Source organism: Leucopleurus acutus (assembly GCF_964270905.1).
Source record: "Leucopleurus acutus genome assembly, chromosome: 4".
NCBI classification, from domain to species: domain Eukaryota; kingdom Metazoa; phylum Chordata; class Mammalia; order Artiodactyla; family Delphinidae; genus Leucopleurus; species Leucopleurus acutus.
The window spans coordinates 2,827,175-2,898,632 of record NC_139146.1 but is presented as its reverse complement, the minus strand read 5'-3'; positions in this window follow the sequence as shown (position 1 = coordinate 2,898,632).

The window sequence follows — 71,458 nt, the reverse complement described above, 5'->3', positions numbered from 1 at the left end:
CGCACACACAGCTACACGCAGTGCCAGCCCTCGTACGCTCACGCGATCACGCACGCTCCCCAGCCGCCCTCCACGTTCCCATCCCCACACGTGGAGAAGCCAGGGAGGCCCATCGGCCCCGCGGCCCCTCCCCCTGGGCACGACTTGGGCAAATGCCCATTTTCAAAGGCCGTGCCGATGGCCCCACTGCTCTGCTCCCACAGCGGCCGCGGCCCAGCACCTCCGCTGAGGGGCCCGGGCAGCAGCTGTGCTGCCAACACCACCCTGGCTGTGCTCAGAGACAGCCGCTGCCCCCGGAAACCCTCCATGACGTGACGCGACCAGACAGGCGCAAGGAACAGGCCCCGCGGTCATGCAAAATGCAGAAGAGGTTCCCGGCCTGGGCTCGCTGGCCAAGCAGCGTGGCGGCCCCTGATCCGGAGCGGCTGAACCCGGGCCCAGCGTAGCAGGAGTGTCATTGTTCGGAGGAAGCCGGAGGCTGGGGCAGGTCCTGGGAGGGCACAGACTTTGTCGGAGGCGTGGGGAGGCGTGTGCAGTGGTGCCACGTGGCCTCCAGAGTCAGCCCGGCCCACGGCCCAGATGGAAGCTTCCAGATGAGTCAGCCCGTGGGAAGAGAACAGGCGTTTATTCGGTGGGCCCCAAAGCCTCGGGCAGCCTGGGGGATGATTGACCTGCAGTGAAATCGTGCATCCTTAAGCTGGAGAGCCCCGGGCTGCCCGACAGATTCCACGTACGGGTCAGCTCCCTGAGACAGATTAGCACCGATGTGCCCCTCTGCCCGGCGGGGGCCGGAGAGCCCAGTGCCGCCCTGATGCGCTGCCACCTCCACGCGGCCTAGGACAAAGGGGAGAGCGGTAAAGGCTGGGCTCCAAACCCCCTCGTCCTGGTCAAGGCCCTTTGGGCCAGCCCTAAACCTGGCTGGGGCTCTGTTTCCTGCCCTGGGCATGGGCATCAGGGTGGCATCCGCCTCCTGGGACTCAGCTGGGAGAAGGTGCTCATGAGGGTCAGGGCCGAGCCTCTGGGCTCTCAGAGGGGCTGCAGCACCTCCCCGGACACCGCCATTGTTCAGGTCACCTGCAGGTGGCGAAGAAGCCTGTGTTGCCCCAAGCCAAGTCTACGCCTGCTCAGAAAAGCTTAACAGCTCTGCTTGCTTCGGACCCTGACAAGTGCCCTGTGCTCCGCACGTAGGACACAGGCCCTGGCCCCTTGTGCATAGCACCGCCGTCCGCTGTTTGTCCCAAACCCTCTTGCACACACGTGGGAGCTGCCGGGCAGTTGGGGGACTCAGGGCCTCTCCACCACAAACAGAAGGTGTATCCAGTTGGCACCAGAGGGCACTGGGCAGCCAGAGGGTTGGGTCCTTTTTCTTTTTCTTTTTTCTCTCGATGCTACCAGTTTGTAGTGAATTTAACAGAGGACAAAACTGGGGAAGGTGTGGAGAAATGGGAAGTCTCGTTCTCCGCTGGTGGGAGTGGAAACTGGTACAACCCTTCGGAGGACATTCCAGCATTAACTCCCAACACCGACAAGTCCCTACCCAGCACTTCTGCTCCCTTGTACAGCCCAGGGAGACCCGTCCAGGAGAGCATCAGGGCATGAGCACAGAGATGCTCAGGGCAGCACCGCTCACAAGGGTCCCAAACTGGGAACAACCCAACAGTCCCTCACCTGGGGAATGTGCAGGACCACCTTCGTCCCCCGGGATGAGTCTTCACGGCGCAGTCCCCAAATCTAAGGAGAAATAGGCACCGGCAGGAAGATTCGACGTGAGCACTTACATCTGCCTAAGACGGGGGCTTAATCAGAAACAGAGACAGGGTCCCACTCTCGTCCACAGTCAGGTAACGGGCATCGAATTGCAAGGAACTGCGGGAGGCTTCTGGGGGGTGAACAAGAATGTGCCCCTCGTTGGGGATCTTTGCAAAGGAAGACCAAGAGTTGAGGTTGGAGCAGATATTGAGAGAAAACCCTCTGGCAAAGCAGCCCCGCCCTCACCCTAAAACCAGGTCTCCAGAGGAATTTGAAGCCTGTGGTGCCCTCAGGGTAACTATAGCAACAAGAAACCTCCATCCCAGCCCAATTCTTGACCGATTAGCTCAAACCCTCCACATTACAGGCCTATTAGAAGGAAAGGTGTGCTCATTTCCAGGCGCAAAGACTGCTTTCCTGTCCTATTTGCCTTCAGCAAAAAACTATGAGATGTATCAAAAGGCAAAAAAAACACGACAGACGCCTGGAATCCTGCTTCTGCCTCTGCCTCTGCCCCAGCCTGGAGCTGGTGACGATGAACCAGCAGCCCAGAACGTCAAGTGCTTTGTCCAACCAAGCAGCCCCTGGGGAAGAATCAGGACTCGTGACTGGGCCCTAGTGTTCTTCCCGTGTTTTCGTTTTTGTTTTTGCTGCAGCACTTGCCCTTCAACAGCAAAACGGAGCTGAGCAAACTTCAAATTCATGACATTTTTTCATTCGTGTAGAAGAGCTGAGGTCGCAGGGCAACCAACTGTCTCAAACTCCAAGGCAAGATGGTGCCTGTAGGTAGAGACAGGACGTGGGCGTGGGTTCCCCTGGGGGCGATGCAGTGGATGTTGGTGAGAAGAGGTCGGCAGGACGAGAAGACACCCTGGGAAGGGTGGCAGCACCGTGTGAAACCCCGGGGCTGAGAACTTGCAGGAGCCCCATTCTCTACAGGCTCTTTCTTGCGAACCCCACTAGGCACTCAAAGAAAAGTCAGGAAGAAGCCCAAAGACAAGTCCACTGTGGTGGTGTGGCCCTGGGGGAGGGGAAGAGCAGCTGCGTGGAATGGGCAAGAAGTACCACTTGGGTCCTTCATGGAACAAAACCTTAATCTGGGCAGAGAATCAGGGAAGTTGGGGAAGCGCAGGATTAAGGGCTGAGCCCCCAAGTACAACTGAGAGACGAGCAGAGAGGACCCCAACCCCAAGAACCAGGAGCACATGCAGCCCTAAGACCAAGACTGAGTCAGAAGGGCAGTGACCACACGCCCCCCAGCTCCTGCCACTATGCTAACCAGATGCGAAACCCAGGGGAGAGTAAGCTGGGAGAGGGACAGGAAAGGGAAAGAGGATGGAGGACCTCTTGGAAGCAAAATGCAAAAGGAAAACCCAAAACTCAGAGTGGGACGGGCATGGCTAAGCACAATCTGTCTATACCACCATCTGAAGCAGAATAATCTCAGCAATGATGTGTCTCAAACCCAGCCCAACCCCTAAGTAGAGCGACGTAAAGCCCCACATGAAAGGTCTAGTGGAAAGAAGGTGGCCTCTGCAGGGTGTATGGCTTCTCACAAAAAAATTCTGAGGCATATGAAGGGACAAGAAAAAAAGACACGTTCAAAAGAGATAAAGCAAACCTCAGAACCAGACTCTGATATGGTGCCCACATGAGGACTGTTTGACCAGGGATCTAAAATACCCATGGTTAATGTGATGGAGACCTTGTGCATGATCTGATGGTCATTTCAGCAGAGAGATGGAAACTCTGAGAAGGAATCTAATGGACATGTTAAAAAGGAAAACACAGAGACAGGGAGGAAGAATGTCTTCCGTGAGAGGTTCAGTAGAACCAGTAGGAGCTACACAGCTGAGGAAAGAGCCACCATATGTGAAGATAAATCAAAAAATTAGCCGAGCAAGGAAAAAGAGAAAAAAGAACAAAAATAAAACTGATAGAACAGAAATGAGTGGCAGGACAATATCAAACATTCTGACACATACGTAACTGGAATCCCAGAAGGAGAGGAGAGAGAATGAGCAGAAGAGATGTTAAAAGACATGATGAATGGCAGACACCAACACACAGATCCAAGAAGCTCAGAGAGGGCAGGGAGGTGGGGGAGGGAATGAACAGGTAGAGTGCAGATGACTTTTAGGGCACTGAAGATACTCTGTATGATATTATAGTGAGGGATGTATGTCATTATACATGTGTCCAAACCCATAGAATTACAACAGCAAGAGTGAACCCTAAGGTAAACTGTGGACTCTAGGTGGTTGTGACATGTCAATGTAGGTTCATCCTTGGTAAACAACGTATCGTTCTGATGAGTGATGTTGATTATGCAGGAGGCCATGCCTGTGCGGGAGGCAGGTAGTATAAGGAAATCTTTGTTTTTACCTCTCAATTTTGTTGTAAACCTAAAACTGTTCTTAAAAAATAAAATAAAATAAAAAAGTAAAAAGGGGCTCAGAGAACACCAACCAGCATAAATACGAAAACCAAACTGACAAACACAAAACCACACCCTGGCAAATGCTACTATGCCAAAGACAAAGAGAAAATTAAAAAGCCAGCAGAGGGGGAGAAAAGAAGCATTATATACAGAAGAATAAAGATACAGTTAACGGCAGAGTTCTTATAAAAACGATGCAAGACAGAAAACAACGGGGGGAATCTTTAAAGTGTCGAAAAGAAGAAAAAACTCAACCCCGAGAAAATATCTTCGCCGAAACGAAAAAGAAATAATGACTTTCTCAAATAAACAAAAATTGGGGGAATGCATTTCAAGGAGATCAACTGCAAAAGAAGGGCTAAAGAAGATCTTCAGGTGGAAGCACAGAATGTTAGAGAAGATCCTTCTGTTTCGATCTAGTATGTTTGTGATCAGGACTTGCCAATTCTTCATTCTAAACATGATCTAAAATTGCTCCTTATTAGTGCAGGTGTTAGGAATATACCCTTATAGCATTAGACAGAAACAGATTATTCATTACATTGTAAATCTCTGCTTACCATGTCCCAGTTCTGTCCTGCTGCCTAGAGGATGTAAACAAAACGTATTGCTCTAGAAGGTGGTGTCACTTTGTTTTCCCCCTAAAGCATTCAGTTTGTTAATACCTACATTTCTGAACTGTTGAAACTGGCCTAAGTATGGAATAAGTACCACAGTGGCTCAGACCCAAGGAGCTATTTTCTAAAATCAGTTTTCACGACATTACGTCCTACTTCCGTTACTGGATCTGGTATCTCCTAAAATGCAAGACACCAGTTACTATTAATGATAAACCATCTCCTCATTACAAATGTGAAGTTTGACAAATAAGTAATACATGCTATATTTATTCAAGTGTCTATTGCTTAATTGTTAATTGTGAGCGGATTATTGAATGCCTACTCTATTTTCTGCAGTTTACTACACAATGACTCTTTGAGTAAGTTGAAGTTTAATTGTGCAAAAAATTTTTATTAGAATACAATTTAAAGTGTTTTTCTCTATAGACTTCTTTGACTGGGGAAGCAAAGGGCAATGTTGATTAGTACATTCTGCCTTGTGCTAGCTATGTTTCTATAAGATAGCGAGCCCTGCAAGCTAGAAGGCTTTATTCTTTGCTCCTAGTTATGGGTTCTGTCTTTGTGGGGTTTTTCTGAGCACATGCGTACAATAAAATGTTCCTTGCTGGCTTAAAAAAAAAAAAAAAAAGAAGTTCTTCAGGTGGAAAAATCCTGACATTAGACTGAAATTTAGAAATGAGGGTGCTGGACATGGGATCAATGAAGATGAAATTAAACTCATTTTTTCCCTATTTTCTAATTGCTCTAAAGATAAACTGTCTAAAGCAAAAAGTGTAGCAATATATGTTTATGGCATATATAAAAGTACAGACATAGCAACAAAAAATGAGGAGAAACTGGAAATATACTGTTCTAAGGTCCTTACGATACATGTGAAATAGTACAGTATTATTTGAAGGTAAACTCTGATTTGTTAAAGATATATATTTAAACTAAAGGGCAATCACTGAAAGTTTTTTAAGGAGGTATATAAAAAATAAATCTAGAGAGAAGATAAGGGGGAATCATTAAAAAATGCCCCGTTAGAAAAGCCTAAAACACAGGAGAAAGAAAGAAAAATAAATGGAACAAAGAGAAAAAGATTAGTAATATGGTAGATTTTCATCAAACCATATGAATAATCACATTAAGTGTGCATGACCTACACATACAAGGTAAAAGGCAGATTGTGAGATGTGATTTCTAAAAATTGAGAATCAATTAAATATTGTCTATAGGAAACGTACTTTAAATATAAAGGTATAAACAGGTTACAAAAAAGTAAGTGATGAAAACAGATAAATCAGATAAACACTAAGCAAAAGAAAGCTGGACAACGATGTTAACATCAGACAAGTAGAGTTTAGACAAAGTAATGTTATCAGAGATAAAGAGCGGGGCTTCCCTGGTGGTGCAGTGGTTGAGAGTCCGCCTGCCGATGCAGGGGACGCGGGTTCGTGCCCCGGTCCGGGAAGATCCCACACGCCGCGGAGCGGCTGGTCCCGTGAGCCGTGGCCGCTGAGCCTGCGCGTCCGGAGCCTGTGCTCCGCAACGGGAGAGGCCGCGGCAGTGAGAGTCCCGCGTACCGCAAAAAAAAAAAAGATGTGTCAAGGGACATTTGAAAATGAAAATGAAAACAAAACCTATCAACATTTGTGGAATGCAACTGAAGCAGTGCTTAAAGGAAATTTTATAGTCTTAAACACTTACATTAGAAAAGACTAAAGGTCTGAAATCTAATACTGTAAGCTTTATTCACTTTTCTTTTCCTAGTTTCTTAAAGTGGAAGAAAGCTTACTTTCTTCCAGTTTAAGGAACTAGGAAAAGCAAAGCAAAGTAAATTCAAAGCAAATAGAAGGAAGGAAATTATACTGATAAGAGAGGAAATCAATGAAATTTAAAACAGTAGGAAAAGTCAAAACCAAAAACCAAGTTATTTTTAAAGATCATGAATCAATAAACCTCTAGCATAGATGCCCAAGAAATGAAAAGAGAAGACAAAAATTATCAGTATTAGCAAGAAAAGAGTGGCTATGACTGTAGGGCACACAGACTTCGAAAGGTTGACAAGGGACCACTAACAACACCTCTATGACCATAAATCCCACTATTTAGATGAAATGACAAACTATGAGAACCCACCCAAGAGAAACAGATAATCTAAAGAAACTATGTCTATTGAAGAAAACAAATGTGATGTTTAAAAACTTACAAAAAAAAAAAGAGGCTTCCCTGGTGGTGCAGTGGTTGAGAGTCCGCCTGCTGATGCGGGGGACGCGAGTTCGTGCCCTGGTCCGGGAGGATCCCACATGCCGCGGAGCGGCTGGGCCCATGAGCCATGGCCCCTGACCGCAACGGGAGAGGCCACAACAGGGAGAGGCCACAACAGTGAGAGGCCCACGTACTGTAAAAACTTACAAAAAAAAAAAAAAGAAAACTTCAGCCCCAAATGGTTTCATCGGACAATTTTACCAAATGTTTAAGGAAAAAGTGATACCAATTCAACACTCTTTCCTAGTAAATAGGATAGGAGAAAACATTTCCCAATTCATCTTATGAGGTCAGCAATATCCCACCATCAAAGCAGACAAAGACAGCACAGGAAAAGAAAACTATAGATGAATATTTTCATGAATATAGGTGTGTAAACCCTCAATAAAATATTAGCAACTTGAGTCCAGCAATATACATATAAAAAAATCTCTCGTGACCAAGTTTCATCCCAGAAATACAAAGATGGTTACATTTTTTAATTAATCAATGTAATGTACCATATCAATAGATTAAAGAACAAAAGTCATATTATTATCTCAATAAGTAAAAGAAGATCAACTGACAAAATTCAAAATCTATTTGTGATGAAAAAAATTTCTCAGCAAACTAGAAATCGTAGGAAACTTCCTAACCTGAAAAAGAGCATTGATGGCTAATATCTACTTAATGGCGAAAGAATGACTGTTTTCCCCTAAGATCGAAACCAGGCAAGGATGTCCTCTTTCGACACTCCCATTCAACATGTTCGAAAAGTCCTAGCCAGACAAGGGAATAAGGCAAGGGAAAGACATAAAAAGAATAAGAAAAGAAGAAAAAAAATCTCTCTCTATTCACAGATAACATGACTTCTATGTAGAATACCCCAAAGATTCTACACAAAAAGCTCTAGAACTAATAAATGAATTTAGCAAGGTCATAAGATTCATGATCAACAAAGAAAAATCACTTACATTTCTCTGTATTAGCAAAGGAAGATTGGAATTAGAAATTAAAAACAAATGCACCAGTAGCACTAAAAAATGAAATATTTAGGTATAAATGTTTTAAATGTGTGGGCTGCATGTGGAACACTAAAAGCATTGATGAAAGATATCAAACTACAAGTTGGAAAAGAACAAAGCTAGAAGACTCACACCACGTGATTTCAAAACTTGGTACAAAGTGACAGTAACCAAGACAGTGTGGTCTGTCTTAGTGAAAGGCCAGCCACACAGATCATCGGAACAGAATACAGAGCGTAAAATAGACCCATGGAGATATAGTCAAATGATTTCTGACAAAGGTGCAAAAGCAATTAAATAGAAAAAGGACAATCTTTTCAACCAACGATGCTAGAAAAATTGTGCATCCCGGTGCAATTAATTAACTTTCAATCTTACACCTTATAGCAAAATCAACTCAGAATGAAACATTTTTTAAATATATAAAACTATAAACCTTCTAGAAGACATAGGAGAAAATCTGTATGACCTTGAATTTAGCAGTGTTTCTTGATAGGACACCAATCATGCTCCACAAAAGGAAAAGTTGGTAAGTTGAACTCTACCAAAATTTAAAACATCTGCTCTGCAAAACAAAAACAAAAAAAGCAAAAAAAGACAAGGCACAGACCGGGAGAAAATATTTGCAAATCACATCTCTTACAAAGCACTATATTCAGGATATATATAATAAAACAAAAAGCTCTCAAAGATCAACAATAAGAAAACAAATCGATGTTTTTTAAAAAGAGGGAAAGATTTAGACCAACAGTCCACTGAAGAGGATATACACAGATGACAAACACATGGAAAAATGCAGGGAAAAAAGAAGAAGAGCCTAGAGCATCTTGGGGTTCTAGGAATTAAGGGATTGCTTTAAGAGAGATGAGTACACGTTAAAAGACCATAGGAGCTCATCTGAGAAAGTGTACAGTGACCAAAACTAGAACACTTGAAACAACAAAATGGACACAGATAATATTGGATTAGAACACAAAGAATAAAATAAATACTTTTGAGTCCATACTGCGGAAAGAAAGGAAGGAAGGAAGGAAGCAAGAAAGAAAGGAAGAAGAAAAGAAAGGCATGCAACTCTTTCTTACAGAAGAATTTTGAATAACGAATGGAAAAGAAATAAGAAAAATAGACTATTACCGTTAGAACAGCATAGTAATAATTACTGCAGGTAAAATCCATTGTTGATGCTAAAATTAGTAGGCAAAATTTCAGGAGAAACAGGATATTTGCATAGCCTCAATGTATGTCTTCCAAAAATATTATAAATTACAAAGGAAAACCAGTACCTTTACAAAGAAGCCCGGCAGGCACCAGCCTGACTTGGTGACCAAGGTCAGGTGCTCCGGTAATGGGATATGTGGTCAGTCTTGATACGACCGGCCGAGAAGGGCACACCTCCCGCTGTGGCATTCTTTCTGGTGATGCAGAACCTCAGTCACATCAGGAGAAAACATCAGAAGAACCCACGCTGAGAAGCAGTCTGCAACATAACTGGCCTGCACTCTCCGAGACTCCAGGTCATAAAAGGCAAGGGAAGTTTGAGAAGCCATGACAGACCGGAAGAGGCTAAGGACACAGGAAAGCTAAGTCCAATTGGAATCATAGACTAGATTCTGGAACCAAATAAGAACTTTAGTGGATCATATGGTAGTTCTGTTTTTAGTTTTTTAAGGAACCTCCATACTGTTCTCCACCGTGGCTGTATCAGTGTACATTCCCACCAACAGTGTAGGAGGGCTCCCTTTTCTCCACACCCTCTCCAGCATTTGTTGTTTGTAGATTTTCTGATGATGCCCATTCTAACTGGTGTGAGGTGATACCTCACTGTAGTTTTGATTTGCGTTTCTGTAATAATTAGTGACGTTGAGCAGCTTTTCGTGGGCTTCTTGGCCATCTGTATGTCTTCTCTGGAGAAATGTCTATTTAGGTCTTCTGCCCATTTTGGGATTGGGTTGTTTGTTGTTTTGATATTGAGCTGCATGAGCTGTTTATATATTTTGGAGATCAGTCCCTTGTCAGTTGCTTCATTTGCAAATATTTTCTCCTATTCTGGGGGTTGTCTTTTCATCTCGTTTATGGTTTTATTTGATGTGCAAAAGCTTTTAAGTTTAATTAGGTCCCATTTGTTTATTTTTGTTTTTATTTTCATTGCTCTAGGAGGTGGGTCAAAAAAGATCTTGCTGTGATTTATGTCAGAGTGTTTTTCCTATGTTTTCCTCTAAGAGCTTTACAGTGTCCAGTCTTACATTTAAGTCTTTAATCTATTTTGAGTTTATTTTTGTGTATGATGTTAGGGAGATTGGGACTGACGCATGGGCACTGCCCTGTGTGAAACAGATAGCTGGTGGGGACCTGCGGTATAGAGCGCAGTATAGAGAGCTTGGCTCGGTGCTCTGTGGTGACCTAGATGGGTGGGATGGGGGTGGGCGGGAGGGAGGTCCAAGAGGGAGGGGATATATATACACGTACAGCTGATTCACTTCATTGTACAGCGGAAACTAACACAACATTGTAAAGCATCTATACCCCAATTTAAAAAAAAAGAACTTTAGTGGAAAAACTGGTGAAACCTAAGGGAATCTGGAGTTACAAAAAGCAGTGTATCAAAGCAAAATCCTTAGTGTAGACCTTTGTACTGTAGTCATATAAGACGTTAATATTAGAGGAGCTTGGGTAAAGGGATTTTCTGTACTGTTCTTGCAACTCTCTAAGTCTAAAATCATCTCCAAATAAGAAGTTAAGTGCCGAAAGTGATTGAGAAGAAAAAAGTTGGACTTTGCACACAGCCTGAGTTTAAGACTTCCTGTAAAGCTACAACAATCCAATCAGTGTGATATTGGAAAAAAAGATAGACACAAAGATCAATGGAACAGAATACAAGGTCCAGAAATAGAGCCATAAGCACATACGGCTGATTGATTTTTGACAAAGATGATTCAAAAATACGGGCTTGTCTTTTCGACACGCGGCGCTGGGACAGCCATATGCAACACAGTGAGACCCCACCCATACCTCACACCTTATAAAAAATTAACTCAAAATGCATTATAAGCCTAAATGCAAAATGTGAAACTATAAAACTTTTAGAAGAAAATATTCATGACCTCGGATCAGTAAAGTTCTCTTAGAGACATCAATAAAAGCATGACCCATAGTAGAAAAAAAAAGATAAGTTTGATTGCATCAAAATTTTTTCAAATTTGCTTTGCAACAGATATTACTAAGAGAATGAAAAGGCAAAGCACGGACTAGGAGGAAATATTTACAAATCACATAGCTGATAAAGGACTTGTATTCAGAAGATACAAAGAACTCTCAAAGTTCAATAATAAGCGTACTAACAATCTAACAAAAACTGGGCAAAAGTATTTGAACAGACACTTTACCAGTGAAGATATATAGATGGTAAATAAATACATGAAAATATGCAGGAAATACATGAAAATATCCATATTATGCATTAGGAAACACACATTAAAAATTAAAAGCACAGTGAGATACCACGCCGCACATATTAGAATCGCTAAAAAAAATTTTGTAAACTGATGATACCCGTGCTGGCAAGGCTGAGAAAGAACCAGAACTCTCCTACGTTGCTGGTGAGAAAAAATGTGTGGAAAATTGTTCGGTAGATTCTTATTCAAAGTTGACAGACGCTTACACAGAACCTACCGACCACAGTCCTAGGCTCTTACCCAAAGGAGATGAAAACCTATGTTCCCACCTAGCTTGTATGCGATTGTTTATGTCAGCTTCACTCCTAATTGCTCAAAACTGGAAACAACCCAAATGTCGCTCAAGCAAAGACTGGATTAGCGGAACCTGAGCCATCCACTGGGTGAAGGACTATTCAGCAGAATAAAGGCTGAGCTACTGATTCACAAACGGCGTGGCTGAATCGCAAAGGGATTTACGTGCAGCCAGGAAGCCACATCACAAATTACCTTCCGTGTGACCCCGTTCAAATGACATCCTGGAAAACGTGGAACTAGGGTCGGAGAGCTGATGGTGGGCGCCACGGGTTAAGGGTCAGGGGAGGCTTCAACTACAAAGGGAGCCTGGAGGGGCGGTGACGGCACTGCTCTGCATTGTGATTGTGGCGGAAGCTACAGGGCTCTAGCATTTGTCCAAACCCTTTAAACTGCAGGTCAAAATACAGCTACTTTCGCTGTATGCAAAATACAAATACATTGTTAAAAGTTGTAAGTGTGATGTCATGGTTTGGGTCTGTGTCTTGTTCTCTGGCTCTGTCCCAAGTAGGGGCTGCCTCCCTAGCCTGGACGGGGGGTGGGAAGACAAGGTGGGTGCGCTCAGAGCCTGCAGGAGCCCAAGGGTGGGGATCTGCCGTGGGAGCTGCCCTTTCAGAGGCAGGGGAGGCACCATCCTCAACCCTCTTCCTCTCTCTGCTGGCCCTGATTTTTTTTCTTTTTTGCGGTACGCGGGCCTCTCACTGTTGTGGCCTCTCCCGCTGCGGAGCACAGGCTCTGGACGCGCAGGCTCAGCGGCCATGGCTCACGGGCCCAGCCGCTCCGCGGCATGCGGGATCCTCCCGGACCGGGGCACGAACCCGTGGCCCCTGCATCAGCAGGCGGACTCTCAACCGCTGCGCCACCAGGAAAGCCCAGGGCTGATTTTGACTCTCTTTGGCAGAACCCACTCTCCGATGTCCCCCAGGCAGCCCCCTGCCCTGTGCCACGGGTACCTGGGCGGGTCTGACTCCTCCCTTTGCTTCTTGGGGTGAGTGTGTCTTCTCACTTTGGAAGACTGTCCCTCTCCCTCTCTGAGTGGTCCCTCGGGGCACCAGCCACAGCCCCGGCTGGGCTATTCAGGAGCCTGCCCTGGCATTTTACATGCAGACCCTGGAGAGAGAGGGGATCTCTCTTTTCCGTGGATGTGAGCTGTGAGGGGGACAAGAGTCGCCGGCGGTCACATGCTCTGTCATTTGGAAGCGTCTGGGAGGAGGCCCGAGCCCATCAAAGGCAGAGGCGCCCTGGTTCCAGTCCGGGGGGACCTGCCTCTTCCTGCTTCCTTTGGGTCTGGACCAAGCCGAGGCTCCAGCTAGGCCTGGACTCGGCTCCGTTTTCCCGGCCGCTGGCTCCGCTCCCCTGGCTGCTCGCCCATCACCCCGCAGGTCTGCAGCTCTTACTTCCCGCAGTACCCCCAGGCTCACAGCCTCCTTGGGACCCCGCCACACTCTTCCTGAGCAGGTGGAAACACGGAGAGAGGGGGATCCACAGGGAGGAAACAGGAGGGTCCCCAAACCAGGGCCAGGGAGCCCCCAGCAGACCCCTGGGCGCGTGCAAAGAGGACCCGACTCACCCTGCTCTTGGCAAGAGCTAAGCCCCACAGCCCAGACACAGCTGCCGCCTCCCCCAGAGCCCTGCCTCAGCCCCCCTTCCCCACCCCATTAATTGGGCCACAGCTGCTGACTGCAGACGGCTTCGCACTCCCAGCTCGCTCTAGAGCCCACCGCTCTGCCTTCCGGGGCTCGAGCCGAGCAGGGCTGTGCGTCTCGCAGCCAAATGGCTCTGCCCCTCGCGATGCGCCAGCCCCGAGGCTGCTCTCGGGCCCCGGCTCCTGCCCGTCTGCTCCCCTGCGGTCCGGCGCACCAGAGGCTGGCCGGACCACGTGCCAAGGCCGTCCGGAAGCCCCGGCCCCCCTCTGTGGGCAGTAACTGTGTGTGCACCCCACAGCCCCCCTCACAACAGATCCTCGAATTCGGGCTGGGAGGATCCGCTCCGCTCCACACCAGTCCCATCACCCGGGGTCCTGAGTGCGGACCCCCGCCCGCCAGCCCATACAGCAGGGGGTCCCACGGGGCTCTCCCAGGATGCCGAGACTCCCATGCGGAGAAGACAAGTGCGCAGGTCCGAGCATCGCGGGGACGAGGCTCAGGGCACCACCGGGGCAGGTCCTGCATCGGGCCGGGGGCTGGGGGTGAGAAGGCGGACCAAGGGCGTGGCCACACGTTTACTTAGACAGTGACCTCAGTACGTGTTCCTAACTGCGACAAACTGCAAGGACAAGTGTCCTCCTGGGAGCAGAGAGAGGCCTGCGCTGCGAGGTGGTACCTGGATTTCAGAGCGACCTGCCCTCAGCCGTCCTTTGCTGGGCAGAGGAGGGGAAGCACGGGCTGGGTGAGACCAGCGGGGCCTCCGCAGGCACGGGAGGGCACATTGGACGTTCTGTCTCGCGCTAAGCCCTGTGCCCCTCACCCTGCCCAGGTCTTATTGCCGCCGGAACCTGGTTTTCCAGCATCTAGCCCGTCAGGATGGGGAGGGGCTGCTACGGTAGTGGTCGAGCCCGCCTGCGCAGGGCGCTGACTGCGAGTCCTCCAGCGACGGGGCCTCCCAGCGAGGGCTTTTGGCGCTGCTTAGTGGGAGGGACGGGTGCACTGAGCCTGCGACTCCGGTCAGGGCCACACAAGTTCCACCCGGCCCCTTGGACCAGGCCAGCGTGGAGCCGGGCCGCCCTAGGCACTTACTCAACAAATGTTCACTTGGGGCCTCTTGGGTGTCAGCTCTACTCCAGGCTCTGAGACGCAAGACCACACCCTCACGGAACATTCTAGAGGCGACACAGAAAACAAATGGAAAAGCAGCAGGTGTGTGAGGAGGCCAACCCAGGAGGCTTAGAGTGCGGCTTCCCAAGCTGCCTGCAGGGCACCCTGAGCTGTGTGTGTGTGTCCGGGGGTCACCTGGGAAGGGGCCGCCAGCGTAGGTGGGGTGAGATATTGGTCCCCCTTGCCCTCGGCTGGGGAGAGGGCTCTGCGGGGGGCAGAGCCCTGGTCCAGAACCTCCAGCCTCCAGCAGCCTGGGCAGGGGCCCTGGGAAGGTGCCTGAAGGGGGTCAGAGGTTGAGCCCCGTGGGACCCCTGGATGGCGGCCACAGTGGCGGACACCAGCCGCTGGGTTCGGGGACCCCTCTGCTCCCGCAGCCCGGAGCGTCCATCGCCCTCCCGAGAAGGGGCCCGGGATCTGCCTGAGCCGGGCCTATTCCAGGGTCAGCGTGGGAGCCCCAAAGAGTGGCCGTCAGGGCTGGGGTGGAAGGCCTTGGGGTTCCTGGGGGCACTGTTCTCATCTCTCACACCACTGGGGCGTCCAAGCCACCAGGCAATCCACTGCACAGCGTGACCTCAGTTTCAGGCTTCATCATTGGTTTTGAAATCAGTGCTACGGGGAGCTTCACCCAGAATCCACTTGTGTGATCACGAGGCATTTCAAGATCACATGTGTCCATGAAACCAAACAAAAGAAAAGCCGCCTGCCTCTTTAAACAGAGCGCCGAAGGCTGTGAACAGTCAGTGGTTGTAAAACTTCCTTTAAAATGTTCACCCCTTGTTTGTGTGAACAAAGTTTTTCATCAGCAACAACCTCAAGAATTTGAAAATAGGATTATTTAAAAGTTGGAAGTTTTACACGATTTCAACGTGTTAAATTGTCTATTTCCTCATCGTAATTATATAAAACAAAGAAAACATAATGCGTTCTTTTTCTCGAAGCCCCACGCCAGCTCTAGTTTACTTGGGGCGCCATTCTAACAGGACTGTTTTCTGGTGTGGGTATGATGTGAGAAGCAGCCAGACCTATAAGGTTCTGGGCGGAGTGTTCCAGGCAGCGTTGGGGATGAGCGAGGACCAAATCTCTGGGTGGGAGACAGAGCAGCCAGGAGGCCGGGGTGCTGGAGCGCAGTGGGCAAAGAGGATGCCTGGGTCGAACCCCCAGATCGTGGAGCGGGGGGGGGGTTCCTGCCGACCCATAGCCCCTCCACGCTGAGACCCCGGGATGCCTGAGACGCAGCAAGGCCTTGGCTGCACTCAGCTGGGGCATTTCTGCAAACTTGTTGCTGGTACCACAGGGGTCCTTCGGGGCCACGCAACACTTAGCGGGGGAAGCCAGTGTCCCCACGGAGCAATTGAACACTTCTGAGCACTTTGGAGAGGTGACCTACCCCCGGAGATGTGGCCCCTCCCCAGATGAGCTGCTTCCCGGGGGCTGGAGTGGGGGGACTGGGTGCCTGAGGTGCGCAGCTGGACGAGGGAGATGCGCCCCTGCACATTAACACCAGGCTGCGAGGGGATAATGTGCTCTCAAGGAAACGAGATCGATCGCCCTACTGGGCATTCACGCGTTTCTAAGTCCAAGGCCGAAGGGCTCGGGGCTGCTGGGTCCGGCCACCCCTTGGACCTGCCGAGAGCCGCTCAGACCTCAGAGAAGGCGGCAGCCACCCACCCAAGCCGCAGGTGCCCGTGGCAGGAGCCCTCCGTCTCGGGCCAACACCTCCAAGGGCCCAGTTGCACACGGAGGCAGGTCTCAAGGGAGCCGTGTCCCCACGGCTGGAATTCCCTGCTGTTCGCCAAAGCGGTCATTTGGTCACTAGGGCACCCACGCGGGCCATTCGGAAGAGAGGATGCGGCAACACAACAAGCCGGAGAGCATGGCCACCCTGGGGCTGGGCGGAGGGCATGCGGGAGATTCGGCAGGACCTGCCCGTCCAGCTGCTGTGCAGCCCCGGGGCTGGTCACAGGAGGGGTCACCTGACCAGAGAGGAGGAGGAGAGAGTGTTGGCTGCGCCGGTGCTGGGCCAAGCGGCCGCAGAGCTGGCCGGGCATGTGTCAGTTCACCCCCGGCAGCCATGCAGGGCCAGGTTTCCTCTGCCCGTTCATTCATTCACTCATTCCTTCAGTACCGACCTGTGCCGGGTGCTGGGGACACCGCCGAAGTGCTGGATATGGCCGTGGTCCCTGCCTGCGTAGGGCTCCCAGCCTGCGGGAGAGAGCGGAGTTAAGGCGCCCATCACAGCGTGGCTGCGGAGGGAGCCTAGGCCCAGCGGCCGCGGGACGTGCTGTGGACACACAGCCCAGGTGGGCAGGGTGGGTCCACAGCCAGGTCTATCTGGGTCAAGGCCAGACCCAGCCCACCTCTCTGTTACCTCCCTACTACCCACGAGGTCCTGAGGGTGCTGTCCTGTCCCTTCCTAGACCTGTCCGACTGCTTCTCCTCTGACCCTGCTCCAGCCACTTGGGGCTCCTAGCATGTGCTGTTCCACCTGCCGGCAATGCTTTTCCCTCCCTGTTCCCTCCTGCCCAGCACCTCATCTTAGCTCAGGCATCCCTTCTGCCCAGGGGTCTGCTGACTGCAGCACAGAATCGCCCTCCCTCTCAGCACCTGCAGCATCTGTGGGGTGTTTTAGAGCCTATGGTCGAGGATTTTAGTGGCAGGAAGGACGTTTCCCATTTAATGGGAGTTTTGATGAACATGAAACTGATTAAAGTTAACATGAATTTACATATTCAAAGTCTGATTTTCCTAAGCCTTTAAGCTCAACCTACAGACTTCATTATATTGCTTATAAAGCTGGTCATTGTGGGATTAGAGAATTTCTTTCATGTGTACTTTAATTAGTATCTGAGTCACTCAAAATGAACACACTGAACTCCCAATAAATAATTAGCCCACTTCACAGACCTGATTAATTAGACCTTTTAAACAGCACTTATAAGATTAATATTTGTGTGTTTTTTTTGTTTTGTTTTCCAAGAATCTCAAAAGGCTGTCAGGGAGTTCTTAGAGACCGATCCTTCCCCAGCCCCTAAACAGCCCCTGGAAAATGAATGCAGTAGATGATAACTATTGCTAATGCTTCTTCTAGATTCAGGCAAATTCTCATATTCCTTCCTATTTAAAATCCCTGTTACGCTCAACATTCCTGCTGCACTCGGGCTTCCAGCCGCCACCACGTCCTCTCCGCTCAGAAGAAAGGCCAAGTCCTCACCTGGCCCCGGGCTCTCAGCTCAGCTCCCCTCCCCCGACCAGGCCACATTCCCCATCCTTGCTCGTGCCACCCCTCCCCTTCCCCCCACCCCCCATCCTCACCCCACCCCCCCCGCGTGATTTTCCCGCATCAGGCATCAGGCCTCGCGTCTGTTATAGGTTTGCTATCAGTCTGTCCCCTCCTTAGAAGGCCAGCTCCCTTTGGCAGTGCCACGTCCCAGGCCACCGAGGAGGGTATCCGGAGCACAGGAGGCACCAGCAGTTACTGTCTGGTTGTGCGGTTGACCATGAGTCCAACGGTCCGTCCGTCACCCTCGCCAAGCTGCTCCTACGACAGCCCTGACACTCCGCCGTCGTTTCCCTCGTCCACCTCTCTGCTCTCTCCTGTCCCGGCCTAGGATGTCACCTGCCTGAGGGGGAGGGCAGGGTGGGGGCGGGTTTCCCATACTGCGGGCCGGGCTTGCACCGGGACACCCACATCCAGACCGGGACTCAGAGCCCAGGAGCCACTGCTGTGTCCTTCGGGCATCTGTTCCCGGGCCATGGATTTCTCAACTGAGCCCCTTCCAGGGGACCCCAAGCCACCCCCTCGGCGCCCCAACTCCAGCTGGACAGCTGTGTTCCCACTCCTTTCCTGGGCATCTCGTCCCGGCCACAAGGCCAAGGCCATAGAGCAGCACAGGTGACCCCGGGCGCCCCTCTGCCCTGGCCTGACTGCCCACCTCCCTGCCCCTCAGTCGCTCCCCACTCCGCCACCCTCACACCACTCCACTGTCTGCAGGGTTATGCCTGCCTCCTCCTCTGGGTTGGCTGGGACCCCTCATGTCCGAGTAGAGGGAGGCCCCTCGGCTGGGAAAGGACACCAGCGGGGCTCCTGGTGAAGGTCAAGGGGTCCGTAGGTGCAGAGCACCACAGAAACAGGAGACCACCCTCTCTGCTCCTTCAGGACTTTGGTGGGTTTCATAGCAGTCGTCAGGAATACGTTATTACGTTGTGCTGAATATACGGTACATACGTGGTAGGCGATGGTATCTGACATTTATAATATGTTAATTAATTATTATTAAGAATAGGGGATCTGACAGCCCTTCAGGCCCTAAAATGGAGAAGCCACAATGGTGAAATTTCAGGTACTTTCCAGACCAGGACACAGAACTGGGCAGGGGCGGAGAGAGGAAGGAGTGCAGGTGTGTGCCCCTGGGTGAGAGGTGGGTGCCCCTGGGTGAGAGGTGGGTGTCCCCTGGGTGAGAGGTGGGTGTTTCCTGGGTGAGAGGTGGGTGCCCCTGGGTGAGAGGTGGGTGCCCCTGGGTGAGAGGTGGGTGTTTCCTGGGTGAGAGGTGGGTGTCCCCTGGGTGAGAGGTGGGTGTTCCCTGAGTGAGAGGTGGGTGTTCCCTGGGCCTGTCGTTTGTCGGGGTGAACTGCCCCCCCACCCCCAGCCCCCGTATCTGAAACCAAACCATTGTCGCTACTCCAGCCCAGGCCCCGTCCCCCTCCCAGCCCCCCTTTCTACAGCCTGGCCAGGCCGGTCCACGGCTGCCCACTCCCAGGCCACACATCAAAGGCAGAAGCACTGAGATGGGGCCTGGAATGTCCAACAGACGCGAGGCCACTTCGGCCACGGTGTGGGCTGCACACCTATAGCAGGACGGTGCCAGCATGCGTTCAGAATTTCATGAATCAGAACCAATCAGGTTCATCCGAACCATCAGATTCAGAATTTCATTTCATAGTAAAATTTTCCAATTTCATTTTTCCTAGACTTTTAGGCAAGTTATCAGGAAGCCAGAAATAGGTTTCTCATTGCTAAAAGAACAATTTTTTTTTCAGTTTCTCCATCATCTGTTTTGTGATTTCCTTCCCCTGCTTTCGTCCTTAGGACTTGACCAGATGATTTTGTCTTGAAAGAAGAGCCAAGTTCACAAATTGGAGAATATCCTCCGGCTCCCAGCGTCCTCCACGCGGAAGGTGGTCCGGGAGGAGGCGGATAGGATGCTGAGGCCAAGTGCGTGGGCTCCGTGGCCCAAGGGCTGGCTTGAAGGCCCAGATTGGCCACAATAGCTGTGTTACTCTGGGCACGGTACTTAATCTCTCTGTGCCACAGTTTCCTCGACTGCAAAATGAGGAGATAAATTTTGGGGTTGCTTCGAGGTCAGGTGAGTCAAGCACACAGAGGCAGCCCATGAAGGTTAACGGCTGCTTCGTCCTGCTCTGTCTGGAGGACAAGGGGGGCGTCAGACACATAGATGCCAAATAGAGCGGGAAGGGCAAGATAGCACCTGGGGCGGGTGGCCAGCCCCTGCTGCTCAGACAGGGAAACCAAGGAAGGAGTGCAAAGTCGTCTGCAAGATCAGGGTATGATGTTGAGGGGAGAGCAAACCGGAGGCGACCACCCTCCGGGCCTCTTCCTTTTGCTCCTTGGGCCTCAGTTGCCTCGCCTGTCAAATGGGAACAATAATAACCAGGTGATGTTTGTGAAATGTGGGCTCTTTTCTTCTTTCTGCAGAAATTTACTGAACGTCCTGTTTGGATCTGAGCCTGTGCAGATGCTGGAGAGGGAGAGGTGAGGAGACCCCTGTCCTGCGGAGTCACAGTCTGATTGTGGAGGGAGGCAGTCCACCGGCGATGAAGCCCCATGCCATCAACTCCAGGATGCAGACAGGCAGGGGCCCTGGACCCACAGGACACACTGACCCAGGAGGTGGGGCCGTGTGAGCTACTGTCACCTTCCGGGAGAAGCAAGCACCGACTCACGGAGCCTTCCTGCCATTCAGTCTAGAATGTTCCATGCCGAGATGGTGGAGCAAAAGTGTCAGGGAAGCCATGCGGGGTCCTTCTGGGTCCCTCTGGCTCCTCTACATCTTCCCAGCTGTGAGCCAGTTACCTAACTCCCGTGTTCCTTGGTTTCCTCACCCGTAAAGAGGGTGATAAGAATGCATCCACTTCATGGCATTGTTGAAAGGCTTGAATGAAACCGTAACAGTAAGAGCAGACGGTGTTGGGCAGGGTAGTAACAGGAACAGTGGATGATATAGGCGGGGCAGCTGGATGGAAACATGCAGGGGCTTCCAGGAGGAGCTCCTCCCTCACAGGCACCTGAACAAACGTCTGTGAATGTCGCTAATCGTGTTCAGTCATGGCTATGAGGTTCAGGGGGTCAGAAGGTGTCAATGCATTAACGGCTCCGACAGGTAGTGAGCCCCTGGTCAGGGGCGGCATGCAAGGGGTCCGCGTGCGGTCACTGCCGCAACTGGCCAGAACGTGGACTGGGCGGCCTCCAAGGCCCGCTCTCTCCCCAGGAGCCCTGGAGGCAACAAATCTGAGATCTGGGGGCTCTCAGACACGAGACTGCTGATTCTACCAACATGGATTAAACCCCTACTGTGCGCATCCCACCCCTGGCGAAAGTGATGACCAATAAGGTGCTTCCTTGACAATCTCCCAGACAGACAGAAGGTGGGCAGGTGCTGGGGAGGGAGAGAGAGGGCTTACTTGTCTCGGGTTCTGAGTCGGTGATTCCAAGACTGTACAGTGTTCATATTCTATAGTAGTTACCATTTCTTGAGCACCTACTCTATGCCATCGTGTGTTGCCCATACTAGGTGCTACACCTAATTTGTTGTATTTATTCCTCCCACAGTGAGAGGGGTACTCAGGTGTCCCCATGCGGAGATGGGAAAACTGAGCAGAAGCGATGGGCCCAGGCTGGCAGGAGGAGCACGTGGGGCTGTGTTAGAAGCTGGCGGGGCTGAATCTTCATAAGATTCTGAGACCCCTTAGTTCCAAACCCCTCTTACTCCGCGGTTCTGGCTTCCTTGTGTCTCTTGATATTATTCTAAATTGCCAGGACTTTAAGTTTCTTTATCCGGAGGGCCGAGGCCCCTGTGGTTTAGAAGCATAAGCCCCTGGTGCTCCGCGGTGGCTCAGGACCTTGGGCTGCGGAAGCGCCATCCCCTGAGGCTGAGGCCGGCCTCCCTCCCGGCCATCGAGGGCCTCTGGGCTCCCGTGCTCAGCCGCCAGAGTGGGCGAGAGCGATTAATTGTTTATAAAGCACTCAGACACTCTCGGGCGACAAGAGCCCTGTCACACCCGCATGGCTTCATTACCATCCCTTAGACACGGGCCATCAGCGGGGGTCTGGAAACGGCTGGGAGCCAGTCCCCGCCCCGCCGGCCTCAGTAGCAGCCCCGGGGACTGTGGGCAAGCCACTTAACTCCTCTCAAAACCCCGGGGGTGGCCGGAGAGTTCCTGAGAGCAGAGAGCTGGGCTGTGGGGGGCCCTTCTCACTGGGCGCCCTGTGCGCCTTTGTCTTTTGGGGGAGCCAAGCTGCGCCCCCCCCCCCGGGTGTGTCTTCCACACAGATGACCTCCATCTACCCAGGACACCAAGGGCTTCTGTTAGCCTCATTTGTGACTGTTCTCTCGGCGAACCCGGGCATCTACCTGCACCCGGCTAGACCTCAGGCCACCAACTCCACACTTGATCTTAGCCAAGAGGCCAAGAAGCGATGAGGCCACCAGCGCCACTTATTCGTCCACTGGGCCCTTCCTTCCTTCCTCCCTTCCCCCTCCCTCTCGGCGAATATCAAGGCCCCTGCTGGGGGGCTGGTCTTGAGGCCGCGGTGGATGAGCGTGACCTCCCTCCAGGAGCGGCAGCTCTTCTGGGGGCTGAGCCCACACACTCCATAACTGCATTCTCTCTCGTGACAAGATCTGGGCTCGGGGCTGTGAAATCAAACGCCAGGACTGAGAGCCAGGCTGCCGAGGGGTCGGAGGGAGGGGACGGGATGCTGTGTGCCCGCCCGCCAGATGCCCACAGCCTCCCCACTCCCCGTCCCTCCCCCAGTGTCCTCAGGGGAAGCAAAACACTTTGTGACCATTTCCCTGGCGTGGTCTCCGGAGACTCCTCTCTCCCTCCATCCTCTGCAGCCCAGAGTGGCAGCACTTCTGTGGGGTCTTTGGGGAGCCCCCCTCCCCCCTCCCTCCACTTCTGAAGGGGCTTCAAAGCCCTCTCGCCCCTTTGACGTGCAGAAAGAGAAAGTGCTGGAAGCCTTCCAGTAGTCGTGGCCAAGGCTGTGGCCACACGGAGTCCCCCGGGCGGCAGCGTCCTCACCTGCATAGTGAGTGACCACCTCTGCCCTGTGCCAGGCCTGTGCAGGACAGAGGGAGGCAGCCGGACACCATGCCCTGCCTTCCCGAGGCTCAGAGCCTCAGGGCTTTACCTGCATCCCCCCAGTACCCCTCACTCCCTGCCCCAGCCAGCCGGTGTCTCAGAGCGGGGGCACTGCCCGAGCCGTCGAAATGCCCAGAGCGGGTTCTGGAGCCAGTCTGAGATGCAAAGCTAAGAGCCGGTTCAACGGCCAGCCCCGTACGTCCCAGCTGTGGACCCCGGCATGGCCCGTGGCCATCGTTCCCTCACTTTGCTCGTCTGTAAAATGGGAACAACAGTCCCCATGACAAAAGTGAAGCCTCTGCAGGCCCGACCAGGGGAGTGACCCAGTGTGGTGCGAGGCCCAACACGGCTCCTCGTGACCCTGGGCCCGTCTCTCCTCCCCTGAGCCTCCGTTTCCCACCTGAGGGCCCTGCCCGCTCAGTTCTGGATTCTCCTGGTGGCAGTGGAGGGCAAGGAGGCTGGGGCGGGGGGGCGAGGCGCTGCGGCCCCTGCCAGTGACACAGTCTCTCAGCCCATCTCGGCATCTATCACAGATGAGGATGGAGCTCAGGGTCCCTCACAGCCAGCAGAGTGGGTCCCTGAGCCTTTCTTTTGTTCCCAGGCCCGTTGGGGGTGGGGAACAATTTCCATCTGTTCACACCCCTGGGCCCTGCCTGGTGGAACCCCCACCACCCCAGCTCCAGGCCACTCCTCCGGGAGGCTGCCCCTACCCCCAAGGCTCTCCACCCCTGTCTCCCCGGTCCTGGCCCCTCTCTCATCACAGCCTCCACCACACGGTACAGTCTCCCCCAGACCAGGGCTGATGACCCAGACCTCTCACCCCATCCCCAAGAGCCTTGTGAGCGGTCCCCCACGCCATGGCCCCCGAGGGCCCCTCTGAGCCCCTCATCCCGCCTTCCCAGCCGGCTCTGTGCCCTTGGGGGCAGCCACGGGCATCGATCGAGGACGGGGTATTTATTCCCTGGCGCCCTCCCTGCTGGTCCCGTGTGGTGTCACTCACGGAGTGCCTACTGGCTGGGTCCCAGCCCCGCTGTCCCAGAGCTGTGTGACCTCGGGCAGCTCCACTCATTTCCAGGGTGATGGCAGCCCCTTCTTGGGGGAGATTTCCAGAAGATCAGGTGACTGGAAGCAGTAGAGGTGTCGCTGGCCCACGTGTTCGCTGTTACCATGTTTCCAGGTGGCAGCAGAAGGGGCGGTGTTTGCCCCACCTTCACACCCCCAGCCCCCAGCTAGAAAGGGGGTCTTGCTGGCCCCGGCCCCATCCCACTGCCCACCCCTCTCCCCGTCCTGCGTGGGGACTGCTCCTTCCACCGGGGGAGGATGGGTGGAGGTGAGCGTTCACCTGAGATGCCAGGAATCTGCTCGGGGCTGTCCCCAGCTGTGAATGGCGGTCTGGGTGTCCCTGGAAGCCGCCGGTCGCCTGACCCCGCTCTGGGGACCTCAGTCCTCTTGGGAAAGAGACCCCTTGGATCAGTGCCCTCTCAGGGAAGCGGGAGGCCTGTGCTTGGTGGAGACCCTGGGGGCCTGGGGTGATTCACTCAATCCCCAGCTCCCTGCCTATACCAACAGGGCCTGGGGCAGACCCACAGGAAGGGGCAGTGGCTCCAGACTGGGTCCCCCAGGACCCCCCGAGCATGCACTGCCCCCAGTGCCCAGCACACAGCCCAGCACAGCGCGAGGGCCGCCGTGCTACAGCCCAGCCTGGTGGGCAATTATTACAGGCGGCCTGGGCCCACTGCGGGGTCCCTCCTTGCCCCCCAGCTGGCACCCCTGATTCCTTGAACCAGGAGCACGGGGTGAAGAGTGTGCCGGGCGTCAGGGCCGCTTGTGACGTTCCCCACTTGTGCGTCCAGGACTTCAGCAAGGCCAGGGAATCCGCAGCCCCCTGAAAGCCCTCAGGCTTCACCGACAGCAACGGCAATCCCATAATTGCCCCATTAAGCCCCTCCCCCGCCGCTCCAGCTCCAGGCAGAGGTCAATACTAGTCATTTGCCAAATGTGATCGGGGAGCAGATGAGTCAAGTTATCCCTGCCTCGGCTCAGGAGACGCAGATGAAATGAAAACCCACCCAAGGGCCACGGGTGGGCAGGCTGCACCTGTGCCCCTACTATGTGCCCGCACCGCACTGGCGCCGTAGGTTCTGGAGAAATCTCAGCTGTGAGGAAAGCTCAGGGGGCAGGTGGGGTTCCAAACCTAAAGGAGGAGCTCTCCCGACAGACGCAGAGAGTGCAAAGGCCCTGGGGCAGAACGGGCAGCCCGGGACTGGCACCCACACTGCTCCCTGGTCAGTCTCTGCAGCTCTTTGAGGTGTGTATGTGGTTCGCCTGCGCCACAGGCTGGCTCACCCCATGTCCCTTTGCCCAACTGGAGGGAAGGAGAAGAGGGATGCTCCTCCCCAGGGATGCTCGCCAGCTGGTGGAGGGAGGACTCGGGATCGCCCCCACCCCATCATGAGTCTGCTGGGCCCTGGGGGAGTCACCACCATCCTCCAGCGGGTGGCTCTGTAGCAGGCGTCACCCAAGGGCCCTGCTCACTCCTTACGGCCCTCATGTTGGCGCTTGACAGATGAGGAAACTGAGGCACAGAGAACAGGAGCAGTCGGTCTCTGATGGGGTGGAGCTAAGACTCAGAGGGTGGCCCTGCGAGCCCGGCGGCCCCTGGGGCTGCATCCGTCCCCTCCCTTCCTGCCCCATCGCCAGCCCCGGCTCCAGCAGACGCCCCCTCTCTCCTGAATTGTTCCCTCTCTGCTGGGCTGTCCCCCGTCACACTAGCTGCCCCAAAACACTGACCAGCACGAGAAGGGGCCGCCTCCTGAGCCCGCCCCACCTCCAGCTTCCCTCGAGCCTCTGCTCTCCAGGGACCACCCTGGACCGGCCGTCTCTGCCCCCCGCCCCCCTCACCTCCTCTCTCTCTTGGACATACCCCAACCAGGCTTCCTCTCCACCCCGCCTACTGCGCCCGGGTCCACAACACTCAGCCTGCCACTTCACCCAACAGGCCTTCCTTCCTGAATTCTTAAAGCACTTTGGTCTGTTTGCTGCTTGTGATAAGGGGGGTTATCACACCAAGCTCACGGGCCGCCCGCTGGTCCAGGCTGCAGCCGCTGAACACTGGCTCATCCTCTGTGGGCCCGCAGTCACTCCAACAGCCTGGATCTTCTGCACAGACAGGATCAGCCTCCAGCGGGGCTCTGACCTGGAGACGAGAATCATCTCGAATTGACGTTGAGCTGATTTACATCCGAGCCAGTGGGACCTCTGTGCTGGGACCGCCTCCACCAAGGAAGCGGCTGCCCTGCCCGCCCCGTAAGGACAGGCAGCAAGGGGAGGGTCCGCGCCTCGGTAGGAGCCCTGCCCACGCCTTCCCGGCTCTGTAAAACGGAGCCTGTCCCGCCTCGGCCTCGAGGAGTACGGGGACATGGATGTCGCCCACAGGACGGGCTGGGGCTGTCCCGGGATGTGCCGCTCAGTTCCTGGAACCCTCCGCTCAGAATCCAACCCAGCACAGGGCTGAGAGCAGTCAGTGAAGGACGTCGGCCAATTCTGCGAAAGCACAATACGGGAGGGAGGCCCTGACGGAGACAAAACAAATCCCGCGTCCTCGCGTGTGCGTTTCGGCCCCTCCCGCGCTTCATTGGCTGTCATCTTGTGTTCTATTGTGAGATAACATACCCTGCACACAGGGGCTCACAGTGGGCAGTAGGTACACGGTGACCCTGTCGGAGCACCACCGTGAGGAACCAGGGCCCCAGGAGGAGCCCCGCGGCCGCCCTGCCCCCCGCCCTGCCCATGTTCAGCCCCCGCCCCTGAGCGCAGGGGAAACGGGTTCCATCCGGACCAGGCGCGGGGCTCAGAGACCAGCACGTCCAGCTGGCGGCGGCGGGGAGGAGGGCCAGGCTGCGGCTGGCATCTCATCCAGCGGGGAGGTTTCGACAAGTCTCCTTGTCTCTCCGCTGCCTTTTTTTTTTTTTTTTAATTTATTTATTTATGGCTACGTTGGGACTTCATTGCTGCACGCGGGCTTTCTCTAGTCGCGGCGAGCGGGGGCTACTCTTCGTTGTGGTGCGCGGGCTTCTCATTGCGGTGGCTTCTCTTGCTGCAGAGCACGGGCTCCAGGCGTGCGGGCTTCAGTAGTTGTGGCTCGCGGGCTCAGTAGTTGTGGCTCGCGGGCTCTAGGTGCGTGGGCTTCAGTAGTGGTGGCACACGGCCTCAGTAGTTGTGGCTCACGGGCTCTAGAGCGCAGGCTCAGTAGTTGCGGCACAGGGGCTTAGTTGCTCCGCGGCATGTGGGATCTTCCCGGACCAGGGCTCGAACCCATGTCCCCTGCATCGGCAGGTGGATTCTTAACCACTGCGCCACCAGGGAAGTCCCTGTCTGCTGCCTTTTCTAATGTTCGTTCCCTGTGTCATTCTGCAAACATTTACAGGACGATAATGCCACGTGGCATCCTGGGTGCCCTAGGATGGGACTTATGACCTCACCGCTGCTGGGTTTGCAGGGGGGAACCTGAGACCAAACGCAGCTGGCACCCCACAGACGGGGGAGAACTGGGGTGAGGACCCCCACTCGGGCCCCAGCCCAGAGGCCGTGCTGGGGAGGAACACGGGCGCACAGGGCATGTGAACGGGCCCTCCAGGTCTACACCCGGAGGGGATGACCGCAGATGCCCCCTCCTCCTCTGCAGCTGCCTGCTTCTCCTTCGCGATGGGATGAGTGGGGAGAGGAGTCAGGGCCAGCCTGGCGGTCACGCCTGCTCTAAGCCTTCCCCGCCTTATCCACCCCCCGAGTGACATAGCTCCCCTGATCCCCCAGAGAGCTCGCTGCCCTTCTGACATGGCATGGCGTTCGCCTCCCTGACTTGCTTCCCGCCCAGGCCAGGGCTGGCCAAGGTGGCGTTTGCCCAGGGGGTGGCCTAGGCTGCAGTCGGCGCAGTCGTAAGGACAGACCGAGTCGGACGTCCAGGCAGCAGCTGTCCCCACAGGCCCGATACGCCTGGGAACAGCTGGGGCTGGCCCTGAGGCAGCTGGACACGCCTCCTGGCCGGTCCAGGGACAATAATTAAGAATCAGGTTTCCGTTGAGAAGCATTATTGCCGGGAGGGGTTGTAAATCAATAGACAACGTTTTTATCTCGGAACGAAAATTAATTATTCAGTGTCAAACATGTTCGCGCTCACTTCCCTGCCAGCAGGGCCGGCTGGACTCCGGGGTGGGCCTCCCAGGGCCCTCGAGGGGTACAGAGGGAGACAGAGGCCAGGGGGGCCGGGCCGGGGCAGGGATGCAGAGAGGAGGGGCCGTCCTGCATTTCAAGATAGGTCTGCCGCCCCAAAGCCCCACACCGAGTGCGCTAGAAGCCAGGTCAAGCCCCCGCTCCTCCTAAGATGGACACGCACGTGGCGAGCACAGCAAAGCCACCAGCCGAGCGGCGGGCGGGCTCCATCAGGGCCCCTTCGCTCCATTGTCCCCACGGCCCTTTGGCCACGGATCAGCCAGCTCGTCCTGCTGGGGTCCAAGTACGAAGTGGCAGCAGCTGAGCCCGCCCTTCTGAAGCTTTGCCCCCAACATTTCTGGGAAGTGGGAGGTGTGCGGGTTGGAGGGCTCAGCCCACGGCGGGGCTGGGACGGTCCTCGTTCGCTCAGGGTTTCAGGTGTCATTTCCCACCCCAGCACACAGCCAGGCCTCAGGCCCCCCACCTGCACCTGCCGTCCCCGATTCTCCCGCTGCCTCTGCCCCAGGTGCAGAAACGCACAGAGACATGAAATGACCGGCTTGTCAGTGCAGAGGCAGCCTTCCTGGAGCCTCACCCCATCCTCCTGACGGGACCCCTGGCATCTGAGAAGTCAGCGTGTCCCATCAAGAGACAGGAAGGCAACCGGCTCTTGTGGCTTTGGCGCGTTCACTCCTTCATTCATTCGTTCACACATTTGGCCAAATATAGAAGCGGCCTCTGGTTCACAGCCAGGCGGGGGCGGGCATGGGAGCACGTGCCGACCAGGGCCCAGGGCTGGCTGCCCGCTGGAGCTCTGATGGCCTCTAGATAAGGGAGGTGAGTAGACTGAGCCTTAAGGAGAGTCCAGAGCCCAGGGCCCTGCTGGGAAAAGGGAGAGCTGGGGCTGCGCGTGGATGGGGGACCCTGTCGCCGCGGCGTCTGAGCGGGACACGTCCAAGAGCCTTCGCTTCCCGACACGGAATTGCCCGTGACCCCCATAGCCTCGGGGGGCTCTCAGCTCCCAGCGCTCCCAGGTCCTCTGCCCTTAATTCTCCATCTCTCCGTCTGCTGGCTCCTTCCCCACCCTCCCCGCATCCACTCTCCGCCTGTCCTGGGCTCTGAGCCTTTAAGCGCCCTGGCTTGTTGGAAGCAGAGGAGGGTGTGGACAGGGCCCTGGGCCCCTGGAGAGCAGAGTCCAGCGGGACCCAAGCAGGAGTTACTCCGAGGGAGGCCAGGGCTGGGTCAAGGCGTCACAGAGTGGCCAGTGCCGGGATAAGGGAGGGGCCTGGGGGAAGGGGAGGCAATGTGACAGAGGCCAGCTTGCCCAGGGCCCACTGCCCACGGAGCCAAGCTCTAGCTTTCACGTTGGGGGTGGGTGGCGCCGGCACAGGCTGAGTCAAGGACCCCGTGGTTCTGAGACAGGCCTGAGGGCAGTGTAGCTGCAGCAGGAGGGTGGCGACAGGCGGGCCCACAAGGTCAGCGGGGGCCAGCCCAGCGCCGGCCGAAAGCCCAGCAGAGTGGACTCTATCCGGAAGGCAGGGGAGGGGCGAGGTTAGATCTGACCTTGAGGAAGGTCAGTCTGGCAGCAGAGGGAACAGATCGGGGAGGGTGCGGCTGGAGCAGAAGGGAGGAAGAGGAGGGGTGGTCTGGGGTGGGCAGGGGCTGTGGAGCCCAACAGGAGAGCCACAGGTGATGTGCACGGTGGGTGGCCGCCAGGGTGCGGCCAGGTGGGCTGCATGGAGGAGCTGTCAGGCCTGCCCTGGACTTGGTGGTGGGCTTCGTCCATTACTGCCCCAGGGTGGTGGGAGGCGTGGGGGCAAAGGCCAGGACATGAGAGACACCAGGAGGCCATGGGGGCAGGGCAAGGGGGGTGGAGCAGTGGGGAAGGTGGGCGGGGCCTGTCTCCCCACTCCCAGGGAACTTTAAAATGCACAAGGCCCAGGATTTCTCAACTTCAACCTCACAGCGCCCTGGTCAGAGGGGCGCTGGTCCAGCCCCTGCCTCCCTGAAAAGTTAGACGGTGGGAGAAGACAGAGCCTAGCAGAGGGGCTCTTGTCAGCGCTGGAGCCAGCACGGCCAGCTGGCCTGGAATCCCCGCCCGGCATGGCTTTCTGTCGTGGCTGGACACCCCTGAGCTTCAGTCGCCTCATCCTGAAGATGGGGTCACAGCCGCACCGTACCATCCTCCCAGGGAGGCTTTGCAAACTGTAGAGCGCCCTGAACTTGGGAGGGCAGGTTGATGTCCCCTGCCAGTGGTCCATGGCGATCCAGATGCCCGCTAGCCCTTCCAGTGACTGAAAACTTAGTCCAAAGGAGAGGAGAGTGTTTGCGAGGGAAGCCTGCCGGCCACTCCCGGCGTGCGTGTCGCCGAGGCCCTGTTACCATCAGATATTAATATTTCCAACACCGATATTTACAAACCTCCCCCGAGGCTGCGCTGATGGAATATTGGTGGTCACGCTCAGCTAAAAAGAGTATATTGATTGGGGGGAAAAAAGAGAGGTCACTTATTTTTTTAACCCAAACCTATAAAACACTGAAATCCATAAACACCCAGTTCCTGGGCTGCAGAGTGACATCCAACCCGGGCTGCGGTCTCCGTGGCCTGGTCAATACGGCTCCATTAAGGCCTGCCCGCCCGCCCCGTCCGGGCCCCTGTGGCCGTCCAGATTAATATGTGTCTCGCGTTTTAATTCTGCGTCCATTAGTGTCACGTTGCCAGCTGATGGGCTCGGCTGTCGACCCTGGGGAAGGCCCGCTCAGGGGCCCTGTGCCCTGGGGAGGTCATCAGGGGACATGGGGACAGCTCCGCTGGCCCAAGGGCAGAGGCCAGTAGGTTTCCTAGCATCCGTCCTTCTGCACAGAACCTGGATGCCGGCTGCAGAAGCCTGAGGACGGGCGATGTGAGTGGGTCAAGGACACCCAGGCCCTGCTTGGTGGTCTCGTTCAGAGAGCACCTCTGGGGCTGCGTCAGCACCACCCAAGCCGGGTCTGCCCCGGGCCGTGCAGGGCCAGGGGCTCACCTCTCTCCAGCATCTGCTCCCGCCAAGCCCAGTGCAGGCCTTCAAGAGAGGGTCCTGGCCAGACCTCAGCTGAGCAGCAGGCCCCTTGGGCGGGGACAGGCACCAGCTGCACAGAGATGGTGTCCGCGTAGCCGCCGGAAGGAGCCCGGACGCCCTCTAGGAGGGAACAGGGAGCCTGATGGTGTCTCCCCCGGGTTCCAGAAAGGATGACGGGCGGATGGGGGCCTGGATACGAGCAGAAGACCTGTAGAGCCAGCCGAGGTCATCCGGAGGTGAGAGGGCAGAGCCTGGGCTGCCGGCCTGGGAGTTGACAGAGGGAGGGGCAGCCGCCAGGGAGGACGGGCAGCCAGGGTCCCGCCACCCGAGAAAGAGCGTCCCCGAGGGCCGGCTCCCGCCCCACAGCCACTAGGAGAGCATTTGGGGACGGACGCCTGATAGAAACACCTCCTCTGTCTGCAGCAGCCCCTCAGTCGGAGCAGGACCCCAACCTCCGTGCCCAGAGCTCTCAGTCCAAAGTAAGCAGGACCGACAAACACTCTCTCAGCTGCTGACACACAGTCCAAAGTCCACGTCTAGCAGTGACTCTCGGTGCCCATCAGGCCCAGCTGCCTCTCTCCCCACAGGTACACCCACCCCATCGTCAGTTCTGGAGTGAAGAGCAGCTGAAAACCTCTGAATGTGGGGAGGGAAGGGGTCTTGATCAGGACAGAGGCCAAAGAAGCAGTGGTAGCCTGACGGCAAAGGAAAAGTCTCTAGAGGCACAGGGACCCCCGCCTCCTGGCAGCCGGGCCTTCGGTACCGGCGCCGGTCATCCTGCAGCTCCAGGATCCCCGTGAGCATCCAGGGCACTGACCGCCCCCCAGATACTTATCCACAGTGTCTGTGCGCGGTCCCTGGGCGGGGGGCTGCAGGAACAAGGTGAATCAGGAACTTTCCTCCCCCCAGGAGCTCCCAGTTTATGGAATAACACATGATGACAAGGGTGGAACAGTCAGAGTAAAAACTGGGCTGCTGTGTCAGAGGCCAGCTGAAGAGGGTTGAAACGAATAGAGTGATTTATATCCAGCTCCTAACTGTGCAGAGACAGGGGAGCCGGGCTGGCAGGGCAGCCCCTTATCTTCTGCTCTGTCACCCGTCCTGGCGGCCCCTCCTCTGCACAGTTCTGAGAGGGCCACCTCCACTCTGCATCAGCACGGGAGGCGGGTGACCCTTCCCTCTTGGGCCGGCCTGAAGTGGCTCCCACTCCCATCCCATCCCCGGAACTTGGTCCCAGGGCCAAAGGCGGCCGCAGGTTGGGGGGTGGGATGTCGTCTTCATTCCAGGGTCCAGCTACGAGTCAGAGGTTCCATTGCTACTAAAGAAAAGAGAACAACGACGGGGACAAGTCAGAGTGGCTGCCACTGCCGGTCTCCAAGCGGCTGGGAACAGACCCAGACTGGCCCAGCCCACGGTCCTCCCACCCCCCTCCAGGTGTGAGCTAACCAGGTGTTCACCTGCTGCAGGTGTGCGTCCATGGCATCAGGACATGCACATAACAGCAGCAGCGCCTGCCCAGCCCAGGGACCTACAATAAAGTGTCAAATTGAGGGCTTCTCTGGTGGCGCAGTGGCTGAGAGTCCGCCTGCCGATGCAGGGGACGCGGGTTCGTGCCCCGGTCCGGGAGGATCCCACATGCCGTGGAGCGGCTGGGCCCGTGAGCCATGGCCGCTGAGCCTGCGCGTCCGGAGCCTGTGCTCCGCAACGGGAGGGGCCGCAACAGTGAGAGGCCCGCGTACCGCAAAAAAAAAAAAAAAGTGTCGAATTGAGGCTCATACACCTCCTCCAACCCAGGGGTCTCCAGTCTGGGGAACTGCAGCCTTTACCTCGGCAATGAGCCGGCACAGCTAGAGACAGACAAGCCTGACCTTGTCTGCTCCCACACGAGGGCTGTTGGTGTCTGTGATCTGATGACAACCGCTAAAGCCATGTGCCGGAGCTGCTGCAGGGATGCGGTGAGATTATGCGGGCACGGTGGAGCCCAGTCCGTGTGCCACGAATGGCATCATCACCATTAACTCTATGAAACCCTCACACGGGCGCGATGGAAGGGTTTTGGGAATAGATGGTGGTGATGATTGCGAAACACTGTGAACGTAGTTCATGTCACTGAATTGTACACTTGAAAGATGGCTAAGGAGTTCCCTGGCGGTCCAGTAGTTAAGGCTCCGCGCTTCTACTGCAGGAGCGAAGGGGTTCGATCCCTGGTCGGGGAAGTTCCACATGCCGCGTGGGGTGACCAAAAAAAAAAAGATGGATAAAAAGGCAAATTCTATATTATATATTTAAGCACACACCATGAAAGAGAAACACCATATCGCTTGGTTGGTGGAAGGCACCCAGCACCCCGGGAAAGGACCTGCGGGAAGGGTAGGGCGGTTTCTGTGTCTGGAGCACGGCTGGAATCATCGGGAAGGAGGTGACCGTGGCTGGTGAAGGGGGCCTGGGGAGATGGGGTGAGCATAGGGCAGGACTGGAGACATGGGGGAGAGAGCAGATCAGATCCAGCAGGGCTGCTCCAGGCTGCAGTCAGGGGCTGGGCGCTGAAAGGTCAGAGAGGAGCCGGTGGGGGGGCCCGGCTCCGTGCCCCACCTGCCACCCTGGACCATCCCTCAACAAACTTCACACGTAAGCCCAGCGCCTCCTCTCGTGGCAGCACAGATAGTCTCGGCAGCCCTGGGGAGTTGCTGCATGGCAGGCAGCCGTTACTGTTGGCACCTAAACGGTTTCTTTGGCGAACTGAGATCGGATTGTCAATACCACCCTCTCTCTAAGGAAGTGAATGTACAAATGTGATGCTTCTGGGACTTCCCTGGTTGTGCAGTGGTTGAGAGTCTGCCTGCCAATGCAGGGGACACGGGTTCAAATCCTGCTCCGGAAGATCCCACATGCCGCGGAGCAACTAAGCCCGTGCGCCACAACTACTGAGCCTGCGCTCTAGAGCCCGCGAGCCACGACTACTGAGCCTGCATGCCACGACTACTGAAGCTCGTGTGCCTAGAGCCCGTGCTCCGCAACAAGAGAAGCCACTGCAGTGAGAAGCCGGCGCACCGCAGCGAAGACCCAATGCAGCCAAAAATAAATTAATTAATTAATTTTTTAAAGAAATGTGATACTTCTGGCCTCTGAGCTCAAGCTACTCTGGGTGCCCAGGTGGGGTCTTCATCTGACAGACTGTCCGACAGCTGAGAGTCCCCTCACTCCAATCACTGACATGTGTCCTTGATGAATCAATAAGTCACCCGAGGTTGTCCCCTCTCCTGTTGCAGAATTAATAGGCGGGATTTTTGTTGGTGTTGTAATGGCCGTGTGGCCCGGCTCACATTACACGGAGCTGACGACAGCGCACAGGACAGACAGCGTGCTCCTCCACAGGGCTGGGCGCCGGGAGCCACAGGTGGGTGCCCTGGGCTGGGCCAAAGGACGTGGTGGCAGCTGCCAGGGGTCCCCTTCCTTCCCCTGGAGGCTGGGGTCTGGAGGCTGAGGACATCTGAGCTGCAAGGGCCCAGCCCAGGTCCCATTTACAGATGGAAACCCAAGGGCGAAAGGTTTGCCCTGAGCCACGTAGCAGGTAACTGAACGCCACAGTTTTGTTAAAATTTTTTTTCAGAATTCTTAAAATTCCTAAGCTTAGCACATAAAGTCCTTCATGAAAGAACCCAGATTCCCAATCCACTGGGGATCACTAACTACACACACACACAGGCACACCCCTGCCTTCATTCTAAGGATGAAGGTCATTTCCCGAAGGCGATGTTGTCTCACACCACAGGGCCTTTGCACAAGCCGTTCCCTTTGCCCAGAGCGCTCCCTGCCTTTGCTCAGCCAATCTCTTCCCCTTTTCAAAGCCCAGCTGGGAATCCTCTCCCCCAGGAACAATTTCCTCACCTCCGAGCTGGGCTGGGGGCTTCCCTCTGCCCCTGCACTTGTCACACTCTGTGGTGACACGCCTACCTCCCCCACGAGACGTGATGCCTTAGGGGTGGAGCCACACCTCCTTGATCTCCAACCTCACACGTCCTCGTGCCTGGAGCAGAGCAGGCGCTCGATAAAAACTAACTGAATGCGTGAATGTCTCCATTTTCTGCCAATACAGTAATAATATAACTCAGAGACTTTGGCCCTTGCCGCCAGGCTGGTTTCACTGGAATCATCCCCTTTCTCTGACTGGAGGCCTGGTCCAGAGCCTGGCGCTGGGGACCTCTCGAGGCCCGAGCAGAGACGCTTGGGCTGTGGTCAGCTACAGAATCCCTACCCTCAGTGGCCGTTCTGAGCCTCCAGCCCCATATGGACTTGTCCACACGTCAGTGGTCACTGTACCAGTGTCCTGGGGTGGCCGCGACGAAGGACCACAGACTGGGGGCCTTCAAACAACAGACATTTCTTCTCTCCAGTTCTGGAGGCCAGGAGCAAAATCAAGGTGTCGGCGGGGCTGGCTCCCTCCGAGGCCGTGAGGGAGAATCCAGTCCAGGCCCCTCTCCCAGCTTCTGGGGCTTTGCTGGCGATCTTTGGCATTCCTTGTTTTGTAGCAGCATCACCTGTGTCTCTGCTTCTGTCGTGACACGGGGTTCTGTCTGTGTCTTCACACAGCGTCTTCCTCCGTGGGTCCCCTCTTCTTACAAGGACACTAGTCATGCTGGATTTAAGGCACACCAGGTTCCAGTGGGGCCTCATCTTAACACACATCTTTATGACACCTGCGAAGACTCTATGTCCAAATAAGGTCACATTCAAAGGCACCAGGGTTGGGACATGGACACACCCCTTTGGGAGATGCAATTCACCCACAACCATCCCTGAAGCCGTGGACCCATCTGAGGTTGTCCAAAGCCAGGGCATCAGGGGAGGAAGACGGGGCTCTGGCAAACCCCGGGGGGAACCTGAGGGAGAGCTGGGCAGGGAAGGAGAGGTTCATTCATCTGACGAGGATGAATGAGGAGAAGCGGGCGCTTCAAGGAGGAAGACAGCGCAGCCCTGGGAACGCTGGTCTACGTCTCCTGAGACAAGGCCTGAGCGGCGTCCGTGGGGTTTGGCTACAGGGAGGCCGTGACCGCAGCAGGAAGCAAGGGCAGCCTGCGGGATGAGGAGGGCACAGGTAAGAGAAGGGAGAAAGTACGGGAAGTGGTACCCACACCACCAGGGGACTGGCTGGGAAAGGGAAGATCCAGTCGGAGGGCAGCGGGGAAGGGGAACTGGGTCGAGAAGGAGACCTGGGGCTTTAAATGCCACTGGAGAGGCCCCGGAGGGTGGGGGTGCTGAGCATCAGAGGACAAGCAGGTGCCCAAAGGGATGGGGAGGATGCCCTGACCCGGAGGACGTGTGGGACCAGGCAGGGTACAGCCAGGAGCCGGGTCCAGCCTGTGGCTCCTCCTTTCTCCATCAACAGCAGGGAGGGTGACCCCAGGCTCTGGGGAGAAGGGAGCGCCCGAGTCCCTGTGCCAGGGCAGCTCCTTCCTCAGTGGAGCTTGTGATCCACAATATTTAAAGGTTCCGGCACACACAGGTCCCTGAACCGGTCTCAGTCTTGATGCCCTTCTGTCCTCATCTTCACACTTGCCGCAGGTCTCCTCGCCTTCCCACGTCTCCCCTCTCCCCACCCCCACTCTGCCGCACCAAGCCACGGTCCTCTTGGCCTGGACCACAGCAGTCCTCAGGATGGTCCACTGTCCAAGCAGCAGCCAGAAGGAGCCGTAAAAAGTATAAATCATCAAAAACAGTGTAAAGAACATGGAACTTCAACCCACAATCTGGGAGAAAGTATTTGCAACATGCGTGATGGATGAAGAGTCTATGTACAAATATATAAAGAGTCCCTACAAATCAATAGGAAAAGAATTTTTAAATAGGAAAAGATACAAACAGTGTTTCACAAAAGAGGAAAAAGGAACGGCCCCTGATCTGATGGAGAAACGATCCGTGTCAACCATGAGGGAAGTACAAATGGATGACACGGAAAGGCCATCTCACACCCAGCGGACTGGTGACATTCAGTCTTACACTTGGGAATAACGCTGAGGATGTGGAGAAAGGGAAGGTCGGTACGAGCCCCTTGGAAAGCAGGTTCTCTCGGGTCTACTGAGGACTGGAGTCAATGGGCAGACCTTCTGCGAACGCGGGGTCCTGGGTGTGTTCCGAGGGCAACTCCTGCATGTGTCCGGGGCTGTCTCTGATCCTCAAATCGCAGATGAGGGAGCTGAAGGGCGGGAAGGAGATCTGACTTGCGAGCCAGTCTCTGGCCTGGCGCCACCTCCTGCCCAGGATGCTCCAGCCTCGCGGGGCTCCGGCTCGGCAGTCTTGAGAAACTGGCAAGGAGGGAACAGGAAAACTAGAACAGGCGGAGAAGGTCAGGGTGGGCTCAGACAGGACCCCGCCTGCTTGCGACAAGGGGATGCGTGAGTCCTTCCCCGTGTGCGGCTCAGACGTTCCTACCGGGAAGCCGTGATCCGTGATCGAGTCCAGACAAGGGCAGCACCAGCTCAAGACTTCTTGTCTGGAACCAGGTGCCAGAGACTCGTCACCCCTGGGGGCCCCGAGAACACAGTCGCCCTGCTTTTGTGAGAACAGATGTTCTCTTGAAATTAACAAGCCTGTGAAATGGCATCCCCTGGAGTTAAAGCTAGGTCATAGAAGTGAACGATTGTCCCCCCCTCCAAGGAGCCAAGAGGAAATAAGCAGAAGGATGGAGGTAACCAGGGGCTGGGGGAGGGGCAGGGGGCCGTGCGCCGTGGGTAGAGCTTATGTTGGGGGTTGGGTTAGTCAGGGCTCTCCAGAGAAACAGAGCAATAGGAGACAGAGAGAAAGGAGATAAATATATAAAGAAACGGCTACAGGTACAGATAGGGATATAGATACAGATATACGTGTACAGATATAGATACAAAGAGATTCATTAGAAGGAATTGCTCACAGGATTCTGCAGGAGGCTGGGAAGTCCAAAGGCTGCAGAGCTGATGTCTCAGTTGGAGCCCAAAGGGCAGAAGCTGCCGTAGAACCAGGAAGACCCGATGGTCCAGTTGGAGGGCCATCCGGCAGGAGAACTCCCTCGGACTTGGGGCGGGTCAGCCTTTCTGTTCTATTCAGGCCTTCAAGGGGTTGGGCGATGCCCACCTGCAGGGGGCTGGGCAGTGTGCTTTATTCAGTCCACTGATTCACATGTTCACCTCATCCAAAAGCACCCTCGCACACACGCCCAGAACCCTGTTGGACCAAACACCTGGGCACCTGTAGCCCAGGCAAGCTGACAGATAAAATTCACCTTCACAGCGGTGGTGAAAAAGGTTTGGGTAAAAATAGTGGTGTCGGGTACACACTGAAGGTGTGTAATGCCACTGAATTATACCCTTGCAGATTATTAGATCCTAAACATGATGTTAAGTATATTTTACCATAATTTTAATAGAATGCACGGTGCAGATGTTTGCGGCTGCCCCATTTTATAGGTTAGAAAAAATATATATAATTCTTGCTCCGGCAGCACATATACAAAGATTGAACAGTACAGAGAAGCTTAGCATGGCCCCCTGTGCAAGGATGACCTGCAAATCGGTGAAGTAGTCCATGTTTTTTTTTAAAAAGCTATAGGTAGCAAAACCGTTCCCACAAGGTTCCAAACTGGAGTTGGCAACTGTCCTCAAAGGACCAGAGACCAAGATTTCCGCTTTTGCCATCCAGCCTCCATGCCCTCGGATCAGGAAAGCAGCCAGAGACTACAGGTGAGAGAATGAGTGTGGCCGGGTTCCAATAAAACTTTATTTATACTCACAGAAATTTGAATTTCACATAAGATTTTCACATGTCACAAAACACTCTTTTGTTTTTCTTTCAGTCTTCGAAAAACATAGAAACCGTTCTTAGGTTGCCAGGTGTACAAAAATAGACAGCGGGCTGGTTGTGGCCGGTCAATGGTAGTTTGCTGACCCTGGAGCTAAGCAAAGAGGAGCCGGGGCTAGGCTCCACGGAGGGCGCCAACCCCAAGCCCAGCCGAGGGGGCTCAGCCATGCCTGGGTTCCCCGGGGGTGCTAGGTGGGGGAGGGCATAAGGAGAAATAAGGGGGCAGAACCCTGGGGACAGTGGGAAGCAGACCTGTGCCTGGGGGGCCGGGGATCTGACCTCCACCGCCATCTCACCCTGCACCGCACGTCCTCCTGATGCCCCAGCCTCTCCCACTGGGCCCCGTCTCACCCTCCTGCCCTCTCAGCATCAAGGAAGGCGATGCCCGCTGCTCTGGAAGGCCACGTGGGCAAGAGGCCGCAAGGGTGACCCCAGGACTGCTGGGGGCTGAGACGTGTGCCAGGACGCAGGACCTCCAGCGCCAAAGTGCACACGGTCCCAGGGAAACCGGGATGGTCAGCCACTCTCCAGTCACCCCGACTGGTGCAAGCAGCAGGAGAAGGGACACAGAAGACAACTGCCCCACAGCCCCGGCCCCGGCCTCAGGCCTGGCACAGACAGGTGTGCAAGACCCGGGCGTGGTCTCTGCACCTACGGGAACGGGATGTGCCGTGAGCGAGGGCAAGGTACGCTGCATACGACCGTAAGGACGCTGCTCCCAGACGCAGCGTAGAGCAAAGAACGGGGCGATGCCACGTTTCCAAAGCATAAGAAGGGCAACTGCTCCACGGGGACCGCCTCCGAGGAAACCCGGGTGGCACAGGGACTTCTGGCTGCCGCTGCCTTGGTCCTGACCCGCTGCCGGCCCCTCAGGGGTGCTCAGTCTGGAGATGTCCCCACCTCACAGTCAAGGTTGCACACCCCTCCTTGGGCATCTTGCTGGGCGTTCACCGTGGCAGGGCACTGGCCCTTCTACACTTGCCAGTTACCCACGTGACAGCCCTTACTGAGTGCCTCCGTGGGTCTGGGACAGAAAACTCCTTACGGTGTTGTGCTCTCTAACACTCGCAGAGCCCCCAAGGGGTAGGTGTTTTTAATCCCATTTTACAGATGAGAAAACTAAGGCCAAAGAGGTGAAGTCAGTGTCCTAAAGTGACACTGGGCCCCAAGATGAACCCCTGGCCCGTCCTCCTGACTTACAAGGGGCGCACCCTCCCTCCCTGCAGCCTTTTCCTGAGTTTAAGGAGAGGGGGTGCTGATGTCTGGGGTTCCTCCCCAGGAACCCCCAACTCACAGCCCAGACCCTAGACCCAAGGGCAGGCCTCTCCCCTGCTGGAGGCGCTGCCGGCATTCCGTGTACAAATGCCCTGACAAGATGGGTCATCAGTGTGAAATCATCCCATCAGCAGGGCGCGGCCGCCAGCCTCTCGTTATTGCCAAATGAATGACTCCGTTTAGAGAAGTCGTTTGGGGCGCTGTCCCAGACAATGACTCCTGTCAAAAGATTTACCGAAACTCATGGGCGATGCAGCGGGAGGCCCCGTGGGCCTGGCCTCAGCGTTTATCCTGCAGAAAACAAAGATTGCAGCGTGGACCATTTTGCCGCTGAAATTCATGCCTTTTGACCCCAAATGGAGAGATAATCCCAGGGCTTGTTTCCGCTTGAGCCTGGAGATGTTGTAAATAGCTGGCTCTGAAGCGGAACCTCACACTGGCCTCGGGTGGAAGGCAGACCATGAAGCAGACTGTGAAAGGATGTGGCTCGCTGATGCGCTCCGTCACGCCGCCCCCGTAGGTAGCATCCCCCAGGGGCTTTCTATTCTAAAATTGGGTGCTGGGAAGAGCTCTGGCTCAAGGAGGGAGTTATATGCGTTCTCCATCCCCCAGTGAAGACTATAAACTTGATCACGATTTATTTTCCTCTTGGCTGCCAGGAAGCTCAGAAGCCAAGAAAAAACCTAAGTACATTAGCAACGCTGGTCCTTTGTAATATAACACCTGCATTCTCTTCTACATTGGTATTGCGGCTTCTGTCTGGATTTTATTATGTTTGTTTAATGTGCCTCGCACTGTAAGCCACTTCAAATCCTTTGTTGAAAGGGTGGGGGCATGAGTAAAATAAAATAACCAAGCAGAGTGGGGAGGGGAGAACAGGAGGCCGGGGACTGTGACCTGCCTCTGGCCGTGACAGCTGTCCAGCTATCTGACCCGCGGACTGAGTGAAACATATTTTTCCTGCCTGGGTATGACTCTGGTTCTAGACCAACTGGGTCACCTGTCCATGAGCATTCTGGATCCTCCACCAGGACCGTATCAGTCAGGTTTGCCTGGTAACAAGCACCCCCTGGTTTCACAGCAACACGCATTGATTTTTTCACTCAGAGCCCGTGTCAGGAGCTCAGCTGTGCCCCATGACTTCCCATCCCAGGACCCAGGCTGAAGGGGAGGCAATTTGGAACCTGCTTTCCTCACGGAAGAGTGAAAAGAGTGAGAGGGCTGGAGAAAACCTGGAATGGCCCCTACAGCTCCTGCTCCAGCATATCTGGCCCCCCCACCGCTACCGTGCCACCATCAGTGGGCGGGAGGTAGACGCCACCCCCAGGAAGCACTGCGGCCATGGGTTAGAGCACCAGAGGCTTGGATGGACAGCTTCCAGGAAGGTGGAATGGAGAGCCAAAAGCACTAATACAATTTGCCGCAAAGACCCCAGAAGGGAAGACCCATACCGGCAGGGTTCCGGTTGGTCAGCTTGCCCACCCATGGGAAGACCAGGCACTTCGTGGGAGCTCCATATGTGCTGCTCGGACGTGCAAATGATGAACGGATAGCTAACGGGCGGAATGAGTGACCAGCAGGCCCTGGACACAGGCATGTGTCAGCCTCCACTGCTTCAGTGTCTTCTTCTGCGCGTGAACCAGCCAGCATCTCTCTCTTAATAAGATGGGAAGGCAGGATGACAGTGACAACCTCGTGACACAGTGTGTGGCAGCCCCTAGTACCTGCCTGGCCCGTGGCACAGGCTCAGGAAGGCAGCTTCCTTTGGCTTCAACTCCTTTCAGGAGGAGGTCTCATTTCAGCTGGAAAGACCAGGTGACAGACACAAAATAAGTGTACATATTACAATTATTATACAAGTTAGGATGACAATGGTAACGGCCGAGAGTCAGAGAGCAGTCGCAGAACCCCAGGCGCTACCCCACGCGCCTTACATGGAGTAACGCATGTGATGCCCACACTCTCACAGGTAGGAATTATTATCATCCCCATTTTACAGATGAGGAAAGTGAGGCAGGGGCGCTTTAAACATGTCTGCGCATTCTGGGACCTCCTTGCATCAAGACGCAGGGTCATAGTATATCACACACACACACACACACACACACACCCCTTGAATCCAGCTGTGCTTGGGACTCCTTGTAACCAATGCCATGGAAGTGAGGTTAGGAGGGGAAAGGTGTTGGGGCTCCAGCCCCACGCTCATCAGAACACTCACACTGAGGGCCCTGAGCTGCATGGAAGAAGTTCCACTCCCTGAGTCAGCCATATTGTGAGGAAACCCAGCCATGTGGACACGGCAAGCCTGGACACTCGGGTCAGCAGTCCTAGTTTTTGCAGCCCAGGCACCTACCATGGGAGCAATGAGGCTTCGGACAGATCCCGACCCCCAGCCACGGGGTTGTGAGGAGACTCAAGGCTCCCCAGCAGGGACCCCAGACTCTCGGAGCAGAGACAGGCCACCCACACTGGCTCTTTCCAAAAAGATTATTGTCTCATGCCCCTAAGTTTGGGGTGGTTTGTTATACGGCAACAGGACGAAGATTGGCTGCCTTGACACATCCAAAGCACTAGGTCTTGACTAGGCCAGTCGACGGGAGCTAAAGAGGCCTTGAGGAGACTGCCAGTGAGAGCCTCAGGAAGACTAAGATGTGATGGGGGCCTGGAGAAAAGGGGACCCTTGTTACGTGGCGGCCCAAAGGAGAGCAACTGTCTCCAGAAGTAAAAAGGAAAATAGAAACTGTACCTAGTGAACTCAGTGATGTAGCAGATGTTATCTGTAAAGCAGCAGACTGTGAATATTTGAGATGCTGAGAAGCAGATGGTCTCTGTTGCAACTCCGCAAGTCTGTGGCTATAGCTCAAAACCAACCACTGACGATGCATGAATCAGGGGGGCTGGTTGCATTCCAGGAAAACTTTGTTTACAAAAACAGGCAGCAGCTGGATTTGGCCCATGGGTTATGGTTGGCTGACCCTTGATCTAGCTAAGATTTCCAGGGAAAATATCGAAAGGGCCACCTCTCTTCTCCTTCCTGCCCAGGATAAAATGCAAGAAGAGAGAGATGAACCAAAGAGTGAACTGTGTAATTTTTTTGGGGGGGTGGGGGGGCCACACTGCGAGACTTGTGGGATGTTAGTTCCCTGGCCAGGGATTGAACCCGGGCCCTCTGCAGTGAGACCACAGACTCCTAACCACTGGGCCGCCAGGGAATTCCCTGAACTGTGTAATTTTTAAGAAAACGTTAGAGAAAATTGAAAGGAACCAGGACTTACTGGGTTTGAAAACCAAAGTGTTTCTCATCGCCAGCCTGCTCAGATTCTAAAATGTCTTCGATTTTTAAAATTGAAAATTGTCTCAAAATTAACCATAGCTTCTGGGAGAAGATCAGATTTAGAGTAGAGCTACAAGATTCTTCATAAGCACTCAGGAAGATCTAAGGGGGAACCTCACAGATAAAGACCCTCTCAGGAGCTTAAAGTATGTCTCCTCGACCCTCTCCCTTAAAGAGTAGGTTTTAGGAATCTCAGCAAACTCCAAGGGACCCCAAGATAGAGAAGATCTTCTCCTAAATAAATGTGCGTCTGTGTCTGATCTAATGGTCCGGATGTCAGTAAGATTCATGGAAAACCCACAATGTCTCAAAGAGGATTATACTGGTGGAAACGCCAGCAGCCTGGATAAGAAGGAATGGAGATGGTAACAAGTACAGAGCCTCTTGGACCCTAAACTACTATGGCCAAGGAGGCTGAGAAGGTCACTTAATTGCAAACACAGACTACTTCTTATGGGAAAGGAGGGATGAACCAGAACTGAACCTATCCAAGCTGGACCTCGGAAGTGCTATGAACTGGAGACTTCCATGGGCTTCCCATACTCCTGCTTTTTAAATGTCCCCACGGTTGTATGTTGGGTGTGGGCAGGGGTGCGGATACCTCTTTCTTTAGTTCACAGATCTTCAGATTTTTTTTTTTTTTTTAACTCCACACTCAAGAATCTAGGGAACTGTACAAAGCAGATCTACACTGGGCCTGATGGACATGACAAGACCCTGGACCTCATGTCTGGGACTGAGGCCATGATAGTGAGCCTTCCAGGGTGTGGAAGGATGTGAGTGTGTTTTGTACGAGGGAGGAACATAAATAATTTGTAGTCAGAGGGCAGACTGTGGTCTTTTTAAAACACGTCCACAAATTCCTGGGGGCTCCTCCCATGGAAAGGCAGAGGTCTGCGTCCCTTCCTGAATCTGCGCAGGCTTGGGACCTGCTTGAAACCATCAGAATGTGGTAGAAGTGAAACTGCCTGGAGGCGGGTTGGCCTCATTCACGGAGACCCCAGTGCTTGGAGTCTGAGCCTCCATAGGAGATCTGCCCCACCCCACCCCCGGCCGCCATGCTGTGGGGAAGCCCAGCCCCTGCAGGGGCTGCGTTTGTGCTCCAGCCAGCAGGCCTCCTCCTGGATAAACCATGCGTGTCACCGGCACTTCCTGCCCTTCACCCTCATCCCCAATGGAGCACCACCCTCCAAGCACACCCCCATCTGGCCCCTTAGCAGCCCCCGCTGCCCTCCTGCCGGTCCAAGCCACGACCATCTGGACTTCCCATGAGTCCTTGCCCTGCCTGCCTGACAGGCCCGCCAGCCTCTCTGGCCGCACACTCTTCCTCCCGGGTCTGCCCCGCCCGGCCCTGCCTGGCCCTGCCCTGTTCTGCTGCCCTCGACCCTTTACCCAGCGTCACGGTTCCTTTCTGTCTGTGGTTTCTGTGGTGTCGCCTCCCAGCATGCCCTGGTTCAAATACGAGCTCCCAGCGGGCGCAGGCCTGTGCTCGGTCCCCAGCGTCCGGCACGGGGCAGGTGCTCTAGGAATCTGGGCTGCATGAGTGAACGGAGAACTTCGGGGCCAGCCAGGCCTCCATCCCATGCCTGCTCTGTCTCGCATTGTCTGTGAACCCTTCCCAGGCGACCTGCCCCCATCCCACCTGACTCAGTGCGCAAAATGCAGGGGATGAGGCCTGCCTTTCTGGGGTCCAGCTGGGCTTTGCTGACCGTGCAGAGCCCAGCTGCTCCCGAAGGCCTTGCCTCCATCTCCATCTCTATCCTGACATTTGGCTGCGACCTTGGCCCACTGACTCAACGTCTCTGAGGCTCAGTTCCCCGTCTACGATGGGAACCAACCCCTGCACGGCAGTGGGGAGGGTTCCCCGGGGCCGTGTGCTCTCCGCCTACCCCCCGCCTCAGTCCCTGGAGCAGAGACAAACGCACTGCCTGACGAGCTCTCCCACTTCCTCCTCATGTCAGCACTTCACCGTATTACCCCCACCTCCTAAAGAGGGAACCGGGGCTCTGAAAGGTGAAGCAGCCGTCCATGCAGCAGGCAGGAGAGTCTGGATTGGAACCTGGGTTCATATGGCTGTGTTGCTAGGCCTGGACAGGGTTTGGGGTCTCTCCTGGGGAGAGACCTGACCCTGCCCCACAGGTTGCGTGACCATCTACGGTGCTGCGGGCATGGGAGGGTCGGGGAGGGTGTCAGCTCCCCACGCCCGGGAGAGGTGTGCAGGCACGGGGACCGGGCCACCTGCGGGCTGAACCCCAGTGCCCAGGTCAGGGCCAGGCGCACAGTAGGTGCGCAGGTTGCTGCAGGGGACAGAGTCCAGCCCTAGTGTGGGTCAACTGCCTCATTACAAGAGAGGAAGATGCCGACCTCCAGGGGTGCCTGCCCAGGGTCACGGGTCGATGACCACTCAGCAGAGGACCTACTGTGCGCACCGCGCCACAAGGTGGGCGCCGAGCTGATCCTTGCTGCAGGGTCCGCGCACGGGTCAGGCCCACCCCTGGAGGCTCAGAGAGGCAGCCCCAGGCCACGTAGCCACCTGTCCCTCTCCCCATGCCAGCCCCCCGAGGTAGCACTTTCAGGCTGTCACTCGCTGTAACCTGATCAGCGACAGGACAAGAGTGTGAGGCACCAGGACAAGAGACATCTTAACTAGTGGCTTTTCCGGAGCAGCCCGAGCCCCAGACATCTCTTAACGTGTCTGAGCCGGAAATCCTGGCTTCCCGGGTGGCTTGCTGGGTGCTGGCGCCCGCCGGGGTGGCCCTACAGGCACGTGTGGGCTGTGCGCGTGGCCTGCGAGGCTGAGGGATGCTGATGGCTCACGTCTGGGCCCAGCCTGGCCCAGGACACCCAATGTCTCCCTTCCGCAGGTGCAGACCTGAAGTCCTGTCCTCAGAGGAGGTCCTGCAGGGAGCGTGGTCCTCGGCCGGCAGGGTGAGGGCAGCCGAGGGCAGCAAATGGGCAGCCTGGCAGAGAGTGGCCCCCAAACCTGCAGGGCTGGAACCTGCTGCGAGCTGGGGCAGGGACCGTCTCGTGGGTCTCGCCCTCGCCTCCGGAGGGCACAGCTAGTCCTCAGCGGGGACTGGCCTGGCGAAGGGACCCCTAAGTCCCCTTCTAACCCTGAGCTGATGCGCCTGACAGGGCCATTTCAGCTGGGCCTTAAAGACCAAGGGGGCCCCAGGCAGCCGAGCAAGGGAAGAGGAAGAACTCGAGTGGGGATAGAACAGCCTGGGCAAGTCCTGGCCTCGGGAACACACGGGCTTGATCAGAGCATGGCGAGCCCCGCCTGGCAGAGCAGAGTCTGAGCCTCCCAGGGCGATGGGAGGCTGACGGGAGCGGGGAGTAGACAAGAGGGGGTGGGCCAGCTGGTCCAGGCCTAGGGATGCCTGGGCCCGAGCTCAACTCAGCTCGGGGCCAGTGGGGCCACGATGCTGGAAGAACGGGAAGTCGTCTCCCTTCCAGGAGATGCCGCTGCAGCCCGGTGGTCAGAGGACGGCCTCTGCAACCAGGCCGGCTCTGAGGCCCGGCCCTGGTGGGTACAGGCCCATGTGTGCGGGCCCCTCGCCTGTCTCAGCCTCAGCTTCCTCATCCACAAAGTAGAAGCCACCCCGATATCCTGATTCCTCCAACAGACACTCGACTCTGGACAGACAAGTCTTTTTTTCTTTTTTTAATATTTATTTTTTTTATTCATTTATTTATTTTGGCTGTACCAGGTCTCGTTGCGGCACATGGGATCTTCGCTGTGACATGCAAGATCTTTACTTGCGGCGCGCATGTGGGATCTAGTTCCCGGACCAGGGAGCGAACCCGGGCCCCCTGCATTGGAAGGCGGAGTCTTACTGGACCGCCAGGGAGGTCCCTGGACAGCAAGTCTTAATAGCAACCCAAGGTTGGGTGGAAAGAGCTACGGAAAAGGACTAAGCATGGTTCGATTTTTTTGTTCATGTCTTAGACACCCAACTCAATGACCCCCGCAGTCCACGCCGTGTCCACACGTAGCTGACGCCTTTGAATCCGCATGTGCAGAACGGGCTGGCCTCACGGAGGGAGGAGGTGGCTGGGGAAGAGGGAGGACTTCAGCTGAGCCTGTAAAGTTTGATTTCTTGAAAGACCGAAAGTATGTGAAGGCAGAACAGCATCATCAGCGACAGAAAGAATGCAGCTGGGCCTCGGCTAAGGCTCAAACAGAGGAAACGCGTCGCTCAGGCCAGTCGCTGCTGGGGACCCCAGCAACGGTCCTCCCCGCAGGCTCTCTCCAGCTGCTGTGCCCGCCCGTACCTCCGGGGTGATGCTGGGGAAGTTGCTCCCGCTCTGGGGTTCCAGGGCCCTGTCTCCCACGGGACCCGAGAACACATCCACGTGACGACAGAGCCCGGTGACCGCCTAGCTGGTGCTGTGATGATTACTGGCCACTTTCGTGCCCAGCGGAGGGGCCGGGTGAGGACCGGATGGGGAGTGGTGATGGAGTGGGACAGGCAGGCTGGGGGAAGGGGGCGGGGCGGGGCGCAGTCACCGGGCTCCATGTCCCCAGAGGGAAAGCCTGGGGGCTGAGCGGCTTCAAGGCTCAGCAAATGTCAGGTGTCCAGAGATGGGGGGCTTAGGGGGAGTGGATGAGCCCCCCACCGAGACATTCTGGAAGAGGCCCCCTGGGGGGCCAGCGGGGCCAAGGGGCTTGGAGATGAAACTGCCCCTCGGACCCTCAGATGGGTCCCTGGAGGTCCTGTCTGGCCTCCGAGGATGCCATCTGTGCTCTCCTCTCACCGGTCTGGCTGCGCCTGGGGTCTTGGCAGGACCTCTCGAGAGGGGCTGAGGTCGCGACCCCTGCCCTGTCCAGATGGGCCTGGGCCGACCCTGTCCGCGGCAGGCGAGGACAATGGTCCCTTTTTTTGGCCAGTCGCCCACGGCCACATTCTCCAGGGACCTAGTGACCCTGAACAGGGGCTGTGAAGAGGTCCCTGCTGACTCGGCGAGATGTCCACTCGCTAATGAAGGGCCGTTGGAAAGGGCATTGACCTTGGTCAGCAGGCAGGAGCCCTGCATGTGGGGGGCCACTGCAAGGAGAGAGAGGAAGGGTGATGATGCGTCTACCTGCCCCCCCACCCCCACCCAGCCAGAGCACTCGCCCAGCAACTATGGAGACCGCTTCCCGGGGCAGCGGACGCAGACATCAGCCTGGGAGGCAGGCTCAGAGATTCAAGGCACTATTCCTGACGATGAGAGAAACAACAATGACCACATCATCACAGCCACCACAGCCAGGACCAAAGGGCAGCCCAGGTGCGATGGGAGGGCAGAGCGGCCCTAACCCAACCTGGAGATCAAGGAAGGCTGCCTGGAGGAGGTGACTTGGACCCAGGTCTCCAAGGCTGGGTAGCATTGGCCAAACATCTCAGAAGGAGAAGGGGATTCCAGAGAGGAGGCAGCGTGGACAATTATCTGGGGGCAAAGAAAGGGGTGACAGATGGCTTGTACTGACTGTAGCACTGGCTGCTGGGGGTAAGAAGCTAGAGATGAGGGGCAATGGGGAGGCCGCAAGGGGTTGAGCCAGAGACAGACGGTCACGTGTTAGAAACACGTGCTCTGGGTTGGAACAAGGGAGAGCGGAGGTAGGGAAGCCAGTGAGGGGCCATGGGACGGTTCTGGAGAGAGATGGGAGGGGGAGGGCAGGAGGGACACAGGAGCCAGGAAGGAGGCAAAGGTGCAGACCTGGCGGTTGTCCAGGCAAAGGGAGGGATCCAGACGACTTAGATTCCTGTGGGCGCTGGAGCAAAGCAAGACCGACCTTGAAGAATTGTGTGTGTGTTGGGGGGCGGGGGGGGGGTGGCATTCCAACTTGGGCTAAAACCCGGAGGCGGGAAGGCAGGAAACATGCGGAAGTGATAACAGCCGACCACTTCCCGGATTGTAGGAAACGTGAAGTGGGAGGACCAAGATGGGAGGTCGAGGAGCCCACTGGGGTGACGTGGACCAGAGCAGGCACTCCAGGCAGGGCCCCAATTCCTCAGAGGGAGGGAGGCTGGAGGGGCCACTTGGCAGGACAGAGGGTCTGGGGTTTACAAACGTGAGAATATGCAGCAGGTGACAAATCTCTGTGACTCCTGCCCACGTGAGGCCCGGGACTCAACGCTCAAGCTTGGGCAAAGCCCGAATGAATGCCATCCCATGCCGTTCCATGCAATTGCATGCTGTTCCTTTCAGCTACTATCAAGGTGGCACCACAGGCACAGGCAGAAGGAGTTACACTCCTCCTTAGTTACCTGGCACATAGGAGCTGTGTGACTTCAGACACATTGCTCTCCCTCTCTGAGCTCCAGTCCCTCTCCTAGAAAATGTGTTATCTAATCTCTGCCCTGTTTCCCTCCCAGGGCCATTTGGAATCACACATAAAGGAACAAAAAGTGCCTTGTGCTGCCCGGGGATGGACATAGTGAAAAATGGTCTCTGTGATGACACCTTCTTCTGCAGGGAGTTTAAATGTTCTTTTCAAACACAGGTAAGACATTTACAAAACTTGACAACCCACAGTTTGAAAAATGAACCTCAACAAATTTCAAAGAGTAGGTTTCATATAGACTATGTTCTCTGACCACAATGCAATTAATTTAGAAATTAACAATAAAAGTCATTTAAATATATGTACCTATAAGTCTGTAAACTTTAGACACACTCCTAAAAATTTTATGTGTTAAAGAGGAAATTACAGTAGAAATAACCAATTATTTAATGCCAAATGGACACGAAAGCATGACATATAAGTTTTTCAGAATGAACCTAAATTGGTTTTTAGAGGTATATCTCTAAACTATGCATTTATTACAAAACAAGAAAATCTAAAAATAAATAAGTTACATTTTAAACTAAAGGAAATAACAGGAGAATGACAATAACTCTAAAGAACATAAAAAAGAAGTAAATCTGGGAAGAAATTGATTAAAAGAAAATGAAAATAGAAACGATCAAGAAAAGCAAAATGTTGTTCTCTGAGAAAATAAGATAGAAAAATTCCTAGCAAAACCAAACAAGAAAAAAATGCTACGGAGAGATAACACTGGAATGAAGAAGGGAACATGACAGATGCAGTATAGATTTAGAATTTGTTGAAGGATACTACAATTGACTTTGTGCCAGTATATTTTGTATGTAAGTATAGTGGACAATTTTCCTGAAGATAAATGAATTACCAAAATTAATTCAGTGTGAAATAGAACGCATGAACAAACCAATAACCAATGCAGAAGGTGAATTGATTAGCAAAAATATGTACCTCCAGATAACGAAGAAAAGCTACCCAGCTCGAATAGTATTACAGCAAGAGTTTTCAAACCGTCAAGAAAGAGACAATCCCTAGTATATGCATTCTGCTTCATCAAATGGAGGGGAAAATGGGAAACTAATTCACTTTCTGAGACTAGTATAACCTAATGGCTAAAGCTAAATGACAGTTCATAAAAAGAAGATATTATGCCTATTTCAATTATAGACGTAAAACAAAATCTTAAGGGGAATACTTGCAAATCAAATCTAGTAGTGCATTAAGGTAACTACAGCTCATTTTAGTTTATCCCACAAATGCAAGGAGAGCTCTCAATTCAAAAATTTAGTAATAAACAACGGCACATCAAGAGCGAAAGGAGGAGAGAGGTCAAAAACCCAATTTGGTCATCTTAAGAGATGCCAAACAAGGATTCAATAGAATTCATTCACTGATTATTTCATTTTCAAAATAATCAACTATGAACAGAATGAAATTTCCTTATTTGGTTAAATGTAGACAAAATACAGGCTAAGCTGCTAAACGAAGAGACCCAAAGGTATCAGGACAAGATGGAGTCTGTTTCTGTGACATGTAACAATGCAGGGAGAATGGGGTACTGCTCAGGCAGGCAGTTCTTCTCCCCTGGTTCACCCAGGGACATAGGCTCCTCCTACCTCCTGTGTGATGTTCACATGCCCCAGGATGTGGTCCTCACCCACCTGGTCAAAGTGGGCTCACCAGCACCATCACCACTTCCACAGAAAGGAAAAGTAACATAGGATTTGCACGCATCATTTCTCCCCACATCTGCTAATGAGAACTTGGGCATGTGGCCACACCAAGACTGGAAAACATACTTTCCATCTGGTATCCATGTGCCCTGATAAAACCCAAAGTAGTTCTATTACCAGAAGGAAAAATTAAGGGAGAATGTGTAGCCAGGGGCAATTTGCAGGCTCTACAACACCCAATAAAAATTATCTATCAGAAACATAGAGCAGGCATCATGCTTAGTCATTACCTTTTCCATGTATTCTCATTAAAGTCAAGATCAAGGCAAGGATGCCCTCATCATCACTTATGTTCAACATTGTACTGACAGACCTAGACAATGCAATAGGACAAGAAAAAAAATCAAAAAGGCAAGCATTGGAAAATATTATGATTGTTCACATAGAAAACCCAAGATAATCTACGGACAAACTGGTATGAGTAATACAAATAATTATACAGGAATAACTAGTCATCAGCAAATTTGCTGGATACAAAAACTACAGATTTCCTAGATGCCACCAATGACCAATAGCAAAATCAATAGAGAAAAGATCCCAATCTTAAGCAATTAAAACTCTGATCTTTAGAACTATGCAAGCTGTTTACTGGGAAAAGTTATAAAATATAGCATATTCGTGTATATGGAGACTCAGGTCATAAAGATGTCAATACTCCCTAAATTAGCCTATAGAGTCAATGAACTTTGAATCAAAAGTTCTAACAGATTTTTTTTCCCCCATGAGATTTGGAAAGCCAGTATTAAAAGAAAATAGAAGAGAAAAGAAAGGATCATAATAACTTTTAAAATATTGGAAATAAAAACATGTAAAGCATTACTTTACTGTCTCTGAGGCCTCACTTGGAACTGGTGAGACACCACTTCTGCCACATCCTATTGGTCCAAGCCAACTCCACCTACAAAGGGTGGAGCTACCAAGTCACAGGACAAAGCTGTAGAGAGATGCAGAGGAGGGTGGAGAGCTCGGGCAATTTCTGCCACCATTCTTCCACGCCCAGCCTTGGTGGTCAGGGAAGATACCTGAACAAGGTGATGGAGAGCAGAGGTGGGTGAAAGTCCGGGCAAGAAGGACCCAGGGCTGCACAGGCTCAGCTCTGCCGTCCCACAACAGCCCCCCGTCCTATAGCTCAGTGAGCCAGACCCAGGGGGCAGTGCCGGCACCTCAACCTAAGTATGAAGAGATTCATCGCAAGACCTTTTTGATGCAAGTACTTCGGTTTTATTCCCCAGCTCTTTCCAAAGTGGCTGAACACAAAACAAGATGACAGCACGCTCAGTGAAATAGGGCAATTAAGACAAAACCAGAAACATTTAAAAGCGTGACTAGGTTCCAGGAGGGCAGCTGTGGTGTCGGCCCCGCACCCCACCCCTGGCACCTGGCGCCAGTGAAGCAAACAGAGTGGATGCTGGTGGCACCCAGGCTGGACACAGACCACCGGTGGGTCCTGGTTTGGAAATCCGAGCTTGGAAGCCAAGGTCAAAAGGAAACTTCAAGGAGCCCCCTTTCACGTTGGTCTGCAGAGCTGACTCACCCCGAGAGCTTTGAGGACAGAGGTGCTCATTAATCATTCCCTTCAGTGGCGCCGCCAGGCATGGGGCACAGCTGGCCCAGATGCGGGGCTGGCCCTCCCTCTGCAAAGCTCTCGCTGGACTAATGAAGGACCCTGGAGGGGTGCAAGGGGCACTGGGGACCCTGAGGTTCAGGGTCTTTGGCTGAAAACGCCCAAAGGGCTTTCCTTCCAGAAGCAACCAAGGGGTGACGCACCTGAGGGGTGAGGCGTGAGCAGTGTGCATTCTCATCCTTGTAAGACTCTGCGAGGGTCTCAGAGGTCACTCCGGGGACTGGAGTGTATTTGATGGTCCCTGAGACTTGTTCCTGCAGCTTCCATGCTGACTCCAGCTGGTCACCTAGACCAGGAACACAGAAATCGCTTTGCTGCTCACCCACCAGGCACTGAGTCCTCCAGAACCACTTTGCTCCACCTTGCCCACCCATGCTCCCAGCCCCGCGTGTGGGGCTGCCGTGACCACCCCCCAGCCCTCTGGAACCTTGAGGACCTCCTCTCGGCTCACCTGTCCCAGGCTGGCCCCTGGTCGTGGCCCCCAGGGTTGGCTCAGCTCCCTCCACCGCACAAAACCCTGCATGGTTCCCATCGCCAGCTGGACAAAGTCCCCTTTCTGTCTCCCAGGGAGACTGCCCCAGACACACCTCTGACCATGTGCTCTGCCCCAAAGGTCCCTGAGGGCCACGCCAACTTGGCCTTCCTGTTCCTCTGTTCCCACTGCTCCCAGGACATTATCCAGCTAGCAAATTCCAATTCATCTTTAAGAATCTCTGAAGTGATGCCACCTCCAGGAAGCCTTCCTGGAGGTGCCAAGCACAGTTGATCTCCCACCTCTGTGCTGCAACTGGCGACAGTGGATTCCCCTCTGGTTGACGAGGAATGGCTTCTCGTGGCCCGTGTGCTCTCCAGGGACAGGACGGACTCCCACTTCACTTCCATGGCCCCAGTGCCCAGAATCTGGGGACGGATGAGAGGCTTCACCTAAAGAGGAATCCCCTGAGAGCCGGTGGAATGAAGGGACGGCCCCCAGGCTGGCTTGGTTCTGACAACACGGACGCCAGCCAGTGCTGGCAGCAGCAGCGGCCTCAGCCAGGGAAGCGACATGCCCAGGGTCCCGGCTGCTCTCCCCTGGGCCCTGCAGCGCCTCGCAGCCTCCCCGAGCCGCTCTGAGCCCCGTGTGAGTGGACAAATTTGCCGGAGGCCATTGATGTCTGGATGGAGCACGGCTCCTGGGGTGTGGAGAAGGTGGGCAAGCTTGCAGGGAGCGGGTGTCCTCTGTCAAGTCGTCAAGTCCCCCCCACCAGAGGTAAGGCACGGAGCCGCACCGAACGGTCCACCTGTCACAGCCAGAGCTGGCCCCCAAGGGCCCCCAGCCCAGCACTCTTTCCTCTGCCTCTGGTGTAAATTCAGGGTCACGTGGGAAAGGGCCTCCACGTTCCCTTGACCTGCCACCTTAAAGTCCCTCCCTCTGCCTGTTTCTGTCCCTCCCTGCGGGCAGAGCCTGCGAGAGCTGATGCCCAGGGTGCTGACACCCTCCGCCCCAGGAGGACACCACGGGCCCAACAGGCAGGCAGGGAGGATGGGGTCTGGTGCACCCTGCTCTGCTCCAAGAGGGGTGCAAGAGGGGTGCGGCTGGGAGGATGAGGGTCTGGGGGTAGAGAAAATTGGGGGAGGCAAAGACACACTGCCTGGGTGGGAGTGGCGTTGCCATCAAGGAGAAAGAGGGGCTTCCACCAGCTTGGGGCAGAGCACCACCCCCTTCCCCGGCCAGCACTGCGGTGAGCGGTACCCATTTCTCCTCCTGTCACCCCAGCCCAGCAGGCAGGGCCAACAAGGCATCACCTGTCCTACAGGTGCGGGCCCCGCCAGGGGCTGGGACAGAAGCCACTTGTTCCAAAAGACAGCTCCACCCTGTCTGCTCCTCAGTTTCAGGGTCTGTGAAATGGGGATGCAACCCGCAGCCCTTGCAGGGGGTCTGAGGAACCGCTTAGCCAGCGCTGCTGTTAACCGTCACCGTGCTGCCACAGCCCCACCTGCCCGCCCTAACTGAGCTCTCCCGGGGCTGCCCGTGTGTCTAGACCTCTCCCCGGCTAAGCCGCGGGTGATGAGCGTGGCACACTCTGCCCGGGCATCTGCGTTCTCCTCATGCTTCAGTTTTGTCTGCGGCTCCATTAACCCAAGCTTATAATTAAAGAAATGTGATCGGAAAATTAGCCGGCGCGTAAGACCTGGGTCTCAGTACAGTTACAAGAGACAGTGTCTTTTGCACCCTGATTAGCCCGCTCAGCCTGACGCGAGGTTAAGCGGAAGAGTGCCCGGATTAATCCAGGTTGACAATTATGACCATTTTTTCTCTGGCATCAAGCTTTCTCTCGTGGCTCCCTGCCAGGAAGGTATTGTGTTCCGAGACGAAAATACTTTTCATTTTTTTCTACAATTTCCGTTTAAAAAGTTCCAAATGTTAAGCCACATGACGTGAAACTGAACTTCAAGAAAATCCTATGGGGGTTTTGACGGTGGAGAAAACGTGGGGGTCTGATCCCCTGACCCCAAGCCGACAGAGGATACAGTTTCAGCCTTTCTTCTCCCCCCACCCCTGCGCCCGAAGGAGACAGGCGAGCCGGGTCCTCCAGAAGATGGGAACCTCCGGGGCGTGGGGGGGGGCGGGGGGCGGGTGCGGAATCCACCAAGATGCTCCTGCCTTGGAAACTCGCCCCGGCGTATGGGTTTCCAGGGCCCAGCCCTGAAGTCTGAAAGCTGGGAGACCTAGGTTCCAGGCTCTGCCTCTGCTCACCTCAGTTTGCTTGACCTTATTAAGCTCAATAAAGCATCCTGCTGGGTAGCCTTCCAGAAGCACAATTAACTCATTTAATCCTCTCAAAACCCCATAAGGCAGAGTTCTTATTTCCACTTTACAGATGGGTAAACTGAGGCCCAGGGGGCTTAAAAACTTGTTCAGGGTCCACAACAAGCAACTGAAGTCCCAATTCAAGCCCAAGACATGAATCTAGTGCTTTGATTGCCCAGGTGCCTGCAGGTGTCAGGGGCCACCTCAGACGTCTCTGCAGCACCCCAGCTGGGACCCACTGTCTGTCTCTAGATAAGTGTGTTTGGATCCTTCATCTGAATTCCGCCAAGAGGAGGACGAGAAGCTGGGCAGCCAGGGGGAGCATCTGAGGGTCGGCCCTCCATCCTGGTGGCCCCACCCTCTGGGCTCCTCTAGGACGAGCGTGGCGAGGTCACCCCTACATGGGCAGGCCCTGGCCCAGCACTGGGCACAGAGGGGCTCAAAGAAGAGCCGTCAACCTGGCTAAGATTCACCGTGTGGAATCACAGTTAGTGATCTGTAAAGATGTGCATTGCATCTTGATTCCATGTGGAATCCTAGTTAGTGATCTGTAAAGATGTGCTCTCACAACTGAGCTGGACAAAACAACGCGTGTGATTTGCTCCCACTGTTGTAAAGGTGCCGTGCGTTAGGCATGAAATGTATCTTGTAGATTATGCAGGAATTAGGTAAAGACCGAGGAAACTCGGGACTGTGAGGCCCGGTCAATTCCTTCATGCTTAACAATGATCAATGGTATCAATCAGTGTCAGGCTCCCTGCCTAACACCGCGGAGCGCTCAGTGTCGCTGAGTGAACGAATGAATGAAGGGTGCATCATTTCTTCACCACTGGAAACCTCCAGGGCCCACGGGGGGTCAGCTGGGCCACGCCGGCCTTGCTCACGTCGGGGTCCCCAGGGCCTGACACCCCCACGCTTCAGCTGGGTCTCCTGTGCTTCCATTTGTGTGCAGTGCAGATGACAGTATTTGTATAATACTGGACAATAAGAGGGGACAGGGGGTGACAGCACCGCGGGGGCCGTTGGCCACGCATCCTGGAGATAGTCGGCTGAGCCCAGGGAACAGCAAGAGAGCCCCGGCTGGGCATGGCTTTTGCCGCGCCTCTCAGGAAGCAGCCGGGCTCGGGTCCCTCATCCCAGAGGGAAACCTGGGGGCGTCGCCACTGCGCAGGGAAGGCAGGGGGGCTCAGGGAGGTTTTGGGGACTGACGCAAAGGGTGGATGCGCTCCCAGCCCTGTGGCCCCAGGAGCGCAGACGGGCCACGGCAAAGCCAGGCATGGGTGCTCAGGTGGCCCACGGCTGGGTCTTCTCACGGCCCCTCCTCCCCCGGGCTCTCCGTGTAGGCTGAGCCCAGGGCCCCCCCGCCAGCATGAGCTGTCACCTGGTTAGACTCTACAGCACTCCCAGGCTCCCCTGCAGCCAGGGCAGACACCCGTCTGCTCTCATACCAACCTGAGGCCCGGGGGACTCCACCGGTGAGCGGCTTCTCCTCTCCCATCAAGGCTCAGGTCACCACTCAGCGGATCATTCAGGCTGAAGACAGAATCTCCCCGTAAATGTCCCGCTAATTCAGACCAGGCCCGAGCTGCTGAGCTCTGTCTGGGGAGCCTCAAGGAGTCACGGATGCAATGCATCAAATGAGGAGCACGTTTGCACTGCTTGGCCCCGAACAGACAAATGGAATTCTAGACTCTCTGGGGTGGAAAAGAGCTTAAAAGGCATTCTATCCAGCCATCCCCAGCTACCACCACCACCAAGCAGGGCTCGGATCTCCCCACGTGACCGAGAAAATTTAACACCGACACTCAGCCTCTTACACACCTCCAGGGATGGAGAGCTCACTACATCGCAGAGCACCCGGCTCCCACCATCAATGGGTGAAACACGTATCTCCCCTTGCAGTCCTCAGCACTGCCCTCGGGCCACACAGGATGTGCATGTCCCCTCTTCCCAGCCACAGTGCTCCCAGGTCCCAAAGTCCCCTAGGTGACAAGGCCTGGTTCCTACTGTGGCCTCGCTCTGCATCCTGGGAGCACCCCCAGGCATGATCTAATTGCCCTCAATCTTTGAGCAACTTCAAGGTACCCAGAGGAGTATGTGAGCTGCGTCTCAGTGGGGCGGTGCGCCTGACCCAGCCCTGACCCTGACCCAGCTATGGTACGCGGCACACCAGAGCTGCTCTCAGGAATGTGCCTTCCAGGAGCGGGAGAGTTACCCACAGGGGCTGGGTTAAGCCTCACCACGAACCTAAGAGGGAGTCCTATTCTTCCCAGTGCACGGGAGAGGAAACCGAGGCTCAGAGAGGGACAGTGATTTGCCCAAAGCCACACAGCCAACGGTGACAGACCCACTTCTGTCAACTCTGAACCGAAGGGTGGGCTGAGCCTGTGTTCCCACGCTCAGCAGACCCCAAGTTCCTACTGTAGCTGCTGCCTCGGTGCCCTGACTGCCAAGTGCCAGTCTCTTTGCCCGGGAATTCTCTCTGGCTGCCCGAAGTTTCTGTGCCCACGTGCAGCCTGCAGTGCCAGGGAATCCATCCTGTCCCCCGCCCACCCCGGAGCAGCCCTCAAGCCAGGCTGGCAGGCGTTGGTGGGTCCGACCGGACCCAGCCCAGTTGCCCACACGGAGGCCTGCCCGATGGTACAGCACTTGTTGGTTCCCCCACCACCACCCCCGCACGTTTCCCAGGACCCCTTCCCAGTAAGGACTGGTCGATCAGTCTTTGTCTCAGCATCTGCTGGACCGAAACCAAGACGTCAAAGGTCTAAGATTGAAGACTCTAGGATACCCTAAAAACACCTCCGTAATCTAAGCCTTGGGGGCTGTTTTTGTTTGCTTTTCGTGTGTTTGTACTCTGACACTTCACATTGAGGCGTTGGGGTCTCACTCGACTTCTGAAAATGAAATGAAATATATCAAAAAGGAGTTTGGGGTGGAGCTGTCATGGAGGTGCTGGATGTCGCTAGTTCCAGGACAGCTCCTCAAGTTCATCTTAACAGTAATAATGAAATGACAAGAGCAGAGAAAATAACCCCACGCTGTTAGCATTGGTGGCTTCCTACGCAAGTGTCAGGTATAGGATATGCCCTGGTTCTGGGCTACGGCTCTTCCAACTGGGACTAGACAGACAAGGGCCTGGGACACGGCCCTGCTTCTAGAAGCTCCAGGACCCAGCGTTGGAGAATGAATGGGAGCCCTGGTGGGAACAGGTGGAACCCCCATGCCATAGACATACTCATGGGGTCACCCAGATTCCAGAGTCCACGCCTCGCTCAGCTGGTACCAGCTGGGGACCTCGGCAGGCCACCTGGCCTTCCCAAGACTCCGTTTCCTTCTAGGTTTGCCATGAGGATGAGACAAAGCCTTACAGCATACGGCAGCCAAATGGGGAGGAGACCCAAGAAAGCCCCAGAGGAGAGCAAAAGTGGGTTGTGCAACTGGGAGTGGGTTGGAAGCTTCTGGAACCCCAGAGGGGCTCCCTGTCTGCAGAGAAGGACTGGAACAGATCAGAAAAGTGATTCCGCACAGACCAGCTCTCTGACGGACCTTGTGCAGTGGACAGAGCTGATGGGCCGGGAGCTGCTGAGTTCCACCGTCATTCATTCGTTTCCTGGGCTGGCCGCCCTCCCCAGCTCCCCTACTGAGCACCTACTACGCTCCAGGCACCGTGCCCGCGGAGCACAGCCGCGTTCCCTCAGCTGACACTTCCCTGAGAGCATCTGCCAGAAAGGATTAAGAATTTGCTGCAGGAAGCCCTGGCTTTGTTTGGGAACTTTACCCCAGCTGAGAAGGAGACGCAAAAGGAGGAAAGAATGACCAATTATTCGCTGTGTTGTCTCCAGATGAAAGGCCCTTTTTTGCGGCGCTTCCCCATCTCCTGTTTGGGTTGTCAGCAGCAATTTGACGAGGAATGTTGCTCGGCCTGACCTGTTTTTTCAAGACCGTAACCTATATTGTGTATCATCTCAGCCCAGGAGATAATCGGCCAGCATCCTCCCTCACGCAGTCCCCGCCAGTTGAACTTCAACTTCTAAAACCAGGAAAATTGATTGGAAAACATTGCAGGGAAATCTCCCACTAATGATATTTTGAGTTCAGGAACGGGGGTGCTGGGGGGAGTTAAAGGGGCTTTAATCTGATTCTCCCAACATGGATTTCAGTGCTGAATGGTCAATCGTTACTAAATTCTAATTGGTTCTGGGTCACTCCCTTTGAAATACTGGCTGCGTTCTGTTCATTTTTTCAATTAAATCTTAACAATTCACATCTGACAAAACTCAAAAATCTTGTCAAAAATTGTTCAGGTTTGTGTAGTGAGAATGTGCAAGGAGCAAGATGGAGCTGGGACCAGAGGAAACTTTTATACCGAGGAACAATTTAAGGGCTAATTATGAGAATGCTGATTTTATTGTTTCCAGACTCCCCTCCTTATACTACATAAAATGAGCCTTTCTCATCAACTTACAAAAATTACTTTGGAGGAAACCGTAAACGACCACAAATGCCTCCGCCTAAGCGATGATTTTTCTCTGGATTTAGAAATTCAAGCCCTTTTCACATTTCATTTCTCATTGTGAGAATGTTTTATTTGATTTCCCGAGGTAACACGGGAGTCAGCTTGATGTAGAAAAAAACAAGGGCTTTGTAGCAAGCAGACTCGGGTTCAAAGCTGGCTCAGTCCCGCTGAAACCTGGGTGATCATTTCCCGCAGAGGACCTCACCTCTCTGAGCCTCAGTTTTCCCATTTGTAAAGTGGGAGCAATGTCTTCTAGATTTGTGGTTATAAATGAGTGTTGCCTGGTGCAAGGAAGGTGCTGCAAAACCAGAAACCATTGTCCCTGTCGTTGGAATTGCAGAATACTTACGGCTTAGTCCCAGCCCCACTTTTCATATAGAGAGATGCAGACCAGAGAGGGTCAACAACTTTCCCAAAGTCACACAGCCAGTTTGTTCGGGAGCCAGAAAGAGAAGTCAAAGCTTCTCTCAAAGTTTCTTCTAGAGGGTAACATTTCAGAACATGTGTGCAGCTGTCTGGAGCCCACAACTGAATGCTATCACCTGGCTTCTCGAAATGTGATCGGGCCCTGCACCGGGAGCACGGGTGTCACCCGGGAGCTTGTCAAGAAGGCAGAGTGTCGGATCCCACCCCAGGCCTGCTGAGTCGGAATCTGCATTTTAACGGGATCCCAGCTGGTTCCAGGGCACAGAAGAGGTGAGAAGTGCTGGCTGATGGCATCTCATCGGACTCTGGTGGCCTGAAAACGAGAGCCCGTCCGGTAGGGGGGAGGGATAAATTAAGAGCTTGGGATTAACATACACACACTGCTCTATATAAATAGATAACCCAAAAGGACCTACTGTATAGCACAGGGAACTCTACTCAATATTCTGCAATAACCTGTATGGGAAATGAATCTGAAAGAGAATGAATATATATATATATATATATATATATATATATATATATATATATATATATATATATATAACTGAATCACTTTGCTTGCACACCTGAAACTAATACAACATTGTAAATCAACTATTCTCCAAAAAAATTTTTTAAAAAAGAGCCCGGCCAGCCCTGAGAAGGCCTGGGCCCCCTCACTGGGGCCTAATCCTTGTGCAGGAGGGCCAGGAAGCCCTCCCCAGAGAGGACGAGGAAGGGACGCCAGGCGCTGCAGGAGGAGAGAGGCTCTGGGGACACAGCCTGTGCCACTCTCCCTGGCTGCTGCTTCCAACCCCCTTTGCAACCCATGCCAGCTCCGTCACCCATACTTCAGGGGCTGTGCCCCACCCCCTGGCCCTAGCTCTTCCAGGTTGGTGGCCAATTGCCCCTCCTCAGGGTCTGCATCTCTTTGCCTGAGAGGTGGTGAGGGAATCAACCCCCCCCACCTCCAGCGGCTCTGACCCAATGCCTGGAGGGTTGGGGTCAGATACTGGCCCCATGGGACGACTCCATGATGGCAGGATGGCTCCTTGACCAGGCGGGAAACTGGTGCCCCCACATCCTCGCCTGCCTCCCTTCCTCACACCCCTGCTGGTGTGTCCTGCACCCCCAAATCAACCCTTTACACTCAGCTCCTCCCCAGGAGCCCAGCCTTGGGCCCCCAACCCCTCCGAACTGGAGAGGGAGACAGGGCACTCAGGTAGGTGTGGGTGGCCTTTGGAGACTTAAGAACAGAGGACCCACTGGGGCTGTGGAGAGCATCAAACAGGCAGGTTTGGGTTTGGGGGTCTCTCTGGCTGTCGCCGGTGGGGCTGGGGGCAGGCGTGGAGAGGACAAGGGGAGGCAGGGAGGTGATGTGGGTGGCCAGGAAGAGTGGGCAGGCTGGAATTGGCAGGACCTGGCGAGGGGGTAGAGGAGGAAGGGCAGGAGGGATGCCGAGGTTGACTCCACAAGGTTCATCCAGCCTCCCATCGTCCGGGTCAGTTTCCAATTTAAACATCATTAGGGACTTGCAAATTAAAACAATGATGAGACACCACTGCACACCTACGAGAATGCCTAAAATTCCAAACACTGACAACACCAAATGGTGGCGAGGCTGTGGAGCAACAGGAACTCTCGGTGACGGTGGGAACGCAACATGGCGCAGCCACTTGGGAAGACAGTTCAGTGGTTTCTTACAAAACTAAACGTACCCTTACCACACGACCCGGCAATGGCACTCCTTGGTATTTCCCCAAGTGAACCAAAACACGTAAAAACCTACTCACAAACGTTCAGCAGCTTTATTCATTATCATCCACCACAAGTTGGATACAACCAAGATGCTCTTTAGGGGGTGAATGGAAAAGTAAACTGGGGTACCTCCAGACAATGGAATAGTGTTCAGTACTGAAAAGCAATGAGCTATCAAGCAATGAAAAGACCTGGAGGAACCTTCAATGCATATCGCTAAGTGAAAGAGGCCAGTCTCAAATGGCTACAGACTGTATGATTCCAACTATACGACATTCTGGAAAAGGCAAAAATCATAGAGACAGTAGAAAGGTCAGTGGTTGCCAGGGATTTGGGAGTAGGGACAGTGAAATGACTGTGTCATCCTATAATGGTGGATACATATCATTGTACATTTGTCCAGACCCGTAGAGCGTACAACACGGTGAACCCGCATGTAAACCATGAACTTTAGTTAATAACAGTGTATCAATATTAGCTCATCAATGGTAACAGTGTATCCCACCAGTGCCAGAGGTTAACAACAGGGGAATCTGTGGGAAGCCAGGAGGGAACTCTGCACTTCCTTCTCAGCCGTTCTGTAAACCTAAAACTGCTCTAAAAATTAATGTCTTAATTAATTTTTTTAAAAAAAGAAATCCTCTGTTGGTTGCCCCAGAGCTGCTGCACGAGGAGGCTGGACAGGGATGAAGCCCGGCTCACTGCTCAGGGCCAGCTTTGCTTGGGAGCCGACACTGCTCAGGGAGCCTGGAGGAGTCCCGCCCTGCCAGGGATGGGCGTGCGGAGCTGGGAAGGGAGGGGGACACGAGGCCTGGGGACACAAGGCCTGGGGCCCTGAGGAAGAGGGGGAAGTCAGTGAAACAGGCCACTGGGCTGTCCCTGATGGAGACAGGGAAGGGGAGGTGATGAGGCCCCAGAGACAAGCGGAGGCAGAGCTGGAAGGCTTCCTGGAGGAGGGGTGATCTGGCTGAGGCTCAAGGGCCAGTGAGGAGGCTCCGTTCCCTCAGGCCAGTCCCACCCAAGTCTAGCACACCTGTGCCTCCGCCCACCAGGCTTAGGACCCGCCCTCCCACCCTGGCTTCTCCCCGCTCCTCTCAAGCCCCTCCACACAGTCGCCCCCCAGGCTGTTGTACAGCACAAACCTTTCTGGCGCTTCCCGTTGCCCTCGGGAGAAAGCCCAGTGCCTGGCTTGCCTTCCAGCCCTAGAGACCAGCCCTGCCGCCACCACCCCCGTCTTCCCCAGGAGGACCCAGCCAGGTGAGTGACAGCTGGATGAAGGCTCAGGGACCACTCCAGGTGGGCTGGGAACTGCCAATCAGAGCCCACCAACAACGGGGCTGAGCTGCCCCAGGTGGCAGGTCCTGCTCGAGGACCCTTCAGGACCTGGATCCCCGTCATCCCTGGCAGATGCAAGGGAGGCAGTAGTGCTCCCCCCACCCCCCAGTCCTACAGAGGAGGGGACCAAGGTCTTTACCAAGGTCCTGCCTGACCTAGTGCTTCCTGGGGAGAGGGACTTAAATCCCCAGAGCTCAGCCCACTTGTGAGAAGAGGGGTTTTGTCCCAGGTGAACAGACAAACTCCCAGGACCTAGGCCTCTGGTGACCACGACCTTTGCCTACCCTGGGTTGTGGCCAGGGGGGCCCAGAGCCATCTCTTCTCAGTCCTGGGAAGTGGGCGGGGGCAACAGAGAGGGGCTGTGCACAGCTGGGCACGGCTGGGCTGCCCTGGGAGAGGAGGCATCTGTGGAGCACTTGGCCTTGACCCTGGGAGCCGAAGGCCACCTCTGCCGTGGCTGCTGCACTCTGCTAATCCATTACTGAGCACCTCGGCCGGCCAGCAGGCAATTAGCGCTGGGGCCTCCATCCTGACAGCTAATTGCACTAATTGATGGGGTTGGCGCAGTCCTTCCCCGCCCTCCCCCTCCTCCAGGATGGCTTCATGCCCGAGAGGCCTCCAGGCCTCCAACCTCCCTCTCTCAGGGCTCTCTGGAGCATTTCTTCCTGGGGGCCACAGTCTAGGGACCACTGGGCCAGCCCTCAGCTTTGACCAGGATTTGACTCCAGTTGCCCCTCTCCCCCTTCAACTCTGACACCTGTCCTCCATTCACATCTCTGTGAGACGGGTGTGGGGACTTGGCTAAAAGCAAAGGCAGAGGCCAGCAGGCCCGAGTCAAGGTTCCATGAGGCTCTGGGCAGGGCAGGTGACCGTGACTCTCCCAGCTTCAGTACATTTGCAGGGGAGTTGGGATGATTGAATAGGTGGCAGATGTGAAGCACAGAGCTCCAGGCATGGCCCCAAGTGAGGAGCTCGGCAGACTGTCCCAGAGACGTGACAATGATGATGGTGATGATGGTGATGGTGGTGATGGTGATGGTGATGATGGTGATGATGATGATGGCGATGATGGTGAGATGATGGTGATGGTGATGATGGTGATGGTGATGATGGTGATGATGGTGATGGTGATGATGGTGATGATGATGATGGTGGTGACGGTGACGATGATGGTGATGGTGGTGATGATGGTGTTGATGATGATGATGATGGTGATGATGATGATGATGATGGTGGTGATGGTGACGATGATGGTGATGATGGTGATGGTGATGATGATGGTGATGATGGTGATGATGGTGATGGTGGTGATGGTGATGGTGATGATGGTGATGATGATGGTGATGATGATGATGGCGATGATGGTGAGATGATGGTGATGGTGGCGATGATGATGGTGATGGTGGTGATGGTGATGATGGTGATGATTATGATGGTGGTGACGGTGACGATGATGGTGATGGTGGTGATGGTGATGATGATGGTGATGATGATGATGATGATGGTGATGATGATGATGATGATGGTGATGATGATGATGATGGTGTTGATGATGATGGTGATGATGATGATGATGATGGTGGTGATGGTGACGATGATGATGGTGATGGTGATGATGATGGTGATGATGGTGATGGTGGTGATGGTGATGATGGTGATGATGATGGTGATGATGATGATGATGGTGATGGTGATGATGATGGTGATTATGATGGTGATGATGGTGATGTTGATGGTGATGTTGTTATAATGACAGTGGTGGTGGTGGTGGTGGTGATGAGAACGAGGCTGAGGATGATGATGCTGGTGGGGATGATGGTGGTAGTGATGGTGAGGATGAAGATGATGATGGTGAGAATAATAATGATAGGGTGACGATGATGACCTCTCTCCCTCCATGGTGAAGGCTACAGTGCAGAGCCTCCACTAAGCAGTGATTAAAAGCCTGGGCTCTGGACCCACGTGGCCTATTCAAATTCTGCCTCTGTCATGTAACGGCCTCATGACTTTGAACCTCTTTCTTGATCTGTCTGTGCCTCTATCTCCCCGACCATAACCAGGGAGCAATGGCACTCCTGACCTCACTGGGTGGCGTAAGGCTTGATTAGATAAATACACTACAGCGGCACATGGCAGTTGCCACATTGTTTTTTATTATCTGAGATTTAAGAATCTCCTCAATAACTGAATCAAAGTTTAAAGAATTTTGCTACAAAGGATTCCATCAAGGAAGTAAAAAGACAACAAAAAGAATCGGAGAAAATATTTGCAATGCATATATATGCCAAGAGACATGTACCCAGAATATATAAAGAGCTCTTGCAATTCAAGAATAAAAAACACAGGTAGGGCTTCCCTGGTGGCGCAGTGGTTGACAGTCCGCCTGCCGATGCAGGGGACACGGGTTCGAGCCCTGGTCTGGGAAGATCCCACATGCCGCGGAGCAACTAGGCCCGTGAGCCACAACTGCTGAACCTGCGCATCTGGAGCCTGTGCTCTGCAACAAGAGAGCCCGCGATAGCGAGAGGCCCGTGCACCGCGATGAAGAGTGGCCCCCGCTCACCGCAACTAGAGAAAGCCCTCGCACAGAAACGAAGACCCAACACAGCCAGAAATAAATAAATAAAATTTAAAAACAAACCGAAACAAAACACAGGTAACCCAAATAAAAAATAGCGAAAGGATGCAAATAGACATTTCTCCAAAGAAGATATGCAAACTCAACAGATACATACAAAGACGTTCCGTCTCATTAGTCGTCAGGGAAATGCAAATCAAAAGCAAAATGAGATACCACTACACTCCCACTAGGACAACCAGAATCAAAAAGACAATAATAAGTGTCGGTGAGGACGTACAGAAACTGGAACCCTCACGCGTTGCTGAAAGTAAAATGATGTGGCCATTCTGAAAAAGGCTAGCAGTTCCTCAAAAACATAAGAGCTGCCATAGGACACAGCAATCCACCTCTTACGTATGTACCCAGGAGAACTGAAAACATACATCCACACAAAAGTTTATATGCAAATGTTCCTAGCAGCAATATTCATGATAGCCAAAAAGTGGAAAGAACCCAAATGTCCATATATCGACTGCTGGACACACAAAATTGTATATCCAGACAACAGAATATTATTGGGCCATAAAAAGGAAGGAAGTTCCGATCTTTGCTACAACATGAATGAATTTTGAAAACATTATGCTAAGTGACAGAAACCAGACACAAAAGGCTACATATTGTACGATTCCACGTATACAAAATGTGCAGAATAAGCAAATTTATAGAGGTAGAAATAGATTAGCGGCTTCAGGAGGCTGGGGTGAAGGGAATGGAGTGCCAGGTTTCTTTTAGGGGTAATAAAAGTGTTCTGCAATTAGATAGTCATGATGGTTACCTAATTCTAAATACACTAAAAGTCACTGAATTGTGTGCTTTAAAATGGGGGAATTTTATGATATGTGCATTATAACTAAATAAAGTTGTTATTTAAAAAAGAATCCCCTAAAAAATCTTGACAGATCGAGTGGTAAGAATTTTTCCCAAGTGGGAAATGTGGGGTCATGTGATTCTGTGCTGCTAAAGGGGGTCCTTAGCCTTGAGCCCTAGGGGAGGTTGGCTCTGTAGCACTCTCTGCACTGCCTGATGGTCCTGGGCTGGACATCCACTGCAGCGTTTCCTTCCAGGGTTCTGAGGCCAGGGACAGACAGGCACAGCAGGTGGGAGGGGATTGGAGAGAAATGTCCTTCTGTGGTGGAGACCCCAACCCCACAGACCCCAGCCCCAATTCCCTCCTCTGGAAATCTTAAGGAACATCCCCTAGGCAACAGCAAGTCCTGCTTAGCAGGGAAAAAGCATTTGGAAAGTTCCATCTATCAGGTTTTTCTTCTCCCTAGCCTCCACCTCACCTCTTCCATCTATCTGCCGGAGGTGCTACAGGTCCCAAACTGAACAGTCTTCCTCTCCCCCTCCCCTCCTCAAACCCCTGCCTCTCCCTGTGTCCTCTGCTCCCCACAGATGAATGGTTGAGCCTCCCTGTACGGTTGTGCAGGTTGTGCACTGCTCAGAAGTTCCTGGCCGAGAGGGTGGGTCAAGGCTGAAATGGAGCTCGCTCTCTGCTCACCAACCTGGGCAGCCCAGAACCGCTTCTGCCCAGGGAGCAAAAGCCTTTTCATCATTCTCACGAGAGCGCTGTACCCACTAGCTGCCGCCCTGGAGGGAGGGAGAGGGAAGGAGGGAGGGGGATGTGAACCTTTTTAATGGCTCAGAATCAGTGCTCACAAACATTTTGAAGTGTGCCCACTGGAGCAATTGGAAACGGATGGATTGTATTCGTCATAACGTCATAACAGGCTGTTACACAGCAATAACGAACAGAATCTCAAGTGGACTAGCACAGCTAAGGTTTATTTCTTGCTCACGCTGCAGATCCCACGTGGGGACGCTGCTTCCCACGGTCGCCCGGGGACCCAGGCTGGTGGAGGGTCCACCGTATCGTAGCTGCACCGTCCGGCACCTGCAGCTTCCTCAGCCTCCAAAGCAAGGGGAGAGAGATCAGAGCATCGTCCGGTTTTCCACTGCTCCCTTCTGTTCGCTTCGTACTGGTCAGGACCAGTCACCTGCATGGCTGAGAGGTGCAATCTTCTATGTGCCTGCGGCAGAGAAAAACCAGATATGGAGGGCGGGGGGCACATGTCCTGTCTACACAGGGTGTCAGCTGATCCTGGGTGCTCCGCTGACCTGCCACAGCGGCTCAAAACCGAACCCTGGCTCACAGAAGTGGTTCTCAAACAACAGGGCACCCAGGAGTCCCCTGGGAACTTATCAACATGCAGGTTCCCAGGCCGGGGAGTCCAGGTTTAACAAACTTCCAGGAATTCCAATGCAGGGGCCCCTGGGCAGCACTGACCTGCACGGGGTGAAGTGTGCACTGCGACACCACGCATCCCAGGCAGGCCTCTCACGCTCCCCTGCTGACACCCCACACGCCACACTGGGCATCAGGCCATGCACAGAGCTCCGTCTGGACCCCTGACATCCCCTTTCGTGTGTCGGCAATCCCTTTCCCGCCCCTTACCCTGTTCTTTGTAGGTTTACCCCTCAGGCTCAGTTCAGACGTCACCTCCTAAAGGCAGTCTTCCCTGAGCCTCTGATTGGGGGATCTGAGCCTTCCTATGAGCTTCAGCATATCCTTGTCCTAGCTCTTCTCTTTAGCCCATGTTTTAATAACTGGGCTCTGCCAGGTGCCTGCCGCAGGCAGGGCACAGCTAGGGGGCTACAGCGTGCCAAAGTGACGTGGAGACACAGGGAAAAATATGACTCCGTCCCTGCCTCAAAGTGCCAGGCCCAGGGTTCTCAGTGCGCTGGCAAATGGGAATCCCCTGCCTCACCTAGTCACAGCCCTCACGGCCACATCACACTCTCTGAGAGGTGCTGCGATGAAAACAAAAGCCGTTGAGTTTCATTTGACCAGACGCCTCCATCTGACCACAGCATCCGTGACTTGAGAACCGCCTGTTCACACCACGAGGAATAAGATGCCCCGGGAACGTGGTTTGGAAAACGCTGTCCCAGGTGAAGCCACAGGTAGCAGCTGCTTCTCTAAAAGAACGCCACCGGCAGACCGGAAGCGCCAAGCCACACTCCCGGGAGGTGCTGTTCTGAGAGCCAAGGCGGGACTGCTGGCCAGCGACCAGGGCTCCTGGGTTACAGACATGGCACCTGAGGCTCCCAAGGCGCTGGCAGCACCTGGATTCGAACTGGGGACTGTGGGGCTCGCGCTGTCTCTACCCGCGCCTTACCACGTCGCGCCTGTCCACAGTCGGTGCTCCGTAGATGTTTTCTGGGTACAAGAATAAAGAAAACAGGATTCAGAAACAGGAGACAAGCGCATGGGGATGGGAAGGGCCTTCAGGGGAGGGTGGGATGGCTGTGGAGGGGACTTGAGCTGAGAGGGAGGGAGTCTGAGCTGGGAATGAGGGTCCCCGAAGCCACAAAGATGTATCGTGCAGCCCAGGGAAAGAGAGTCAGTACCTTGTAATAACTTTAAATGGGGTATAATCTATAAAAATACAGAGTCACCTTGTTGTACACCTGAAGCTAATATAATATTGTCATACTTCAATGAAAAGAAAGATGTAAAGGGTTCCTGCAACCCAGGATTTACGGTACCCGGAGCAGGCACACCTAGTGGTCCAGCAGGGCAGCCACGAACCATGAGTGACACAACAGACGTGGCTAGTGCAGATGAGGAGCTGAACTTTAAATCTAGAAACCGACACTTGACTCGGCTGTTAGACGTTAGTGTGTTTGGAAAAACAAGTGTGAGAATCTGCTTTTTCAGTTGTAAGTTCCATGACATCTACATAGAGATCAACTATTTCCAGTGAAAATTCGGCATTGGAACTGAGATGTACCACATTTACACATCGTATTTCAAAGATGGTACCAAAAATGTACACCGTCTCCCATTTTGATGTTGATCACATGCTGAAATGATAATAATCTTGAACATATTGGATTAAATTATTATTTAATTATTTGCGCCTGTTTCTTTTTACTTCCTTAATGCGGCTACTACGGAATAGAAAATTTAAATCACGTACGTGGCCTCATATTTTCTGTTGGACGGCGTTGCCTTAAAGCCTGTGATACTTGAAGGAAATGGAAATAAAGAGTCTGTAGAAAACTTCTACGATTCTTTCTGGCACATTTGGAGGGAGTCCTTGGAATGCCCTAGTTCAGGGCCTTTGTTTTACAAATGAGTAAACACAGGCCCAGAGGGGGCAAGTCAGTTTCCTGGGGTCACACAGCAGGTTGTGGATGGAGCCAGGCCCAGAACTTAGCGCTTGCTCCAGACAGGCTTGGAGGAGTCAACCGCTCTGTGACAAACCTACACTGGGCTCCCCACACACCCCACGGGGACTCAAGTCTGCAGGCCACAAGAAGTAAGCAAGACAAGGGTGACATCTGACCCCGGCAGCGAGGAGACATCATTAGGGCTTTTCCCAGCCGTGCAGACCAAAGCCTGCTGCCCAGAGAGGGGCCCAGTCCTCTCACCACTCGGCCATCTGGCACATGGCCCAACCTTCCTGGTGAGCAGCAGGTGACCTCTAACTAGAAAGAGAAAAATGTTCCCCTCTGCTAAAAAGAGAGCCCTACCAGACCCAGGGTCTCCTGAGCAGCTCACGTTACACCAGGATAGACATTCCTTTCCTCCGAAGAGAGCAGGCTGCGTCTGGGGGTGGGCGGGGCTGTGCCTGGAGGCAGGTGCCCTGA